We start from the raw sequence: 72,089 nt of genomic DNA on the forward strand, positions 1-72,089 counted from the left end.
ATCTTCATTATAGCACTAGAAGTAGGAACTAGTGTGGTCTATATTTTACAGATGTGGACACTGAAACATAGAGGATTAAATAATCTGCCTGTGTTCACGGGAGCTAGTAAAAGGCTGGATTGGGGTCCCAACCCAGCAGTCTAACCCCAGACCCTCCACTCTTTGCTGATAAGCTGTGCTGTGTCCCCTACACATAGGTATGTTATCGCATCTGGAAGTCCAACCCCCACATATTCTCAGGTCAAGTAAAATTTTCTGTACCTCAGTGTGGTTCTCTGAAGTGATTTCTGGTTAGCATTCTGAAGCAGTTAAACAATTTCAATGTAATTTAAATATTTGTGGTTTTACTTTGATGATGCCTTAAGAAATTGAATATAAACTTCTTCGGGATCATTGAGATAGCCACCTTATAACTGAATAGCTATAAACATAAGACGTTTACATCTAATTAAATATTTATGAAGATTTAAAAGTCATTAGTAACAACAATTGAAGTGTAACACCAAGCTACACCGTATTTTTTTCCCTCTTTAAAAGGCACATATTATTTAAATTCTTGCAGTATTCTTGTTCTAGAAATGAGATGACCAGCTCTTTCAGAATATACAGCAACTGCCTCCACAAAGTAGTGCCAGGTTTAGGAGATTTACGGTAAAGCCATGTTTCCAAGGAGGTCAGTACAAGAAGCCAGACTTCTACTGGCAGTTTCTGGGACAGATAAACTTTCCCTTGGTCACTATGGTTTACTTTTTCTCCAGGAGATGTTTATAACAGAAAAGGCTCAGTAGGGGCTTTTGTCCACTTTCTCTGTTCCTCCGGTGTTTGGTACAGAGTTTCTAACTGGCAAGGATAAAATGATCTGGTTATCTCAGGATCATGGCAAACCTGGAACCAAGGCTCAAGAATGCCCCCTATTTTCGTTGTGAGAAGGGAAACGATTCGGTCCCTTTGTGCCAGAAGTGTGAAACATGTATCTTAGCCTGGAAGATCTTTTCTACCAAGGAGTGGTTCCGAAGGATCAGCAGCATGTCTCAGAGGAGATTTCTAGTTAGCATTCTGGAACAGTTAAACAGCTTGTACTTGTTAAACTATTTCCAAAATATCCTTCAGACTACCCAGGGAAAGGATTTCATCTATAACAGGTCCCGGATCAATCTCAGGATGGAGGGGAAAGCGAAATCCTCCTTGAACCCCATGTTGGATAAAACTGCAGAAGAAAAGTTGAGGGAGATCTTGTACTGGTTTGGCAATAGCACCCACCAGACGAAGGCAAATTACACTCTTTTGCTGCTGCAGATGTGTGACACCAAGTTACTGCTCATGGCTGCCGATGTGATCAGAGTCCTGTTTCTGAGAGAGTGGAACAATATCTCAGGTAAACAGGTAGGGAGAAGAGGGCCCTGGGAGACCAGAAAACAAGACTACAAGGAGCAGCAGGTGCAGACAAGCTTAGGCAGACGAATACTGTGTAATGCAGGAAAGTCTTCTTTGAACCTTGTCCTGACATTTGATCTTGTTTGCCCAAGGAGAAATCACTGAATGTGACTTCCTTCTAGAAAACTAAAAAAAAAAAAAAAAAAAAAAAAAAAAAAAGGCCAATGCAGGAAGAAGTATAGGACTTGAAACTGTGAGGATTTGAAATGGGTTTCTGCATGACTTAGGTTCAGAAATGGCTGGTCCCTGCCTCTGACCACTCAATGATGGTATCATTTCATTCCTGCATTAGGGATTATTAGACTGGGCTTGGGAGGGATGTAATGGGGAAGTTGCAAAACTGGTTTGTTCTTCAATAGTCCTGCTCAGAAAGCAAGCCAAGAGGTTAGAGCTTGGGACTTTATAAACATTCATTCTGCCCTATTTTTTTTTATCATAGAATCAAATCTTGAAGTGGAGTTTATTCAAGGTTGGAGGTAGCTAAACATCCAAATGATTCTAGGATGGTAGTTCTCAAACTGTATTTCCATCAGAGTCTCCAGTTACACTTGTTAAAACAGATTGTTGTCCTCTTGCAGTAGAACTTTTTACTCATTAGGTCTGAGGTAGTCAATAGGCTGTATTTTTAATAAGTTTTCAGCTATTGCTAATGCCACTAGTCTGGAAACATCATTTTGAGAATCATTAGTGTAGGGTATCCATAGGAGACTCTTGAAAGTGTTTGGCCAGCTGGTTTAGGAAGGCAAAAGAAACCAGAAGAGAGGCAAGGGACTCAAGATTAGGAGGGGACTAAGAGTTGGAATTTCCAGCAAGGGGAAGGGAAGGGGGGTTGGAGTAAGAAAAGAGTGGGAAGGGTGAGTTTCTTGGAGGGGTTTTGGAATTTGAGCTCTTGAAGATGGGTAATTCCTATTGTCAAGGAGGCTTGAGTTGTGATCATGTTTGCAGGCTAATGGAATCCAAAGGAATCTTAAAGTTAAATAACCTAGGGCACGATTTTTAAAAAAAATTTTATTTATTTATTTATTTATTTATTTATTTATTTATTTTACAGTAGAATGCATTTTGACGTATAGTACACAGATGAAGCACAACTTCTCATTCCTCTGGTTGTACATGGTTCAGGGTCCTAGGGTACAATTTGATCCCTAAGTATTTCACTTATTTTCATCCATGTCAGGGATATAAAAGAATGATAATTGTGGTGAAAAATGATAGAAGACTGGCGTGTCAAAACCATGAGTTAGATTAGTGATCAAACAGTCCCATTCCTTAATTTTATAGATAAGCAAGCCACAGTCCAGGGAATCTAAGCAACTGAGTTTAGGTCACTCAGCAAGTGAATTGATATCTGTGTCTTTTCCTGAGCATCTCCTATGGTGGAACATACTCATGTGGTGTATTTCAAAGGCTCCACCATGCACTCTAGGAATCAGCTCTTTATGTTAGAGCTAATAAGTTCAGTTATAAATGACCCTCTTCTTCCTAGGACATATTCTCTCTTAAAGAGTTAAATTTTCTAATTTGATTCAAGACAGTTATTCATATTCATAAAATGGTGCAGTATTTGCATAGAACCTCTCAGATACTTTAACTCCTCTAGAGTACTAGAGATCTCTGGATTGCTTATATATGCAAATACTATGCAAAAAGTTATTATCCTATATGGCTTAGTGAATAATGACAAGAAAAAAAATGTTTGTACATGTTCAGTACAGATGCATTATTTTTCCTCAATATTTTAAATCTGCGATTGGTTGAATCCAAGAATGAAAAACCTGCAGAAACAGTCTACAGATACAGACTGTTCTTAGAAGAAATAAGGAAAAATAAAACCATTGACCTCCGCCTCATGTTCTGTATACCTGCTTGAAGAGCATCTTTGTCTTGGTGTTTTGTTCTTCAGCGCTTAGTCAAGACTCTGCCCATGTGAGTTTTTTCCCTGAGAAAGGCTACGACCCCAAGTCTAAGACTTCACATATCTTCTGGGCAGCTAAACTCAAGCCCACATCTTTCCCGTTGTCTAAAGCCCCAGGAAATAAAACAGTGCCTGAAAAGCTGGAGAGAGAAGCATCACATACTGGTAAGTCAGCTTTTAGCAAGAAAGCCAGTGTACAACTACTGGCTTAGCACTTTCAATTCATCACTTTTTAAAATTTACAATGGGTTTATCGGGAGACGTAATCTCGCCTTAAGTCAGAAGTATCTTTATTTGTGATGATTTGACTTGCAGTGTTTTTTTTTCAACTTAACAATGGTTAGAATGGATCAAGTGCGTTTTTGAGTTATGGTATTTTTTTTTATGTGGTGCTGAGGATCGAACCCAGGGCCTCACACATGCAAGGCAAGCGCTCTACCACTGAGCCACAATGCCAGCCCGAGTTATGGTATTTTTAACTTAGGGATGTTTTTCTTTGTGGAGGATGTAACCCTATGTAAATGGAAGAGTCTCTGAATATATGAGATTGGGAAGTCTTAGTGGAGTTGGAAGGGCTGGGAGGGCAGTGACCTCTGACTGTAACAGATTTTGGGAACTAACATTCACTCAGCATCTCCAGTATGTTGGGCTCTTTGATGTTTTTTTTTTCTTTTCTCATTTACTCCTCACAGCTGGTAACCTGGTAAGGGATGAAGGATAAAAATTAGTCAGTATGACCCCAAAGCTCATGCTTTTGCCCTTCCACCATGATGCTTCCGAGAGACACCTGGAAGTAAAGATCAAAAAGGAAACTTTACAGAGCTTCTTATGACATCTCCTTCTGTCCCAGGTCATAACCCACCAGCCAGCTCTGAGCTTTGGCATGGTGCATGGGTGCCTCTAGGATCCAACTCACCTGTGGCTATTTTTTTTAAGCTTTGGATTTAGTCTTGAGGAAGAAACTAAAGCAGTGAGGAATTTGGTCCCTGATCTCAAAGGCTGTCCTAAGTTTGTTTTTGAAATAAGACATGTACACTCATGAATCATCTTAACTTCAGAGATGCATTTTGAGAAACATGTTGTTAGTTGATTTCACCATTGTGTGAACAACATAAAGTGTACTTACACAAACCAAGATGTTGTATAGCCTACTATTCACCATAGTAGACATAGTAGACATAGGCTATATGGTGTAACCACCGTCACACACATGGTCCGTTATTGACTAAAACACCAGTCAATAATGTGTGGCATAGGACTAGTACATAAAATAATCATGAGAAACACAAAGCATAAATTCTAAAACACCTTTTATATGGAAAATTCCAAACTTTAAAAGTAGATAGAATAGGGCTGGGGTTGTGGCTCAATGGTAGAGTGCCCACCTAGCATGTGCGAGGCCTTGGGTTCAATCCTCAGCACCACATAAAAATAAATAAAATAAAGATATTGTGTCCAACTAAAAGTAATATATATATAAGTTTTCTTTAAGTAGATAGAACAGTCTAATAAATCATCCATATAACCATTATTCAGCTTTAACAATTGTCAATAGTTTACTCAGGGTCTCATACTTGCTAGGCAAACGTCTACCCTGAGCTACATCTCAAACCCTACTGATCTTATTTTATCCATCTCTACCCCTTTAAAATTGCTTACTTTTTTCTTGTTGGGATATTTTCTTTCTTTCTTTCTTTCTTTCTTTCTTTCTTTCTTTCTTTCTTTCTTTTTTTTTTTTTTGAGAGAGAGAGAGAGAGAGAGAGAGAGAGAGAGAGAGAGAGTTTTTTTTTAGTATTTATTTTTCAGTTTTCGGTGGTCACAACATCTTTGTTTGTATGTGGTGCTGAGGATTGAACCCGGGCTGCACGAATGCCAGGCAAGCGCGCTACCCCTTGAGCCACATCCCCAGCCCTCTTGTTGGGATATTTTCAAAGAAATTCCAGACACGATGTCATTTCAGGCTTTGCTACTTTAGACATCTCCTGTCGCTGAGAAGGCAGTAAAGGAATTGCATGTTTGGGTCAGGAAGTACTATTTTCATGTGGCAGAAGAGATAAGAAGAATATGTTGCATGAGCTCACTTGCATAAGCTTTATTTTTTGGGGGGAAGCTTTTGGTGAGGATTTGTTCTGAGGCTAGAGACAACTCAACCATGCACCCTTCTCTGGCTTCACTCTAGAGGGACAATGGAAGAGTACACTGCAGTGTATTTCCGAGATGAACAGAATGTTTTCTGGAAAAACAATCACATCCAGGTCAGAAGACAATTCCTGCAATCTGCTGATAAAGCTGGATGATGTCAGAGACCTGTCTTGTGGCTACAGCAGATACCGGGACTTTATCCGTCACCTCCCTCTCCATCTCTCCAAGTACATTCTAAGTATGCTGGGGTGGATGAGGGGAGTCCTCAGATATCTCCCATTCTGGCCCAATCCTGGGATTTCTGGGTCCATCTTTCTGTTTTTTACCTCTCCCCTAGGAATGCTCGATAGAAACACTCTGAACAAGTGTGCCTCTGTAAGCCAGCACTGGGCTGCGATGGCTCATCAGGTGAAGATGGAGTTGAGTACACAAACCTTCATTCAGAACCAAATTGCCCTCTTGCAGGTATTTCCAGTCTGGGAGGGGCATCTCTGGAGACCAGCTTCCTTTCCTTGTTGAGGATGACCTAACTATGAGCCTTTCCATTTCCCTGGCAGACCCTCAGCTGGCCTCCTGCTTCACATTAGCTGTTTGTTAGGTGTTAGTAGCCATTTCCTTGTTGTCTGGACTCCCCATTGGTCACCATTTACCCTTCTATTGTCAGTGTACATAGCAGGGACAATATGTTTAAAAATGTGTCTGAAACAGAGAGGCCAAGCCTTTCCAAAACTGCCAGGGCTTGGGATGTATCTCAAGTGGTAGAGCACTTGCCTAGTATGAATAAAGTCCTGGGATCCATCCCCAGAGCTGCAAAACATGAAGCAAAACATAATCTCACAAAGCAGGGAATTTTCAACCCCCACCCAAGGACTCATATTGGAGTTTACACAATAAGAAAGCCATGAATATGCTTCTGAACCAAACTCATGCTATAGAGAAGTTTACAAGGTCACCAAGAATATATTTAGGTCCATATGAAATTTTCTACCTGACAGTCATTATCTCTGGCATTTTGACTACTCAGTTTCTTGCCTGATACCTTGGTGGTCTTGACTTTTTTTCCCGCAGCAGAGGTAGGTGACAAAGGAGAGAAGATGCAGGCATGGTAAGGCAGGTCATCATCTGGAAACTGATAACCATCTCTTGCTGGTTTTCCTCCAGGCATTTGGTATTCATCCTCCTCCTCCATTGGTCCATGCACAACATTCGCATAACTGACTAGACTTGGACCTTCCTTCCCTGGCCAGAGTTTTTACCCATCTTCAGATTTTACCAAAAAAACTAGTCTTTTCTGTTCTCCTGGAGAGAAGGAATGAAGAGTTGTCATTTCTTGTTTTATAAAAAAATTTACAGCTAAGTGACAAGTGCATCACCTCACATAGTTCTCAATTTTGTGGTGCAAGAGCACTTAACATCTACTCTCTTTGCACTTTTCTAGAATACAATATATATCATTATTATCTAGAATCACCTGCTACACAATAGACTCTTATCTAACTATAATTATGAATCCTTTGACCAACATCTCTCCATCTCCCACTCCATCTGAACTACCTCAACCTCTGCTGACCATTATTCTACTCTCTACTTGTATGAAGTCAGCTTTTTTAGGTTCTGCACATGAGGCCCATTCACATAGTATTTATCTTTCTGTGCATGGCTTATTTCACTTAGCATAATGTCCTCGATGCCATCCACATTGTTGTAAATGACAGGATTTCCTTCTTCTTTTTTTTTTTAATGGCAGGATAGTATTCTGTCGTGTATACTGCATTTTCTCTAGCCATTCATCCATGAATAGGACATTTTATATCTTGGCTATTTTTGAATATTGCTGCAATAAATGAGAGTGCAGATATCCAAGAGCAGCCATTTTCTGTTTTTTCCCCCTCTCCAGGGATCCTACACAAAAGGAATAGATCCCAATTATGCCAACAAGCTTTCTATCCCAGTTCCTAAAATAGGAGATGATGGGAAGCGCATACGTACCAAAAATCCCAAGTGGAAATTGAGAACAAAGGTGAGTTTTAATGGTGTCTGGGGCAAGTTCCATGAGTGTCCAATGCTCCCATTGGCCATTGAAGGCTGACATAGAGACTCAGTCCTCAAGAAAGGAAAGTGATGGTAGGAGGCACCATTCCCTAAGGGAGACCATAGTTCTTCTGTGTTGTTACCAAGTTGCAAGTCACTTCCCCTCCATGGGTCTTGATTCCCCATCTGTTTAATGAATAGATTGATTGGGTTGTCCTCTCAGGATTCTTTTTGGCTCATATCCCATGGCCAGGACCTGTGCTCATGGCACTAGATCATCTAGTGGAGAGCTCAGAGACCAGGAGTGAATTCAGCTTTGAGCTGGGGTTTCCCTCAACTCTCTCAGCCCAACCATCTTGAGGTTACTTGATTGCTGCTTAGGAGAGGAGGACCAGGACTGATCCAAAAGGTCTGCCTTCTCAACTCTCACATCTGGGTTCTTTTCGTTTCTTGGATGGAAGGAGAGATTCTAGATAAGATCACCCCATCTATTCTGAGGCAGTGATAAAGTAGAGTAAAGGAAAGACTCTTGCAGCTTCATGAATTGAGTCTGCAGGCATGGTAGTTACTCCTAAGAACACTAGACTCCTTCCCCCACCTCTCTGATGAAGTTCCTACTTATTTAGTTGGCCCGGAAGGGATATTAGATGAAGGGTGGTCTGACTTTAGCTTCCTTATGTGGCATAACTAAGAATTTAAGCAATAGAAGCATCCAGAGAGATCACTTAGCTTCTGTGTAGGCACAGGCAGGTCACATAGATCAGGGAGCAGACAGTGGGGAGAGTAAAGGACATTGAAACTGTGATGAACTAGAGAGCTCACTCCCTACTGAAAGGGGCCAGTCACTGCTCAGCTTCAGTTAATTATTACTATGATAACTCTGCCCCCAGGCTGCCAGGACATATGAGTTTTCAGGAGGAAATCTGAATGATTATGTGAAATCTTTTGCTTTTCTTAATTAATGGCAAGCAGTGAAAGGCATTTCATGGGCCAAAGAAAGTACATTTGTGAATCTTAACGGGGGCAATGGCCAGTGGCCAGTGTCTTGTTGGGGGGTTCTGCTTCAGGCTAAGAAGGGTGTAAGTCACATTAAAACTTAAAGTCTAAAATAATTAGTGAAGAACAGAATACAAAGAGTCAGAAATATATTTACAAAAGCAGAGCCCCTGATACATCCAGTCCACGCAAGAGCTGGAACTAAACAAAGGAAAGACGGCTCTGGTGGTTGTTTAAGGGGGTGCATCAGAGGTAGGGATAAGGCTTCAAGGGTAGATATTTTGCAGTCAGCAGGTTGATTGGCATCCTGGCAGGTCACACCCATCTCAGGTGCTATGTGAGATCTTTGGCAGAGCTGAGGGGGAAGTTCACCTACATGAGGTGGTCTATCCCTGTGGGAGTGCCACGGTAAGTTCCCAATGCCAGACCTATCCCCTCACTAGGCTACAATGCGTAGCCCACGGATGACTCTTAACAGAATCTCCTTCACTCATTTTATAGATAAAGAAAGTGAGGCTCAGAGAAGTCAAGGTCTCCCAGACATTTGCATGAAAGAGGCACAAGTTGAACTGAACCCTGTCCTTCACAAATTTATTTCTTTTCTAAGTCTAATGAAACAAATGCCCTTATTCTTTACTTTAGGTGATGGAATTTGTAACTGACCAAAGAAAAGGACCTTCAAGGCAGGGTTTGGCATTCCAGAAATGTCTTAAAAATGAGATAGGGAGGAAGAGCTTGAGAAGAAGACTACTACTAAATAGGGAAGAGAGGTGGGAGGGAAAAAGAGGGAGAAGGGGAGTTGCACGGAAGATAGAAGGAGAACCTCATTGTTATACAGAATACATATATGATGTTGTAATGAGAAAAAGAAAAAAATATGTCACATTAGATTGGATAGAGAGAAAGAATGGGAGAGGAGGGAAGGAGTAGGGGGGATAGGAAGGGCTGCAGAATAGAATAGACATAATGATTGATGTATGTACGTTCCATGTATGTATTATATGTCAAGATACATTCTGCTGTCATGTATGACTAAAAAAAATTTTAAAAAAGGGAAGGGGAATAGAAACAAGGAAGAGAGTATGGAGACCAGAGAGAACATGAAGCAGTTCCAGGCTCTTCCCCCTCATCATGAAGCAGAAGCCACACTCTTAGAAGAGAGAATCCATGGGTCCTTACACCATTGCCCGGGGGAAAAATGGAGGTGAATGCTTCTCACAATAATAGGCACTCTCTACTAAAGGCCAGGAGTATGGCTTTATATACATCATTTATTTTGATTTTCACTGCGGATCAAGTAGGTATAATCCCTCCTAGTTTATGGATGTAGAAATTAAGACTATGATGTTAGAAAACTTGCCTGAGGTCTCCTAGCTGGTGAGGGGCAGAGCTGTGTTTTCTACATCCCAATGAATGATTCCACCATGTGCTCCCAAAACCGAGGAGATAATGGAGGGCCAAGGAATTTCCATCTTTGTTGGGAGAAACCAGGGAAGCCTTGTTTAATTCAAGCAGGGATATGGAAAGTTGTTTGGGCTGGAGGGGAGGAAGGTTGGCACATTCTGGGCCAGAGATTTGTAGGTGAGTGTCACTACTTGATTAAGGAGGAGATTGGGCAGAGAAAGAGGGCATCTGAGGAAGAGTCCAAAGGCATGAGGGAGAAGGAGAAGGTTTGGAAGGAGATCCAAAGATGTCCCCAAGGCTGTCAGATGCAAGTGTGATGTTGTGATCTTCTTCTTTCCTTTCATGACAAACTTGCCATCTTTTTTTTTTCTTGCCAGTACAATGTGACTATTGTTTCCTGCTCTTTAAGGGTGAAGTATGGTTCGGAAGAAGAGGAACTAGGAGTGTTTGTTCAATCATCTGTATCAGAAATTATCATGCATGGCATGCCATAGCTGCTCAGGATGTGTGTCATGGATGAGGGAGGGAAGGAGAGAGGGAAGTGGGAGAAAGGAAAAGAGGTAAGGAAGGAAGGAAGGAAGGACAAAAGGAAGAAAAGATACATTGAGAAACACAGGAAAACATTTCTGTTGAGACTTTATAAAATTTATTTCCCCTCCATAAGTCCCAGATATATTATCTGTTAAGGTGATGAGAATATTTTGTGAGCCAGTGATCTACTTCATTAGACAGCTCTCAGAACAATGAAAGTTGAAGATGTATGAAAATTCAGAAACAGAAATGTACAAGGAGTGTAGCTTAATTATGTATATATATATATATATATATATATATCTCACTCCTTGTGAGCTCGTTTGCAGAAAAGCTGCATTCTCAGCATTATTTGGAATTCATCCTTAAAAGCTCATAGAATCAGAACATACAGAATATACAGACGGGAAAGATCAATTAGGACCCTTAACTGAGCATGTTCTATATAACTCATGGATTACTTTGGTGCCAACTCATGGGCTTTCCCCTTTCACCATGAAGCAGAAGCCACACTCTTAGAAGAAAGAAACCATGGGTCTTTGCACCATTGCCAGGGGAGACTGGAGGAGTATCAAGAGCCCTGGATAAAGTTGATGCCACATTTTGACTTCACATATTCCCTTGTTAGAGTGACTACAATCTGTGGACTGCATACCAGAACCAGGAAACTCAACAGGTCCAGATGGAGGAGAGAAATGTTTTCTGTGGGACCTACAATATCCGCATTCTCTCTGACACGTAGGTACTGGAGTCAGAATCAAGGTTTTCTGGGACACTTTGATTAACTACATTGACATCTTAGAATTCTCCTGACCCCTGTCAGCTTAGAAAGATCTTCTCACCCCTGCCCCTGAACTAGCATGAGATCCTCTTTGAACAATATGTGCTTAATTTTGAACCATTCTTGGTAGTAGGGAGAGAACATTTTCTTTGAATAAATTTTGAGTATGCTGACCTCCAACATTTTTTACATGTTATGTGCATAAAATATTTTTTTAGAATATCTTTATTGTTTTATTTTAATTAAAGAAAGAATACGTGCTTATTGGGGAAAAAATCCTCCAAATGCCAGAAAAAGTGTAGAGAAAAGCAAACATCTAAAATTTTGTTGTATGGAGATAACTGCCATTAATATTGATGTCTATTCTCTAGCATTTTCTTTTCACATGCATAAGGCATAATTTTTTAAATATCTTTAATTTTTATTTATTTATTTATTTGTATTTGGTGCTGAGGATCGAACCCATGGCCTCACACATGCATGGCAAGCGCTCTACCACTGAGCCACAACCCTAGCCCCTGCATAGGACATATTTTGAATAACAATAGGATTATGCTATATGTTTTTGTAATCCAATCCAGCAAAACACAGTGGATATCTTTCCACATTAAATGTGAAAATTGTATTTATAAGAATTGCATAATATGACATCATTTGGTTGTGCCACCTCTACTTTAATGTTGGCCATGAATTTTATTAACAAAATGCATCTCAAAAATAGACCAATCAGTATGGGGAAGACAGAATTGAAGGGTTTTGTTATTGCTTTTTCCAGTGCTAGGGACTGAACCTGGGATCTTGCACGTTCTAGGCAAGAACTCTACCACTGAGCTAGCTGTGTTAGTTAGGTTTCCATTGCTGGGACAAAATACCTAAGACAAACAACTTAGAGGGGGGAAAGACTTATTTAGGTTCACACTTTCAGTGGTTTCAGTCCATACTCAGCTGGGCTCCATTGTTTTGGGCCTGAACATAATGGTGGAAGGACATCGTGGAAGAGCATGTTAGAAGAAAGCTATTCACCTTATAGCAGCTGAGAAGCAGAGCGTAAAAGAGAGAGGGTGCAAGGAAAGGGTCTATTCTTCTAGGGTGGGCCTCCAGTAATTTCTTTCCTCCAGTGAGCCCCATCACCTACAGTTTCCATCATCTCCCAATAATGCCATCAAACATTAATCCTTCAGTGGATTAATCCACTGATTCAGCCAGAACATGGCCTAATCACTTCTCAAAAGCTCCACTCTAAATATTGCTACATTGTGGACCAAACCTTCAACGCATGAGGTTTTAGGAGACAGTCTAGGTCTAAACCATAATGCTATCTATTCCGCCTGCTCCAGGGTTGAATTTTTATGAGTAAGTATGGTGATAATTACTCTTTAGATGATGACTGGTTAAACTCTGAATATGACAAATGGAATGAAGACAAAAATCTAAAGAATTGCTCCTCATATTTAGAGTGAGTATACTATTGAGACAATTCCATTTTACTGTGTTCCTAGTATACTGACTAATAGCATCCTCTTTCACAACAAGAAAGTCTCAGTTTGGACAATAAATTATTTGGTTATCCTGAAAATATTTTAGTTACTTCATAATAATTCTATTATTGGAAAATTAATTCAACTTACCTGGATTTATTGAACTCTAAGCTTTTGGTGAGCAAGGTTTGTATCTTATTCATTTTTCTATTTCCCATGGTACCTACTAGCACAGAAATTTGGACCTAATAAATGTTCCTTACATATTAGTTAAGGAAAAGGAAGAAAGAGGGAAAGAAGAAAAGGAAAAAGAAAGGAAAGAAATAGAAGAAATACAGATGAACATAGGACTTCCTCTGAGATTTTCCATGAAGAAAGATTTCCATGGTCCAATAAGTTTGGGGAATGCCACATATTCTATTCTCTTTCTTGGGGATTTAGCATACATTAGCAGAATAATTTTAATTTTTTTTTATAATTTTAGACTTATGTCTTTAGGCTTTAAATCTACCTGAAATGGATTTTTTTTTTCATGGTATGAGGTTGGAATCATCAGGGTCTGTTAATACTAGGTCTTGCCTTCTGCTGTCTCCCTTCTCAGCAAGGGAGGTCCTAGATTTTCCATTGTACAACCACAGTATACAAAAGTCAGTGCTAAGTAAGATCCAGGGAGGATGCTAACTTTTCTTTCATGTATAATCCATCTCCCCATCCCCATCCCAAAATTCAGGTGGGACCAGAACAGAGTGATCCATTATTCTGGGGGAGAGTTAATAGCTGTGTCATCTAATAGGAAGATCAAACTTCTTAACATCTTAAAAATCAAGGTGATACCTATTGAATTCCGAGGCCATGTGGGGAGTATCCGAACTCTCTTCCTGTGTGAGGGGGAACACTATCTCCTAAGCGGGAGTTACGACCTAAGCATCAGGTGAGTGGTCCAAAGAGGTAATGATTGCCATCAGACCGAGGGTCTAGAGTCAGATGTGGAAGAAGTGTACAGACTTTTTGTATTTATTGAAAAGTCATTCTCAATAATACTAATTTTTAGAAAACCTACAATGGATTTTTTTTGACAAGGTAAAAGTCAAGAATTTACTTAAATGGGATAGATTCATAAACTTATCAGTTGTATTCCCAGTGGGTGACTGTGAATCAGAAAAAGTCTCTCTCTTTTTATTAGCATTCTTAAATAAAGATAAAATCTGTACTTCTTTTAGTAGATTTCTTCAATGAAAGATAGTTTTTGTGAGTATGAAGTATAGGAGAAAATGGTATTTAAAAATATATGTATTTATGCACTAATTTATTTTTTTCTCTATTTTTTCAATCATGGTTTAAAAGCTTTTTATTATTTAAAATTTAAGAAATATAAAAATAAACAGAATAGTACAACAATATCCATGTGCCCACAACCAACCTTCAACAATTGTCAATATTCTATCATTATTATTTCATTTATACATCTACCCATTCCTAATTCATTGGTTATTATTATTACTTTGTAGTCTTTTTAAATTGATTTTATTTTTTTAAGTATACAACAGCAGAATGCATTACAATTCTTACTACACATATACAGCACAATTTTTCATATCTTTGTTTTTGTTTTTTTTTATGCACTAATTTAAAACAACCTTTAAATAAATACAAGGAAGACCAGTAGAGTAGAGGAAGGGGAATAGGGGGAGAGAGGAGGGGAGGAAAAGGGGAAGTACTAGGGACTGAAGTAGAGCAAATTATATTCTATGCATATATGATTATGTCAAAATGAACCCCAACATTATATATAACTATGATAAAACATTAAAAGTATGTATTCATGTATGTATTCATATATTTTAAGCAGAATAATAAACACTCTTCTACCCGTTTCTCAGACCAAGAATAGAACATTACTCCTCCTCCATCACCCATGGGTGCCTTTCCCTTATTGCTTTTATCCTCTTTCCAATCAGGGATAATGTTACCCTAAATTTTGTATTGACCACTCCCTTGTGTTTATTTATAGTTTCTGCTTCTTGTTTATATATCTCCAGTATATTAATTATTTTGCCTATTTTTGAACTTAACATAAATGGAATCATGTTTTAAAAAATCATCAGTACTTGAATCTTTTTTAAAAAATATTTTAAGTATCTTTATTTATTTATTTTTTATGTGGTGCTGAGGATCTAACCCAGGGCCTCCCACATGCTAGGCGAGCACTCTACCGCTGAGCACAACCCCAGCCCCAGTACTTGAATCTTACACTGAACTTTGTTTTGAGATTGATCCATATGATGTAGGTAGCAGTCATGATTTATTTTCACAGAGATATAATATCTTATTGGATGAATGTATTGTAACTCACACTATTCTGTTGATGGACATTTGTATTATTTCTAGTTTTTAATTTTTCCAAGAATACTGCCATAGGTGGTCTTGGAATTACCTGGTACTCACATGCATGAATTTTTTTTAAAGATATCTTCTCAGTAGGGAAATTTTTGTTTTCCAAAATAGTTGGATTAATTTATACCTCCATCCCCAGGGTATGAGAATATCCCTCCTTATAAACACTAACCAATACTTTTTGTTGGGAGTGGGTACTAGGGATTGAACTCAGGGGCACTCGACCACTGAGCCACATCCCCAGCCCTATTTTGTATTTTATTTAGAGACAGGGTCTCACTGAGTTGCTTAATACCTTGCTTTTGCTGAGGCTGGGCTTTGAATTTGCAATGCTCCTTCTTCAGCTTCCTGAGCCTCTGGGATTACAGGCATGCACCCAGCTCACCAAAACTTTTTGTCAATCAGTCTTTGACATTTTTTTCCAATCTGATGGGCATTAAATAAAACCTCCTTAGGGTTTTGATTCTAACCCTGGTTATTCTAGTGAGATTGAACATTTTTTTTTCCCATATGTACATCAGGGTTCTCCTGAGAAACAAGACCAATAGGATGTGTACATAGATGAAGATTTATTGTAAGGTATTGGTTTGTGTGGTTATGGAGGTGGGCAAATTCAAAATCTATAGTCTGGCCTGGAAGGCTGAGCTCTGCAGAACTTAAGGTGCAGATAAAGGCTGAAGGCAGTGTTCTGGAAAACTCCGTCCTGCTAGGGGAGGTCCACATTTTTGTTCTGTACATGGCCTTCAGCTGATTGAATGAGGACTGTCTACATTTTAGAGGGCCATCTGCTTTACTCAAAGTTCAATGTAAATATTACTCTTATTCCAAAGCACCTTCTCTGCAAGTTGACGTGTAAAATTAACCATAACAATATGTTTTGGGAGACATTTATGCTTTTATGAGATTCCTTTTTATAAGAGTTACTTCTTTTTTGAAGGGAGCAACATTTTCATAAGAATTTTGTGTAATTTATGGATACGAATCTCTTCTTTATATTTGCATTGGAAATTTCTTCTTCCATGTTAAGACTTATCTTCTCATTTTCTATGGCATCTTTTGATGAACAGAAATTCTTAACTTTTGTCTGGTAATATGTGTTAATGGCTAGCACTATTTATTTATGCTATTTTACCTTTATTATTTACTTCTATACCCCACTGGACTACCATCTAATTTTTCTTCTTTTTATTTAGGTATGTTCCTTCAAAATGTGTATTGATAAAGTCTGTACATGTATCAATAATTTGCATCTTTGTTCCTAATGTTTGCACCCCCACCCTCCCCACCCTACATTTCAAAAGATTCACCCATGTTACCATCTAGTTGGTTGTTTTAGGCTGTTTTCCAAGTTCTGTATATACACTTTACCTACTTGCTTCTCTAGTAATGGACACTAGATTGGATTGGCTCTAAATAATGCTGCAGGCTGGTGTCGTGGCTCAGTGGTAGAGTGCTCGTCTAGCATTCATGAGGCACTGGGTTTGATCCTCAGCACCACATAAAATAAAGATATTGTGTCCACCAAAAAACTAACTAAATAAATAAATAATGCTGCATTGAACATCTTCATGTATGTACCTTTGATGATAAGATGATTTTTTAGAAATATGTACACACAAAAAATGAACTTGCTTAGATACAGGTTAGGCAGCACCTAATTTGATTAAAAAGTACCATACTGAAGTCTAGAAAAACTGTACGGGTCTATGCTTTTACCAGTAAGGCTCCAGCATCCCTACTTCCCTACCAACACAGAACATCATCCAGCTTTCAAACTTTTGCAAGATGAATATGTGTAAATAATTTCCATGTTCATTACTCTGATTACTAATGAATTTACCTTTTGTGACTTCTTCTTTTATAATTTGCCTGATTATGTTCTTTTGCCTACTTTTCCTTTAAAGCTGCTCCAATTTTCTTATTGATTTGCTCTTGTATTTCTTTCTAGATCTTTCCAGACTTCAATATGTATTTCTTAATCAAATTAGGTGCTGCCTATCCTGTATCTAAGCAAGTTCATTTTTTGTGCCTATTCCTAAAAATCATCTTACATTATCAAAGGGACATAAATGAAGATGCTCAATACAGCATTATTGAGAGCCAATCCAACCTAGTGTCCATTACTAGAAAAACAAGTAGATAAAATGTATATACAGAACTCGGAAAACAGCCTAAAACAACCAAATAGATGGTCTCTCGTCAGTTTTAAAATTGCAAATATGATCTCCAATTCTTTAATTTATCGACTATGTTCATAGTGCCCTTTGTTGAACAAAAATTCTTAATATTGTTGTAATAAAATTTATCAGTTTATCAGGATTTTTTTCCTCTCATGTCTGTAGTTCTTTCTACTTTGAGGTCACAGAGATATTTTCTGTTATTGACTTTATGGTTTGATCTTTTATAGTCAGTTGATCTATCTGGAGTTTGACTTTGTATGCTTGTTAGATCGGGCTTCCATTACTTTTCTAAAAATTTTTAGATAAAGTAAACAGTTTTCCTCCCACAGCAATTACTAAATAACCTTTCATCTGCCCCCCTCCCCCACTGTTGATTTGTTGGCCCATCTTTATCACATAGTCATTTTCCATACATGCATGGAAATGTCTCTGAATTCTCATTGCTGTTTTTCTATTATTGCATCAAAATTACCCTATTTAAAATTTTTTTATATATTTTATTTTTAGTACTGCATGGTGAGGAAAGTTCCACTCCTTTCCATGTTAACAGTTGTGGTATACATATGAGTTTTTGGAATAAGTTTATCAACTTAAAAAAACCTAAAAAGATTTTTGATTGGTGTTGCACTGAATTTATAGAATAATTTTTGAAATACATTCATTTACATCATCTTCTTGGTTCTTTCTTTGAACTTTACAGTTTCTTTATAAAAATCTTACATATGCTTATTAAATGCCTATATATAATTCTATTGCTATTATGAATGCTATCTTAATTTGTTTTTTCTAATTGGTTATTGCTGGAATAGAGAAATACTATTGATCTATGTAGGTTGATACTGTGTCTGGCAATCTTGCTCACCTCTCTTAGTAGTGCTAAAAGTATGCATTAATGCATTAATATTGATTTGGTTTTATTTTGTAGGTGATCTTATTAGGTGCCGATAATGACAATATATTCCCCCCCCCTTTTTTTATAACTTTGCCTGGGATTTCCAGTGCCATGGCAAGCAACAGCACATGAGAGTGGCCACTGTCATCTTGTTTCCCTTCTCAAAGGGACTCGGCAGTGCAAGTTTCTTCATTAAGAATAGTGCATACTGTTGTGACTTTGGTTTATAGTTGCATTAAGTTGAGGAAGTTCCTTCTATTCCCATTTTCTAAAAGTGTCTATCAAATATCTTTTCTTCCATACATTACATAAACCAACCTGGGCACATGGACTGCCATGCTGCTGGAAAAAAAAATCAGAACATGCTTTCTTTCATACTCCTGTGAATTCACTGTGGCTGCATAGCAGGCTCTGAAAACTGGGGAAGGTATTGGTAAGGCTGTGGGACTTTGGGGAATATTAGAAGGAAAAAAACTTTTCATGTCCCAAGAAACACTTATTAATCATTCACTACGTGCTGAGCCTAAAATAACCTTGAGAAATAAGAACTGTTTTTATTCCAAATTTATGGAGGAAGAGACTGAGGCACAGAGTGGTTCTAAAACTTACCAAAGATCACACAAATAGTAAGTAATGGACCTGGAATTGAACCTTAGGCAGCTGGCTCCAGAGTCAGTTATCTTAATATTATAACTTTGTCCTGTCACAAAAGCAGCTTGGCTGAAGTGAAATAATTTTTTCAATGACAGGGAAGAGTCTTCAGGCAAGTTTCCTCATTGAAAAATAGTATGACTCATATATGTGTTCCCATATATAGGCTTTAGATGTGCATAAAATATTTTTGAACTAAATGACAGTGGTAAATTATTTTGTTGCTTTTGTTTTAAGATCAGGTCTACCATTGAATCAGTACTGTGAATCCTATACATGGTGGTCATTCCAGGGATCCTCCCACCTAGAGCCAGCTACCGTTTATCAAGCATTTTCTATGTGTGGGTCACTGTCCTAAGGTTAGCTGCATTGGTGCAGTGCTTCTAAACATCTGTGCTATTGACACTTGGAGATGAAAAATTCTTCACTGTGGGGGCTCCCCTGTGCATTGTGGGGTGTTCAGTAGATTCCTTGGACTCTATTTCCTCCTTCCCCACCAAGAATCTCTTTTGTGACCCCCCAAAATCTCTCTAGATACTTCCAAATGTCCTCTGAGGGTAGAACTCATTTATAGTTGATGCTCACTCTATTAGTGCATTAATTATTTCCAAAAATCCTACAAAGTAACTACTGTTGTTACCATTACCACTTTACGTATGAGAAAATCATCTTACATAGAAATTAAGTAACTTTCCTAAAATTACACCAAATAGTGCTTCAACTGGGATTCAAGTCCTGGTGTCTGAATCTTAAGCTTAACCATGAAACTCTGCTGCTTTCCAACTACCCACTGATATAAAGAAACACTATACAGTGTGATTGATCCCTTGGGCCCTCAGAAAATCCCAGTCATTATTTTGGCCTGTTTCCTGCAGATACTGGGATCTGAAAACTGGGGTTTGCTTACGGATCTTCTATGGCCACCAGGGGACAGTAACTTGCATGGATTTGTATAAGAACAAACTTGTATCTGGAGCCAGAGATTGTCAAGTGAAAGGTGAGAAAGAACTGCCTTACATTCTCCAAAGGCGTTTCCCCAGATCTGTGTGCTGGGTTTGTTAATTTCTGTAGGTAGCCATTTATTCTTTTATCTATCCATCTATCCATCTGCTAGGTCTGGTGATAAAAAAAGTGAAAATGATATGGTTCTTTAGATATGGCTTTTTATTTCCTCAAAAGGGTCATCAATTTCTAATGGAAGTGAATATGTAGCTATATAATGGAGGACATAGTAACATATGAATGATAACAGCTGTCATTTATTGAGTACCAATTTTGGGACAGGCTCTGTGATAGATGCTTTATACATATTATCTTATTTACTCCTCACAAGAACCTCATGAGGTAGATAAAGATGAGCAATCAAAAACTGAGAGAGAAAAATAACATGCCTCAAATCAAAGATGCAAAGTGGTAGATGGGGGATTTGAACCCAAGGTTGTCTGGTTCTAAGTCATGTCCTCCTAACCATATGTGGAGTTCTTTTTTTTTTTTTTAAATTCTTGGTATTAGAAATTGAACCTGAGGTTGCTTTACCACTGAGCCACATCTTCAGCCCTTTTTATTTTTTAAATGGCTTAGGGCCTCGCTAAGTTTCTGAGTCGGGTCTTAAACCTGTGATCCTCCTGCCTCAGCTTCCTGAGTTGCTGGGATTACAGGTGTGCACCATCACACCTGGCTACATGTGGAGTTCTAAAGGATAATACATTTAAGGGTAAATTAGATAAAGCTCCACAGACAGGATGTTATTTGTGTGTGATCTTAAGGATGAGTACTTTTATAGGTAACAAAAAAGTGAGGGTAAAATATATTCTAAGTTGAGGGAACTGATCAGGCAAATATGTAGAGACTGAAGAATACTGTGTATTCAGAGAATTTCCCATTCTTTGGTGTGGCAGGACTGTAGTGTGTGGTAGGGGAGATCAGACTAGTAAGTTTGTTTGGTGTCAGATTCTAAAGTGCCTTCTACATCATGGTACAAAACTAAACTTCATCTTATAGGACATGGAAAGCCATAAATGCATTTTAAGGTTTGAATTGATATGATTATATGTGTATTTTAGAAAGGTAACTCCAGTGAGTGATTGGTGAAGGATTTAGAAGGGGTGTCTATGGATAGAGGGGACAAGTTAAGACGTCTTCAGCCTAGAGAACTAGCATGGTGTCTTCAGGATGTTGGAGAACAAGCAAGTGTGAAGAGACTTCAGTGGACATGACTTTACATTCAGTGGCCCAGATGGAATGGAGATTGTTAGAGGAAAAATTGGCAGGACATTACTACTAACTGTATATGAAAGTGCAAAATATAGAGGTGCAGACAATAAATCAAGTTTTGTTTTTGAAATTCAGGCCACTAGAGGTATGGAATTATCATTAATGGAAATAATAAGGAATACAGAGGAAAAGCATGGTAGAAAGATAGAAATGGGGAAAAGATTATGGGTTCAGTTTTGGACATGCTGATTGTGGTAGGCAGAAGAATGACTATGCCAAGGTGTTTGCATCCTGGTCAAATGTTTCTCAAAATGTTATCACTATTTGTAATTTAATAGTTGAAGCAGCTCCTTTGGATGGATATATTATAATCCCCTCTTAATAGATGTGATGATTTCAATATTTTCTATAATGAATTTTTGTAAACACTTCTTATTTCATATAATATGATCACAATTTTCTGACTATTTTAGATCTGTAGTGGGTTGAATCTGAGGATGTGGGAGCCATGGATATGTTGAACTGACTATTATACTGAAAAGTAGAAGCACTAAGTGTGTGTGTGATTTCCCCAGAGAAACAGGAGTTAAGATTGAAAAGAGAAGAAAAGTCAGGGACTTGGAAAACCACAGCATATTAGGGGCAGGTAGAAGGAAAAGCATGTGGGAAAGGAACAGTGCAGTGGGGTTCCGTTTGCCAACTCTCAGTCTTGATGAGAAAACCTCTTTACCCTCCTCTATCTGACTGAGTGTCATTGCCACTGTTGCTCTGAGGGGTGCAACAGTAAGAGTGAAAACTCTCCAGGTGACGGTTTGAAGATGGAAGGGTAACCATGACCTCCATGCAATCTGGGAGAGTTTTGGAGGCCACCAGTGAGGTCAGGACTGGGGGGAGGAAGTTAGGCTCCAATTGGAGGGGACACCAAGACAACTCAGTAATCAACATACATATTTCAATGTAGTATTTTAAAAGGCAAAATTAATGCACAAAATTCACAATGAACAAAATATCAAAATCTTTCTCTTCACCCTGATCCTGCCCCTGGTCACCAACCTGCCTGCTTCCCCTGGGTTCTTCCCACCTGCCTGGGCTACCAAAGCAGAATGAACTAGGAGAACTAGAAAGTACCTCCCTAACTTTTAAAGTTTGTTAAACCAACAGCATGTTACCAATAAATCTTTTTTTTTTAAAGAGAGAGTGAGAGAGGAGAGAGAGAGAGAATTTTTTAATATTTATTTTTTAGTTCTCGGCGGACACAACATCTTTGTTGGTATGTGGTGCTGAGGATGGAACCCGGGCGGCACACATGCCAGGCGAGCGCGCTACCGCTTGAGCCACATCCCCAGCCCACCAATAAATCTTTATTATTTCATTTTCCCCATTGGTAATTTTACAATAGGCCAAGATAGACATAAACAAAATGAGGAAAAGCAATAGTTAAGGTTCACTTCACATAAATGGTTAATAGAACCAGAGGTCACCGAATACTTGGATTCAAATCCCAGCTGGGCTGTTTTCCACCTGTGTGAACCTGAGCTGGTTATTGAACTCTATGCCTCAGTTTCCTTATCTAAATAGCTGGGAATAATAATAGGACCTGTCTTGGGTTGATGAGGTATACAAGCCAGGCATTTTGAATGGTTCCTTTCTCATTGTAGTGCTTATCAAGTCTTGATTGTGCTTATTATTTTGTTGTCTTAGGCTACATGTTTTGTTACCGGTGGGGGTCGGAGTGATGAAGCAGTTTTTAAAGTTTTCATCCCTAAATTTGTCTTACCCTCTTCCTTTTAGCCCTGTTCTCCAATTTTTTTTGTTATGATTTGTTATGTTATGAGTTATCCTCCAAAAGCTTGAGAGACAATGAAGCAATGTTCAGAGGTGAAATGATTAGATTATGTGAGCTATGACCTAATCAGGGGATTAATCCATTAAGTGGAATGGAATGCATGGTGGTAACTGTAGGCAGATAGGGTGTGGTTGAAAGAAGTAAATCACTGGGGGTGTGCCCTCCTTGCCCTTTCTCTGCATTCTGGTTGACATGAGCTGAGCAGTTTTCTTCCTCCAATTTCTTCCACCATGATATTCTGCATCACTAGGACCTACAGCAATGGAGTTGGCCAACCATAGACTGAACCTCTAAAACCGTCAGCTCAAAATAAACTTTTCCTGGTGAAGTTGTTCTTGTCAGATATTTTGATCAATGACAAAAAGCTGATGGACACACGTACACACCCAACCCCTCTCACAGTACCTACCTACTATACTAGGGCAGTTGCTGTAACACAGACTATGTAGAAGCAGCATCAAACACACCCCTAGTCATGGAAATTCTTTCATAAAATTCAAAAGTCAGATACAGAATTATTCAGAAAAGTGAGGGTAGACAAGTTACTTATTTTTTGGCAATATCAGGAGTGGGTCAGGAAGACAACATTTGGGAAGAATAACAACACTAAAAATATGCTGTATTTTCATGAAACCTCCTCAATAGCAAGCTTGAAGATTTATTGGAGATGAGCTATCTAGCACTTGGACCCCAAGTCAAAGTTCCAGGGTTAGAGCCAAGGTCTCCTGCTTTACTAGCTCTTCAAAGGGAAGAGAGCTAGCTCAGGTAGGTGTGTGTGCAGGTGTGTGGAGTTTCTGGCAAATCAGCAGGATGCCAGGCCAGGTGAAATTCCTCTGGGTCTGATTCAATGAGCCCATCTGATCTTTGCTTTTATGATGGGGAGCAACTCTACTATAACTCTCCCTTACCCCACTCTCCTTTGTTTTCCCTTTCCCCATCTCCTCTTCAGAATGGGATGTAGACACAGGGAAGTGCCTGAAGACATATAAACACAAAGACCCCATTTTGGCTACCAGGATCAATGACACCTACATCGTGAGCAGCTGTGAGCGAGGGATTGTCAAAGTGTGGCACCTTGCCTTGGCCCAGCTGGTAAAGGTGAGCAAGGCAGTCTGCTGAGGTGGGGTTAGAGGCACTGTTGCTGACTGGTTAGAGAAGATGGATGGTGTCTCCCTCTTGTAGACCCCCAGACCATCCTTGAGCAATGGACTTACCACCGTGCTGAGGCACTGAAGGGAAAGGACCCTAATGGGGAGGCATTTGAGTTGGTGCAGGGTCAGTAGCTTCACCACCTACATAATTACTCACAGGGTTGGTGGGAGAAGGCTGGATTCTGACTCAACACACTATACAGGCCTCAGGAACAAAGTACCTTATTCTTTTCCGGAATATTGCACTTAATGTCTAGCATGTGATAAAGGTATAAACAAACAAAGCCCCCTGCCCCCGCCTCTTTATTCTTTTAGTAAGGAGAAAACATTGGGGATGGACAAATAATTTTCTTCCTCTTTACTCTCTAATGAGAAGAAAACATTGGCTGCCTTGATAGGGATTGACTTAGTCCATTTTCTGTTGCTATAACAAAACACCCAAGACTGGCTTATTTATCAAGAATAAGGTTCACCTGGCTCACTGTTCTGGAGGCTGAGAAGTCCACAAGCATGATGCTGGCATTTGGTGAGAGCCTTCCTGCAGGGTCATGTCATGGTGAAGGGTGTCACATGATAAGATAGAGGGCAAGTGTGTCAGTCTTTTATAACAAAGCCACTACTGAGATAACCCATCAATCCCCTAATCTATGAATGGATTAATTCATTCACGAGGGCAGAACCTTATGATTCAGTCACTTCCCAGACCTCGCCTCCAAATACCATTAACCGATGACTTTGGGGATAATTTCCAACACATGAATTCTATGGGACACACCCAAACCACAGCAAAGGTTCATAAAACATGTTCTTGCTGAACTTGGACCCCTTTGCCTCAGTGAGTGGTAGTGAGAGATAATTTGTGCCAGGAACACAGGATCATAGTGACAAATGGCTAGCTTGGCTTGAGGGTTTTTCTCCATCATTCTTGTCAATGCAGCTGAACCTCAGATGCAGAACAGGGATGCCCCTTATGCCTTCTGGGTTCTGACAAGTTGCTGGTAATGGAACACTTTACCCTTCACCCTACTGATGAATTTCTGGCCCTCTTGGCACTCCAGAAAGATGGTGCATGCTTCAGCCACAGACACATCAGAAATAAGGCCCTTACTCGATTATATTCTTCCTCGGTTGGGGAGAGAGCTCTGCAGAGAGGGAAGCATGAACCTCTCAGCCTTTCTCAGATCCTAAGGAAAAGCAGATCAAGGACATTCCAAGTGAATGGCAGTCATTGATGTGTGCAGTGTGACTTTGGATTCATCTAAAGAATCCTCCAACTTTGGCCCTTGGAGGAGTCACCATTGGAATTGAAGGAGGATCTCTTCAGGGATTAAAATCAATGGCATATTTTCTTGCAGACTCTCACTGGGCATGAGGGACCTGTAAAATGCCTGTTCTTTGACCACTGGCATCTCCTCTCAGGAAGCACCGATGGCCTGGTCTTGGGCTGGAGCATGGTGGGAAAGTATGAGCGATGTCTGATGGCCTTCAAGCATCCAAAGTAGGTGCCAGGGAAGTGGGGACTGGCAAATGTGGCATTCAGTTCTTTTCCTTTCATAGCCTAGACTGTGGTCTTGGGCAGATCATTTTCTCCTCTCTGATGAACTCCTGTCCTTTCTGCTTCTCATACGTTGCCACTTCCTTACTCTTTCACCGGTTACCCTTTTCCCCCACCACCCTCTCTTCTGGCCATTCCACCTTCCACTCTCACTTCCTTCTCTTGGGAAATAATAACACTAGATGTGGATTTTGAGAAGGTATTGAAATTTTATACTATTGACACATGTGATAAATTCATATCTGTTAGTTCATATCAGACATAGGAATACCAGCAGGGCCATCCCAAGTAATGCTAATTCTAAACTTAAAATTCTTGAAATTTGTCTTTATCCCAGGAAGCCTGTACTCACAAAAGATTAAAATAATCCATGTGCCAAAGGTTTAAACATAATGAAGGACTTTTTAAAAAGCTTATATTCATAAGTCTGTGGGCTAGATATTATTCTAGGACAACAAATGAATTTGAAGCCAATTAGGCAGTACTCCAGGGTCACAAATGGGATTATTTGAAAAGCAAAATGTGGTCAATTAATGATTCTGCCTTAGTCAAACTGGTTTTGTAGGCTGCCATTCTTATACCGATGCTTCTGTCTTAGACTAGAACTTCATGTAAGAAGTTCTAGGAAACAAAATGCTATCTTACTTGATGAAAAAAGTGGATTTTGCAGGGAGTTTGTCAGAAGATAGATGCTTATTTACTAAGTTATGGCTCTAGATTTCTTTATACCCACATAGAAACTTCTAAATCAGGCACACTAGTCTTTTGGGAGGTATAGGGAGATACAAATATATACGTGTATGTTCTCCAACTGTGGTAGTATTGCATTATTAATGGGTGGGTACCAGGAAGTATGTGTGTTTGGTGATTTGTCCAACCCCTTTGAAACTATCAGGAAGCCATTTAATACATCATAGGGATTATCAAGGTTGATCTCAAGGAGGGGGACAAACTTTATGATGTCACCTAAAAATTTTAACTATTTGTCCTAAAAACCTTCTAAGCAGGATTCAGTAGGATCTAATTAGTTATTGGAAAATAATTTGTTCCCAGTAAACATGGTAGTTCGGTGGCAGTCTTACAATCCATGAACCTCTCATTCTCTCTCTGCTATGAGACTATGTCATATGACTGACACTCCCAGTGAAAGTCAACACTAATATACCACTCAAACTGGTTCCTGATACCTGGCATGGTCACAGAAGAATCACTGACACCTGAAGGACAAGGCCAATGCTTTGTTTGTAGTTCTCCTTTCCCCATCCCTCTATTTTAGTACTGAGTAGATATAAGTGCTTAATAAATATACCTAACTGATTGGTAGATAACACACTGATTTGACAGGTTGCTTTTCTGGGGAGTTCTAATGATTGGGCTAATACCCATCTTTTGAATATGATGTAGGTGAGAAAACAGACATATAGTTACTATCTGTCCTTTGGTAGAAGAGCTGGAAACAAGGGTCTCCTTTCTTGATTCAACATTTTTTTTCAACTAAAATTACAATTTTGCATATAGAGTGAGAGAGAATGGATATGAGAGTGGATTTGAGGATGTAAAATAGGGCTGATGGAAATGATGAACTTTGGGAAAACTTCTGTACACTATGGGGTCTTTCTGTAAAAAAAATAAAACTTTATTCTTCAATGTCTTTTCCATAGCTCATATTGTAATTAGAGTTTTGGGGTAATTTTTAATTAGGATATGATTTACAAAACATAAAATTCCCTATTTTTGTGTACAACAAAATAGTTTTTTTAAATATCTTTATTTTATTTATTGTTTTAATGTGGTGCTGAGGATTGAACCCAGGGCCTTGCACATGCTAGGCGAGCACTCTACTGCTGAACACAATCCCAGCCCCAACAAAGTAGTTTTTAATATACTCATAATGTTGTACAAGCACTATCACTATTTAACTATAGAACATTTCCTTCAGTTAGTAGAAATGGTCCCTGTGATATTTACTTCCTCATATCACTATCTTGAGCCATTGTTCTCATTTTCTTGGTTAGTTTAAGTAAAGATGTGACAACTGTCTGGCTAAAGACTTTTAAAATTTTTTCAAAGAACCAATTTTTGGTTTCATTAATTCTGTGTTTTTCTTCAATTCTCCATCTCATTAGTTTCTGACAGTATCTTTATTCTTTCTTGCCTCCTGCTTATTTGGGTTTAGACTTATCTTTTCCTAGTTTCTTAAGGTGAAAGATTAGATAATTAATTAGAGACATATAGGCCTCTACTGCTATGAATTTTCATCTAAGCACACTACTTTAGCTGTATTCTATAATTCTGGTATGTTGTTTTTACTATCAGTCATTTCAAAATATTTACTTATTTCCTTTCTGATTTCTTTTTTGACCTGTCTTAGCCCTCAGTTCCTGCCTGCACAGAACAGAAAGCTTATGAGAGGTGAAAGCTTATGACTTTCCTAGGTCTTTCCTAAGCATGTATATTGCTTTGGACATGTGTGTGATCATCTAGATTCTTGGGACTATGTCTAAAATATTCAAAACATTTTGAACACTTCATTTGAGCATTTTCTCCAAAGCTAGTTTGGTTAGTGTGTTGTTTGCTTCAAATATTCAGTAAATATTTATTGCCTCAAGTAGCAGGGACTAAAACAATTTCCTGTAAATATTTTCTTTTTTTTTCCTGTAAATATTTTCAATAAATGTTTTCCGGGTAGGAGCTTTAAAAGTGGGTGAATTTTTAGTCAGGCAAAATAAGGACAAGCCTTTTGAGCCAGTCTTCCAAGAAATCATCAGACAGGTCAAACAATTCATTGTGAAGGAATGTTCCATGCTCCCCACCCCATCTCCAGTATCAGAAATGCAGGCTATTCTTTTCATAGCTACCATTGGACTGTGAAGTGAGGAATGACATTTAATGAGCATACTGTTCTCACTGACACCAAGACTAATTTTCTTGCTCTTTGGGTTCCTGTAAACATTTGGTTATTTTCCAGAATTATGAAAAAGTTGATTTTGACAGGTTTCATTGCTGTTATGGAAGGGTGAAATTCCATGGTTTCTTGCTCCACCATTTTCACTGACATTGCTCTTGGCAATGTCTTTGATAAACGGAGAGCAAAGAAAGACAAATAATTTGTTTCTAGGGCAGAAATAAAACCTGAAAGGAGATTGGGCTATTCTAAGACCAAAATAACTGGTATTATGACTGGGCTAAGTTTTTAAAAATACTTTAATTAATTTAATACTGACAGCAATCTTTTGAGGTGGAAATTGTTAGTTCCTTTTCTTAAAAGAGAAAACTTGACAACAGGGTGGTTAGGTTGCTTTCTCTAGATTATACACCAAGTAAATGGCATAGTCTGATTTTTGATCCCAGGTTTTCTGATCCCAAAGCCTTCTTCTTCTTCTTCTTCTTCTTCTTCTTCTTCTTCTTCTTATTATTATTATTATTATTATTATTATTACTACTACTACTACTACTACTGGGGGTTGAACTTGAGGGTGCTTAACCACTGAGCCACATCCCCAGCCCTATCTATCTGTCTGTCTGTCTATCTCTCTATCTATAGGCTCTTGCTGAGTTGCTTATGGCCTTGCCAAATTGCTGAGGCTGGCTTTGAACTCATGATCCTCCTGCCTCAGCTCTCAGCCTCTGGAGTCACTGGAATTACAAGCATATGCCACTGCATCTGGCCTGAAGCCTGTTCTTTCTTTTCTTCTTCTTCTTCTTTTTGTTGTTGTTGTTGTTCTTTCCTGTTATACATGACAGTAGAACCCATTTTGACGTAATTATACAACTATGGAATATATCTTGTTCTAAGTCAGACCCCAGGACCCTTCCTTCCCCTTCCTTCTCCTCACCCCTGCTCCCTGTGTTTTTTAATCACTAGGCTACAATTGTACAGGCTGAACTGCCAAATGTTACAGGAGCTTAAGAGAAGTGCAGGTCCAACTCAGCAAAATCAAAAGAGATACAAAAAGCAGCAAACCCTTCTATCACAGGGCGTCTCCCGGTGCCAGACTGCCTCATAGGCAGACTAGGATGTTCTCAAGGTATTAAGAAAGTTATTTTATTTCCATCTTCAAAACAATGAGAACTTTGTTGGACTTTTAAATACTTATAGTTTAGTTCATTCTATCTATCTATCTATCTATGAATCTATCTACCCACTTACCTATCTGCCATACAATGAAGGGGTCAAGCCACATTAGCCTCCTTGCTGTCTTCTGAATATTCTGAGGATGCTTCTGCCTTTTGAAGTCTTGCTGTTTCTGTTTTGATAGTGGTTAGGGACTTGAAAATTTGTTATTTGGCCCTAGGAGCTGACCAAGACTAAGGCTAATGGTATGGGGTAGATATGGTTCTTCTAATGCTCTGTAGTAAAGACCATGCACTGAAAACACAAGCAGACAGTCATCTTTTCACCAAATACATATTAAGCATCTACTATAGATGTATGTAATGTGTGCTAGCGGCTGGGAATGCAATGATGGAATAATACTACATGAGTCATGCACAAGAGGATCTGGCAATATACCTGAAGTTTGTGTGCATGCATGGTGGGGAGGAGATGGAAGTAAGAGGTGGTTTTCTTTTTTTGGAGAAGGCAGCACACAAGCTTTAGGACATGGATGGGCTGTTTCCTAGTTTACTTCCTGAAACTATAAGGAAATCTCTGGAGCCTGGTATTCTGTAAAAAGAAAAATGTTTTATTTAGCTCACAGTTTTGTAGACTGGAAGTCCATGATCAGGTAGCCGCATATATTCACCCTCTGGCATGGGACTGCTTGCCTTCATCACAACATGGCAGAGAAATAGAATGGGAAGCATTCACATGCAGAAGTGGCCCAGTGAATAGAATAGACTTGCTTATAAAAACCTCTGTTGCAGGAACTAATCAGGGTCCTGTGAGACCTACATTAATCCCTTCCAAAGGCACACTCAACATGACCTATCCACCTTCTGCTAGGCCCTACCTCTTAAAAGAGTCTACCTCCTCTCAATGTTGCTACCCTGGGATCAAGTTTCCAGCACATGAGCCACTGGGAAACACATTCAAACAATTTGCAAAACATAGAAGACTTGGATGGGTAGAGGTGGCAGGGAGTAATGGCCTTGCCTTGCATGAAGGATGTAACAAATTGGGGACATCAAATCCAACTTTTCAGTGCCATTAACAGGAATGGGATTAATTACACTTGTCAGAATTGGATACACAATATATCAGGGGTCTAACTTGTACCCAATTTTTGTAAGGATGAGAGGCATATATCTAGATATTCCCTCTTTTCCTACTGGTCATCATGAAAGGACATTCATAAACCTCCTCCCTTGGTATAATTTCCTTAAAGATGTTAAGGATTTCATTCACTGAAAGAAGAAAAGATGCTAATTTAAGACCAAAACCAGATTGTTCTATTTAGGTTTTTGTTTTATATGAAGACAATCCTTTTCCTCCTGAATTTTTTCTTTTTTATACAATAATACTATTTAAAAGGAATCAGGTGTGGTGGTGCACACCTGTCATTCCAGAGACTGAGAAGGCTGAGGCAGGAGTATCACAAGTTCAAGGCCAGCCTTAGTAACTTAGAGAGACCCTCAGCAACTCAGTGAGACCCTGTCTCAAAATAAAAAAGGCTGGGCATTTGGCTCAGTCATAGAGCACCTCTGGGCTCAATCTTCAGTACTTCAAAAAAAAAAGGGGGGGGGAATCAAAACTTAAATAATTAATTCTCAGCATGACTTTTATATAAGTAAATAGCTAGGTAGGAATGAAATTACAAGAAAAAATACGATCATCTGTTATACTCCTGTCCATCAACCCCCACCCCTCCAAAACCCTGACATTAATCCTTTTGTTTTGCCACTTGTGGCCCTGTGAAACACTGTAGAAAAAGTAACTGTGAGGTAACTTTAGGATAGGAAGAGGATTGTCAGAGGGTTCATGGTTTACATCCAGAATTATTAAAGTGATGGCAAACATCACTTTGAGGACAGTTAGTGGCCACCACTTCCCAACCACATACAAAACATGCCAAACTACAACTAAACTCAAGAAGTTTACCAGAAAGTGGGTACTGCCTGTGGTTCTCTTCCCTTCCAGGGAGGTGCTCCATGTGTCCCTTCACTATCTCCGGGTCATCAGCGCTTGCGCAGACGGCAAGATCCGCATTTACAATTTTCTCAATGGAAACTGTCTGAAGGTGATAAAAACCAATGCCAGAGGTGATCCTGTGCTGTCCTTCTTTTTTCAGGGCAACAGGTGGGTGGTAGGTGTGGAGGTTGGAACTGGGGGTAATTGTGTTGGTTGATGTTTTTTGTTCTCCTCCGGGACACTAGCTCTGGATTTCCTACCAGAAGGAGAGAGGGGGCAGTGCCTTTCTCCAGTTTTGGCTGCCATGGAGTAATAAGTCTTGTGGGGGGACTAATTGGGCTTTGCAAAAAACCTAGCACTCAGGAAACAATAAGAGTTCATTTTGACTCTTCATTCATTCTTGGTGTTTGGAAAAAAAATCATGTAATAGGTACAATATAGCTCTTCTATCAGGAGCATGGTTCTGGTTTCCCTTTGATTATGTATTTGCCCACCCAGAGCTCCAACAGCTGTCACTGATACTCAGTTCTGATGGAAAGAGTTGTAGGAGGGTCGGGGTGGGAGTGACAGTAGCTGGAGAGCCAAATAGGAAGAGCTTAGCTAGTGAGTTGACAGAAACCAGTACCATGGTGAATTCATTGTATGCAGTACTATGCTTATTGTATAATTTCAGAGAGGTAGTATGTGAAAATAAGCACAATTAATTGCCAGTTCCACCCTGAGCTCAATTGAGACATCATTTAATCTCTTTGAATTATACTGCTGTCCTTTGAATGAAAGTTCATTAAAACTATTAACTCTCTTAAGGAAAAGTCAGGGCTGGAAATAAGGCTCAATAAATTAACATTTTTCAGTTATGAAATAATACTTCTGTAAAGGATGGGAATGTAGCTCAGTGGTAAAGCATGTGCTTAGCACCTGTGAGGCCCTGGGTTCAATCTCCAGCATTCACTCCAAAAAAAAAAAAATCAGTCCTAGTCCTAAACTTTTCTCATTCACAGCATCCAAAGAAGATGATTTTCTTTTGGTTTGAATAAAAACAAGCCTGCAAGATATTTCCTAGTGGAATTTGATTCCGTTTCAGTGTTTCTAGTACAAACAGGTCACTTTTCTAGAGAGTTTACACTAACAGTTTAGGTCTTAAAGTTGTAGCCTTTGGAGTGAAAAGGAATCTGTACATAATATTTCTATTTCTTACTTATAGTTACAGAAGTTTGCTTTGTGTAAATGATAAGATGACAGAAACCAGCGGGTGATAAGGAGGCAGTGCTAGGGGCAGAAAGGGCAACTTCAGAGCCTCTTTGTCTACTGGGGCATGTAAGTGGGGATTAGAGAATGGAGGTATCATCCTGCCTTATAAACTACAGATGTTCTGTCTATATGTGGAGTGTGTCCAGAGACCCTGGAGGGATACAGTGAGGGAGTGTGGCCTCTGTGTGTGGAACTTCAGCAGAGCAGAGGAGACATCGCCAGATGTACAGAGTTTTCACTTCCATTGCAATAGAAACAGTGTGTCTGAAAGCTTTGGGTCTTGCAAAATAAAGGAGTGAATTTAAAGATATCTGTGTTTAGAGTATCTAAGCTTTTGCCTTAGGCACCCTAGGTCCTGGGCACTCACTCCAAGAACAGAATCATTGAAAAGATATTCTAATATGAGAAATGACGCAATTAGAACATGTGTGCCCCATTAATGCTACAAAGCTAACCCCTCTTGCTGCATTGGTCTGATACCTTTCACTGCTCCCAACACTCCGATGGCCTCCACTAGTGAGCTTGTGTGGCCATTGCCTTTGGCTTAGGGATGCTATACTCCTTTGGCTTAGGGATGGGATGGGACAGTAACTGCAATCTATATTTTGGTGGTCTGCATGCTCCTTTTGTGGGCAATTTTGTTTTGGTTCCAGGATGGTGGTCAACACCGAGAGAAATATTCTCATGTTCCAGTTTGAGAATATAAAGTGGCAGTACTCCCTGGAAAGAAGCAAACAAAGGAAGAACAAGGATAAAGAAGATGAAAAGGAAGAAAATAGCCTCATGGATGTTCTCTCCAAGTCTAGCACTCAGATCCATAGCCTGAGAGACTCGATATCCAGTAAACAAATACTGACCCAGGAGTCCCTACCCAATAAAGTTCACAAATCCCGCATCTTTCTGAGTTCAATGAAGTTAACTTCAGGTAAAGGAGCTAATCACAGGCAAGGAAGTTGCATGACAGGACTGGTTTCTTTGTGGGATATTTTGGCTAAGACTTTCTTGATGTAAATCCAAATCCTCCAGGAAGGTGGGAGCCATTCTCTTTGATCCAACAAAAAAAATGTTAGCCAGTCAAAGGGAATTTCTTGACTTTTATGACATTGATTTTTGAATTTATTAGAGCTTTGAACAGTAGATAAAAATAGCCTTATTATTTGCCATTAAAACAAAAAAACAACAAGCAAACAACATTTTTCAGCCCCCAAATCCAAACATATATTACATAATGATTTCCTCAAGATAGAGACAAGAAGTTACTATAAGCAGAAAAATGTTCCATGTAGAATGTCTTATCTTTAGACTTCCAAGTGATAATGTATGCAGGTGGAAAGTATTAGTTATAAAGCTGATGTGGGAGAGGCACGGCTCACACGATTTATATCATCTAAATAATACAATTACACGTGAGTTAGAGTAGCAAGACTCCATCCTTTAATCTGCCCTATGTGGCATGACATTGGATCCCCAGATCTATAGAGAACACTAACAAACACTTCTAAAAATGTCATACTACAAATAGTCTATTTCTTGAAGAAGTAAGAGTTTTAGATAATGCTTATAGTTTCATAATCAGGAAAATTATGTGGGAGGGAAGTCAGGATGTGACTTAAGCCTTAGACTTCAGGTGACTACTTAGTTAGTTGTCTGACAATAAGCAATTCAGTGACATTTTTTAAGTGAAAACCACTTGAATTATGAGCCCCCATTATTATTGCTTGTATTATTATTACCATACCCCCATTATTCAGATCTAACTGAATTATAAAGTGATTATAGTTTCTCCCTCAATCTTAATTTAGCTACATTAGTAGAGGTACCTCAAAGCCAAAGGAAGCCAAAATCATCCCAAAAAAGATAGCAAGAAGAAAGCTGGTCCTGTTCACAGGAAAGTAAATGGCCTGGATGATGGGCAAGAGAATTTGGAAGCAAAATGTGAAATAGGAGATAAAATTAATGGTGATAGTTTATCCTGAATTAGTGGCAAGATCCTCCCTCTCTTCTGTTTTTCAGCAAGTCAGTACTTTTATTTCTGAGAATTTAGAATGGACATAATTGCTGCCTTCCCCCTAACAGTGACTGGGTTTCCTAATTGTCCCAGTTACTAACTTGAGGCCACAGAGTGAGAAACTTTCTAAGCTGAGTGTTCAGTCCCTGCCATTCAGTCTCCTGGCTTATTGCTCTGTTGTGTCACCAATCTGAGTAAGAACAGAAGAGGATGTAGGAATAGTTATAGAAAATTTCACGAGAGGGCAGAGATATTTTTGGGTGGGTGGTGGGTATGTGAGATAAGGAGATGGGGGAGACAGAAATTGGGAAGGGGATTTTAAGAAGTATTGCTGGACATCATCACTAGACTATCCCTTGTTGTTTTTGAAGGACACTGGTAAAAATTTCAGATGCTTTAAAATTTTTTTTGACTAGTAGTATAATAGAATTTGAAACAAATTCCCTGCAGAGACCAGTTTTAAGGTAAGATGAAAACACCTCAATTTCATGAGGGCATCCTTATATATACCTGTCTATGTACCTGCACAGGTCTACCTGTATGGTAAAATCCTAGGAGTGAAATTGCTGATCCAAACGATAAGTGCACTTAAAAACTATAAAGATAGCTGGGCATGGTGGAAAATGCCTGTAATTCTAGCAGCTTAGCAGGCTGAGGCAGGAGGATCACAAGTTCAAAGCCAGCCTCAGCAAAAGCGAGGAGCTAAGCAACTCAGTGAGACCCTGTCTCTAAGTAAAATACAAAATAGGACTGGGGATGTGGCTCAGTGGTTGAGTGCCCCTGAGTTCAATCCCTGGCACCCCCACCCCCAAAAAACTATATATTGCCATGGTTTTCCTTAAAAATTTGGTATCAATTTATAGTCCCACTAAGCATGAGAGCTTCCCCCCACATTCATACCAACTCTGGGTGTTATCTATCACCTTGTACTTGCTTATATAAGTAAAAGTGGTATTTGCATTTCTTTAACAAGCATTAACAAGCCAAATGTCCATCAGTGGATGATGGATGAGTAGATAATTAAAAATCCATACTATGGATATTACATGATAACTCAAAATTTTATGATGAGGATTTATATATGTATTGACTTTGAAAGAGATCCACCATGTATTATTATGTGAAAAAAGATGAGTTAATGAACAATGAACTTACCATCATCCCTGTTTTATAAAAGGAGAAAAATTCAGTTTCATATGTTTTAAATAAAAATTGCTTAATTAACAAAGTAAAGATCAGGGAACAATCCTGAAGTTTCATTCCATCTTAATCTGTGTACTTGAGGATAAAACCTGTTTGACCAAGGTAACTATATGCATAGTACATGGTTACATTTTATGTGCTAGTGTAGTTTGGGGTTTAGAGCTTTTTCCTTGGTAGCTGCCAGATTAGACAAATAATTTCTATTTTTTAATTTCTATTTTTTTAAAAATTGAGAATGAGGATATTTCCAGTGTTTCTGTGAGGTATTATAGGGAATGAAAAGCCCACATGGGAGATACAATAGGTTTGTTCATCTGTGAAGACATATTTGGTAATTTAGTGGTTTTAGACATTTGGAGATCTTGACACTAAAGTGATATACTGGAAGCATTCTGTTGCTCTAGCCACTGGCTTTTGAACCTGCTGTTATTGTTTGGAAATTTTGGGGAACTTCTCTTTAAGAGCCTGTTTTTATCACTTTGTGATGTTTTGCATTAACCAGGAGTGACATATTCTTTGAAGGCAGGTCTGATTTTAGGAAAAATTCAAATCAATTGGAATCAAATCTGATTAATAAGGTAGAGATCAAAGTTGGCAATACAATCATTGTTGAAAAACATTAGACACATTATTATAAATTTATGTGATCTGTTTTGTGGGAATTATAAAAGAGAAACTTCCCCATAAGAAAATTTTGAAAAGGTGTGGAACAGTGCAATCACATTTGTTGCCTTCAAAATATGCACATCCAGAAGCTAATATACACTTTATACAAGCATTGGCATATTCATTAAGAACTCATTTTGTTACATGATATCTGGTGTCATCATTTCTGATATCATCATATCATCAGGGACAATTGTCTAAATGATGACATGCCTGTTGGGCAATAAGACCTCAGTGTTGTAGTAATTAGAATGGTTTTCACTTTCTTGTACAAATACTTAATTTTTTCATGGAATGCTGTTTTTGCTTTTGTTTCCCATTTTTCCTTTTGTAAAAGATGATGTGGAAAAGGTACAAGAACAGGGAAAACTGGAAACTCGTGGAGAATTGATGAGTCGCTTGAAGTCAAAGTCCTGGAAAACCCCTATTTCACCTGACCGGTTCCTCCTGACTGTCAGTGCTCTACAAAGAGCCCATAATTCTGGGGAATTTGCCTATCCCCATAGGCCCCAAACCCAAGTCCTTAGTGCCTGGGGACCTTCAATTTCATATCCAAGGAAGGTCCTGAATTTCAAAGGAAAATCAATCCAACATGCAGTTGATCGCTTGAGAATCAACAATCATCCCATAGATGTGAAACAAACTAGTACTCCCTTTGAAGTCCAGAAACTGCAGCCCAACTTGAAGAAATCTTTGCATAGTCCCAGAGTCCTGTCCACCGTACCCCAGCCCATGATTATCCGCTCTAGGTTTTCTGACAGATTAAAGAGTGAAGATCAAATAACCAGTTCAATTGAAGGGGCAGTGCCCAGTATGGGGCCCCTGACCAGCACGCAGGTCATTAAGCCAAATCATCTGCTGGCTTCCCGACTGGGCACAGCTACCCTGTCTCTCCAGAGAGAAAGGCCTCGCTTCTACACAACCCTGGATCCCCTTCGAATGAACACTGAATTCATGCTGTTGACGGTAAAAGAGGAAAAAGAGTATGGGGAAGCCATGATGAAGGAATATCAGGCCAGCGAACCCACAAGAGTAGATGATCCAGGAAAATCCAGGAAAGCTGCATGGATCCGGAAGGTCAAAGGTTTGCCCATTGATAATTTCATGAAGCCAGGGAAAACAGCAGCCCCTGAACTTGGACAAAATATGTTTATCTAAACCAACCTCAGGAAATTACAATGTCTTAAAGAAACAGAAAACTAGGTAGGTTTGGGTAGTTTTTTTTTTTTTTTTTAATTCCCTGGCAAGTAATGTGAAAGCTCCTAATTATCTTCTTGTGATCAAAGGATTGCTAAAACAGTAAGAACACAGAAGGACTGGCAGATATTGGCATCTGCATTCCCACTGGAAACCACTTTGCGAGACTTAGGGAAGTCCAATGTCATCGAGTGGGGTAGAGAGGTGATCACTGGAAATGAGATATACTCATTACTACCAATTTCATGCTATGATTCTTCCTATCAAATGAAATGATGGTGAGGTAAGGAAAGAGGCAGAGTAGGAAAATGGTAAGAGTCAGTCAGAGGATGGACGCCAGGACCACCGTTTGAGTTATGTTTCATCACTTGATGTGCTCTAGCAAGTCAAACAACATCTGTTTTCCAAACGGAACAAAAGGCTCCATTCTTACAAAAATGACAACTATGCAATTCAGCCTGAGCATGCACATATGACAAAATCTCAAGGACAGGTTACAGGGGGCCAGTCAACTTCTTCTCAGGTGCCTTTAAAAGAAGGGATGTCAAGAGACCATGGAGGCACTCTTGCTCCTCCCATACTCTGTTGGGAACTTTCTTACACTTCTGAACCATAACCTCTTTAATAAATTTCTGCTTATCTTGGGATTCATGGTGTTCATTCTTTGACTCTGTGGAACATGGACCCAATCTGGATTTCTACCTTGTGTAACAATAGAATTTATCAGGATAATATATTGAAATTTATTGGCATTTTTTTAATGAAAGTCCAATGAATCTCAAGAATCTAAAAGAGGTAAACGTTCACCAATTTGACATTTGCATGCCTTTCCTTCTCAGAATTCTTTCAGAAGAAAATTAAGCATACATCCTTTGTACAAAGGGAGTCTTTAATATGAAGTGTGTTCAGGTTTCTACTTAAAACTTTGGAGGGTGGTGTCAGGGATCAGGGAAATAACTTAGAGGAGTGCAGCCCTCAAGGGTTGGGAGTAATGGCCCACTGGAGAGCTCAAATCCTGTACATATGGGACAGTTCCTACTCAGTGGCTCAGCATGGCCACATCTTTTGCTTCTTCAAGAAAAGTCAGAAATTCAAGTATTTTTTTCTGTCAAATGCCCTTTTTTTTTTAAAATGATGGTAATAAATTCAAATAGTATGCATAACAAAAGTAAAAATGACAAAGACAACTTCACAAAACCCCACAATTTTGAGGCACCAAAAACATGTCCATGGAGGGCTAGATACACACAGGTCATCTATCCACCTTTATGTGCAAGCATGCAGTTGCTTTGTCAAGCTTTCTCTCCTTGGGAAATAGGTGTGCATGGGGGTGGGGGGTAGGTGTCTTCACATTCAGATATTAGGTTTGAAATAGCACTACAAATAACTTTGTAAACATTTATGGTTTTAATGAAAAGAAGTCCCTCAAGTTCATCTGAGAATATACATTACCTCATGAACTTTCCAACATCAGTCTGACTTATGCCCGACAAAAGAATGCCATCATTCTAGTTTCAAAATTGACTTTTTTAAGGCCCCTGAACTTTAGGTCCAGGCAAGATCATTCCATCAATGGCTGGACTTAAAACACTAACCCTCTCCTATTCACTAAATACCCGGTAAGGATGCTATCGTCACTTCCACTTTAAGATCAAGGAAAAAAGTACAGAGAGGTTGATTATTTAATTGGTAATAAGGGCAGGAGGCTGAAATCCAGGCGCCCAAACGCCAGGTCGCACGTCGTCCTCAACCGTCATCAGGTTATTTCCATTGATTTGATTAACTTTTTATCCCTTCCCAAGGCCACCTTTACTTTTCCAATTGCTTCTAAAATTCAAAGCCCAAAAGTAATACTATTCAGAAATACAGGTCACTGTCAAATATTCCAACGAAGTTAAATGCCATGGAATAAAACCCGGCCCTCTGCATTCAGGGCATCGCCGCGAAACACGTTTCCCTTTAAGAAACCACGCAACTTTTCCTTAGCGCCAACTGTGGTAACGGGCTTCTTTCCCAGCGGGTTTTTGCTTCTACTCGGACCAGAACCCACCAGCATTTCTCGCCCTGCCCCGGATCGCCCCGCCCCGGAATAACCCCTTGCACCTCCCCTCCCGGTGTTGCTCCTCCCGCGAGACTCCTAGAAGCGGAAGTGTATCCGGGAAGCCAAGTCCGGCTAGGGCTGTACATGGGCCCCTCCCGGATTGTAGGGAAGAGGCCACGTAAGTTGCAGATCGGACTTGACAGCTGGTACGCTGACGTGGTTCCCGGAAGTGGGGTTGGCGCACGGTCGCCATGTTGTCTCAGGTGAGGGGCTGTGGGCGCGGAGAGCGGGTGGCCGAGGCTTGGCGGGTGGGGGGGTCCCTCCTGGAGGGTTTGTGGAGTGAGCCGGGCGCACAGGGGCGGTTGTGTTTGTATCCCCTCCGGCTGTCCGTCTTGAGGAAGAGCGGGGTGGGTGGGAGGGAATGGAGGACCGAGGGTAATTGTCCCGGAGTGTTCTGGGTGCTCGGAAGCCCTCGTAGAAGAAGTGACCCAGGAGTCGCCGAGCTCGGGAAGATTGGGGGTGTGGAGAGGAGAAGCCGGTCCTCAACCAACGCCCGGCGCTGGGCGGTTCCGATGCTAGGCTGCAGAAATGCTCTGTATGGTGGGGTGCGGGTGGTCTTTTTCCTCGGCCCTTCGTCGTGCACGCGAGGAGGTGAAAGGGGAGCGGCCTCCGGGCACCTCTTCAGTTCCCTTGTGACCTTCCCTGTAGGGGTGCCCTGCAATCCTGTAGGAATAGGAGCCGCTGGCAGAGCCTTGCGTTCAGGTAGCTGTTACCACATTAATATTGACTATCGCGTTTGTGCCCTTAAAATGTAATTGTGGTCCAGAGGTTTTCGACTGGAGATTAATAAGTGTAATTTAATAATGTCCCCCTTTAAAAAATTACTGTTTATAGGGTACTTCCATTTAGATTATATTAGTTTTTTTTTCTTTTGTTTCACAATTTACCGAGGAATTGTAGCTTAGGCACTGTTCTGGGTTCCAGGGATAGGGATGTGAAAAGTGTAGATAGGTTTCTTTTCCTGCATTGTCAGGTTCGGGTGGGTGGATTCAAGGAAATGAGGCATAAAGCAGGTAGGGAGGGGAGATGTGATAAGTAAAATAACCTAAGTTACTTTCAGATTATAATAGCAAAGTCGAGGTGATGAAATAGCGTGTATCTGAAGTTAGGATAACTAGGATTTATGGTCAGAAAAGACTACTACAGGGTGACTTGAGAAAATCCAGTGGTGATTTAAATTCAGCTCTGTAAATTTGCACCCAGGCTAATGAGGCTGAAGAAATAGACAAAACTATGTCAGTTGTTTCTACTTTATAAGTTTGTGATTGTGAACCTCAAATTAGTCTTTCATGCTGCCAGACAACCCTGCATTCTGTGCCAGCAACCTCCTTCTTTTGCAACTTGTGCACTAAAACTTTTCTCGGTCCTTCAACATTTCCTCCCTTGTCTTCTCTCAGCTGGTAATCTTGCTTCTTGTTTCACTGAGAAATGGAAGTAATTACAAAAGAATTTTCATACCACCTGCCTACCTATTTGCATTTTTACCCATAATTGCACTTGTATTTTATAATTGAACTGTCTGTGCTTTATTTTTGACCATCCCCTTCTGCCCATTGCAAAGCATTGTTGCAGCAGTTCTTTTATCTTGCATTGCCAGTCCCCTCCCCTCACCCTCAAATTGATAAGCTAGTTCACATTTGCATGTAAACATGCTTTAATTTCTCCTGTCTTCAACAATAAAAACTTATGCCCACATAGCCTTTCAACTGTCACCCCATTCTGTCAGTTCTAGTCAGCTTTTCGACCCCTTCCCCGTCTGTTCTGAAACTGATCTTATTGAGGTCAACTGTTCAAAATATAGTAGTCACTTTGGTTTTCATTTTACTTGTTAAGAACATCTGACAAAATTGAATTCTCCTGGAAACACTTCCTGGGCCTTCCAGATCATTACCTTCTCTTGGGTTACCCACCACTCTTTTTAGTACTACTCCTTAGTTCCCACTGTTTATTCTCACATTTTTTACTCAAAATATTGGAGTGTCCAGAGTCTATATTTGGCATCTCCTTTTAACTATTCAGACAAAAACTTTGGAATCTTCCTTGACATTTTACCTATATTAACTCCATATTTAGCCCATCAGGTAATCCTGTCAGTTCTTAAGTATTTGGAATCTGCCCACTTTTCACCATCTCCACAGCATTTACCCTGGAACAGCCCCTTACTTCTTGGCTTCATTTTTTGAGTAGGCTCCCAACCAGTTTTCTAGTTTTATGCTTTTATTTCTTCCCCTACCCTCTTTACCCTCCAGATTCTTCATACAGCAGCAGGAATTTTCTTAGGAGTCTGAATGTGTTAGTCCATTGCTCATAATACTAAAGGTTACCCCTCTCAAATTTTTTTATATAGTTCTTATACTCATATCTTAATGTGCTGAAAATCAGACTTTTTAATTTACCCCCAAATCTGTTATACACATGTTTTTTTTACTATAGTAAATATAACTTGAGAATGCAGAACTAATAACTGCAAGATGGAGAGGAGGTGGGGAAGGGAAGCGCTTTTGAGTAGAAAAAAATGAAAATATGAAAGAAAGGTAGGAGAGACCATATAGTAAATGTATTGCTGCAGGATCTAGTGGGAGAGAGTGTTGGAAGATTAGTAGGAGATCATGTGATGTGTGCTTTATGTGAAGAAGTTATTTTATCCTGTATGTGGAGGGGCACAATTGAAAAGTTTTAGCAGGGTAGTGACATGATATGATTTCCATGGTGGATGATTGCTCTGTGGGTTATGTGGAGAAGAGACTAGAATGGAGTAGTGGGAATGAGACTAGAAATAAAGGCAGGGAGGCTGGTGAGTGGCACTAGGAAGGCACAGTGAGCAGGGTTGTGGTTGAGGCTTAACAGGAGTAGAAATAGGTTAGACTATGAACCACTCTTGAGAATCCTACATCTGTGAAGAAAGGAGTGCAGTGGGAAAGTAGAAGACAGGGGATCAGGGTTTTTAAAATCTTTTTTTGCGCTGTAAGTGGCACTTGAAGAAGTTTATATTCTTAAAAAGACTCGGTAAAAATGTATAAAGACACAAGAAAGTATAAATAAAATGATGGAAAGCTTCTGAGGAAGCATGAAAAAGGAGTATAAGCACAAATAGTGGGTTTAGCCAGCTATTATCAGATAATAGCATTGTGAGGAGTCATGGAAATAAGGATGTGTCAGATGGTTTTGTGAAGGAGCCAAAAAAATTGAGTTTATTCCCAGTAGCTTGAGGTTTCTGTGACACTTGTGAGAGTTCTGAGAATAAATGTTAAGTTTGTAGGCACATCATCTGCACTCCATTGTTTCTAATCCATACCACTGGTTTTGCTGCAGGGTAATTTGCATATGTGCTATGTATAATTTCTCCCAGCTGCTGAGATGGAGACAGTTGATTCCTGAATGCAGGGGTATTTGTCAGGTGTTTGGAGTGATAGGGTAGTAGAGGGTCTGCAGGTGTCTCCTAGGTTGTGAATTTCTGATGTTATGTCCGTGTAATTTTATCTTCCATTTTAACAAGTGATCAGCCTTGTATATAGTAGGAATGTAAATACTGAATTTCATTTTGCTTCATGGATATTTAATGTTCCTCCTAGGACAGCAATGATGACACTGAAGATGTTTCATTGTTTGATGCAGAAGAAGAGACAACTAATAGACCAAGAAAATCCAAAATCCGGTATGGGGATAAGTTAGATGGGTTGTATTGGTGCCCAGTGCTGTGGTGTCCATGTTGGTGTCAGCTGATGAGATTCAAGGCAGTGGTTGCAGTGTGTTTATTAATTCTATGTTGCTAGTTTGATTTAGTGTCAGACAAAGATAACTTCAGATTTTCTTGGGAATAATTGGCATATGGAATGTTAATACTGAGTTTTCAAATTAGCAAGTTCAATTTTTTGAATACTGGTGTTCTTTCAATTGGTGCATTGTAATTATACATATTAGAATCTATTATGTGAATATATATTTAAAATATATTTGATCAATCTCATTCCCCAGTGAATATTCATCAGTTTTAAATTCTGTGCTAGCTGTTTTTCCAAGAATGCACCATTTTAAAACATAATTTCTATAAGTAAGTTACACTTTGATTTTTGTGCAAATTTGAGAATTATATAAGTAACGCGTATTTATATTCTTCTTTTTGTGGGGGGGATATTGGGGATTGAACTCAGGGCTGCTCAACCACTGAGCCACATCCCCAGCCCTATTTTGTATTTTATTTAGAGACAGCCTCTTGCAGAATTGCTTAGAGCCTCACCATTGCTGGGGCTGGCTTTGAACTTGCGATTCTCCTGCCTCAGCCTCCTGAGCCGCTGGAGGTGTGTGCTACTATAGGTGTGTGCTACTGTTCCCGGCAGTTCTACCCAGTTTTGAAAACATTATGCTAAGTGAAAGATACTAGTCACAAATGACTAAATGTTGTATGGGTTTATTTATATGATGTGCCTAGAATATGCAAATCTGTAGAGACAAAGAATAGTTTTTTGGTTGTTTAGGACTGAGATGGTTAGCTGTCTGATTGCCAGAGGATTTTTTTTTTTCTGATTGTAGTAATGAATACACACCTCTGTGAATATACTAAAATCCATTAAATTGTACACTTTTATGTAGGTTGTTATATATGAATCATATCCCAATTAAAGCTGGTAAAAAATGAAAACACTGTATCTGACAGTGACTTAATTCCTGAAGTGATTTTGGAGGAATTGTTTTGGCATGATTTGGTAATCCAAGCTAGGTAAAGTTACTTTTTTGTGTTCTATAAAAATTTATGTTCATAGACGTAATAGTTATGATTACATAGTACATTTTTTTTTTTTTTTTTTTTTTTTTTTGCAACAGAGGGCTTCATCAAATAGTGGGTCTTAAGAGAGGTAGGTGGTTTACTGCTGCTTTAAGTTATCTCTTATTTTGACAGAACTCTTCATGGCTATGCCATGGCTGAACCATTTGTCATCTAAATCTGAAAGTACTTATAGTAAATTGTAATTGCCTTTCTTATGTTTTGGTTTCCAGACATCCAGTGGCATCATTTTTCCATTTGTTCTTCCGAGTCAGTGCCATTATAGTCTATCTTCTCTGTGAATTGCTCAGCAGCAGCTTTATTGCCTGTATGGTGACAATTATCTTGTTGTTGTCATGTGACTTTTGGGCAGTGAAGGTAAGTTTGTTTTTATTAAAGTTATATTTAATATGAGTTTGAATATGTATAAGCAGCAAACAATATGAGATTAGGCATTTTGGATTGATGTTATCTTTTTATTACTTCAGACCTTCTGATCACATGTAGGTTATTACACTACTGAGTTGTCTGTGCTATATGACAGCCTTTATTAACTATGAAGTTAGGTAAACAGATGGTTACTAACAACCATAGACCTTATGTATTGTTTCTAATCCATACCACTGGTTTTGCTTCATGGTAATTTGCAGGTGTGCTATGTATAATTTCTCCATAAAGCTTTGTATAGTTGCTATACAAATACTTAAGAAGTACCCACTTTTTGCAGAGGTTCCTATGGGTGCTCCTGGGCAATTATTTTTTCAACCAGAGGCAACCTTTGGTCCTTCATGGGATATTTGTTCTCTCCCGATATGTACACATAGCAAAGGGGGAGGGGAAGAATATAAATTCCGTACATTAGACAAAGGGGGAATGAAGGAAAGGGAAGGGGGACAGGTAGAGGAAAAATAGTGGGATGAATCTGACTTAACTTTCCTGTATATATATAAATACACCACAGTGAATCTCCATATCATGTACAACCACAAGACTGGGATCCTAATTAGTGTAAGATATATCCCATGTTTGTATTAATAGGTCAAAATATACTATACTGTCATGTATAACCACAAAGAACAATTAAAAATTTTTTTAAAAAAACACTAAATGGAACAAAATCATGAATCAGTGAAGATCATTCATAGAATAAAATTATATCAAACTAACATTAAAATACTAGGTGGAAATGAAGGAAACATTGTGATGGGAGTATTAAGAAACGAGTTTTTGACAGAATGAAGTGACAAAAAATAAGGCCTAAAGGATCTGGATAGTAATTAACAAAGCCAGTTTAATTGTAGTTTTTGGAACTTTGTATGTCCAGAGATAATAACTTCTCATTAGTGCCGGTAGAACATTTGCAAAAGTTGGTTAATATCCCTATGAAGAAATTCCAGATAAATTATGAAAGCATCTATATTTTCTGGTCTAGTAAAATAAAGCCAAGGGGGAAAAAAAAGGTTACTAAATTGGAGTTTCTTTAAAAAAGTTAACTTGCTAAATATCTTGGTTTAAAAATGAAACTGGAATTATAGATTATTTATATCTTATGATGATCATCTATATCAAACTCTTAAAATATATCTAAAACTGAATTTAGAGGAAAGTCAGTAGATTAAAGGCTTGTATTATTAGAGAAGAATGAAAATAATCGACTTTTAGGTCCAGAAGTTTCAAAAACAAAAACAAGCCTGAGAGAAATTCAGAAAAATAAACTAATAAAGATAAGAGAAAGCAAAAGAATTAGAAAATGGAACATGGAAGTATATGGAGTAGCTTCCGACTGCATATCTATCCAGTTAGTCATCAAGTTTTATTTTTTATTTATTTTTTTGTGTGGTGCTGGGGATTGAACTTGGGGCTTTGTGCATACAAGGCAACACTCTACCCACTGAGCTATATCCCCAGCCCTAGTCATAAGTTTTAATACATTCTACTTTTCTTCCTTAGGGATGCTATACCTACTACTCTCTCTGGGTGCTTGTTTTGTTCCCGCATTACTTTAATACAGGAATTTCTAATCTTTTTTTCTGTGTTATGGACTCTTTATGGTGTCATGAAGCTATGAATAATGTTTTTAAATATATAAAAGAAAAATACATAAGATTACAAAAATCACTTAATTGAAAATATAGTCAGCTGTCTATATCCATGGGATGTGCATGTATTCAACTAACTCTGTATCAAAGATATTCAGAAAAAAATAATTGCATCTGTGCTGAACACAGACGTTTTTCTTGTCATTATTCCATAAACAGTACAGCATAACAGCTATTTATGTAGCATTTACCTTATATGAGCTAATTTAAAGTATATGGGAATATGTGAATAGGTTATATACAAATACTGTGCTATTTTATATAAGGGACTTGAGCATCTGCAGAAATTTCTGATTTAGAAGTGTGTACTTTATGATCACATTAATAGTAAGACCTAGTGGCAGGTCTTACCATTTTGAAGGTAGTGATGAGCATAAACAATACGTTGAGATGTCTACAACAAGTATAGTACAAAATGAAAAATATCTGGTGTTTATTGTAACAAAGATATGGGTTTTGTTAATTCTACCTGCATTTGTGTTTTTTTGGTCTACACTTTATAAGTTAAAGGTATGCTAATCTTAAGCCAGAGGTTGATGAAAATGAAGAAATATATATTTTTTTCCACCCGAGTTCATAGAAATCCTGAATCTTATTGGTGAACACCACCAATTAAACATACCCTCCATGATACATTACTGCTTATTCATTACAAATGTTGATTCCTTGGGAAATCATTGTCTGATACCCAGATTCAATCCAATTCCCTGTTATACTCAAAAGTATTCTAAACTTCTCTCACAGTTCTGATCACAGTTGGCTGTATTCCCTTGAAGCTTCATGGGGACAGGGGAAGTACCTGTTTGTCGCTGTTTTGTTACAGCACTTTCTAGGTGCTTAGGAAATATTTGTTGAATAAACAAAACATTAGGAAAACTATCAAAGTAATTTGTTTCATTAATAAGCAAGAAGAGAACTTAGTATATTTGAGGGACCGAATGAAAGCCAGTGCTTAAAATCATTTTTAGGAATGTCCTGTTTAAAATATACATATTTATGATGGGAAAAAGGTAGGTCACATTAGCCAAAGAGCAGGGGAAAACATTAAGAAATTGGAAATGAGGAAGGTATTATTTATGGATAGACTTCTGCTTACCCTGTAATTCTGCTCCTGTTGATTATGCCATTGCCATTTTATTTATTTATTTTTTAACCAGGTCTGATACATAGCTATTATGTAGCTTTGTGAACGGGCTGTTATGGAGGTAATAATGAATGTATGGAGCATGTTTGGAGGTTAATGAAGATTTGTTTGTGAAATGTTGCATTAAGGTATGATTTTATAGTGCTTTTAAATAATGATTTAAAAATGTGTGTGTTTATATTAATCTTCCCTAGAATGTCACAGGTAGACTGATGGTAGGCCTTCGGTGGTGGAATCATATTGATGAGGATGGAAAGAGTCATTGGGTGTTTGAGTCCAGGAAGGTAAGCTGCCTTTTTTTGTAATTGTTGTTTTGTTATTAATAGTGTCATCTAATACATTCTGTGTAGATTTGAATATTTAAGGATTAAGTATTTAAGATTAAAAGTACTACCCCACATCACTTGCCATGTCAGTACTAAACCAGATGGCCTTCCAAAACATACACATTTTTCTGTCTAGTTCAGACTGAAAATAAGGTGTATACAGGACAGAATCCTCCAAGAGGACACTGAGTCAAAGTTTATTCAGCATGCCAAACTGCCTATCAAGGATTTCTTTCTGATGACCCCCAGATTGATCACCATACTGGGTATCTTCATCCCTCTATGTATAGCAGATAACTGCTCCCATGGGCAAAGACACTTGTGAGCAGAAAAGGATTGTAGTTCGATAGAAAAATCTCAGTTGATGTGTCTCTTTTTTTAAGTCTGTGCCCTCAGGACCCCTGGGGGACCCTTGTCTATTTTGGATTAGTCTGTTACTCTAGTGAACATTCTGTTCCCTTGTAAAAATCAGTTTGAGGGGCAGAGGACAAAATTCTTGGAAATGGTACCTGTTAAATTGCTTGCCTTCTGCTTGGAAGAGCCTTGACAAGTGAGACTTACCAGAGAGTGGCACTCCATATTCCTTAATATTATAAAATCTACCTTGGAAAAAAACGTTGCCCTCTAATTTCCTAACTTGCTGAGACATTTTGGTCATTATTCAGAATCCCTTGTTTTCATTTTTTTTTTCTGTGGACCTGACTTGACTTTTTAAATCTCAAGGATGACTATAAACTTGATTTCCTTGATTTTTGTCTAAAAATACATCATTCAAATCTTCCTCATGAATGAACAGCACGAGTGTAAGAAGAATCGAGTAGAAATCTACCAGAGACAATTGTTTACTATTTTGAGTCATGATAAACTGTCCATTTTGCCCAAATCTGCAAAATTCTGGAACTAGAACAAAGCATACTAAAATCATTTCCTAAAATTACAATTTTGGTAGAGCCATTAACTGGTTTTTTGGTTTAACCTGGGACTTGAGCTGTTTGTATTAATCTTTGTGTTGGGGGTTTCTTTTTTTTTTTTAAAGTTAGACTTTGTACTGATAAATCTTAGATCAGTGATGAGTGAATTTATTTTTTTTTAATTTTTTTGTAGGCATCTCCTCAGGAGAATAAAACTGTTTCAGAAGCTGAATCGAGAATCTTTTGGTTAGGACTAATTGCCTGTCCAATACTGTGGGTGATATTTGCCTTTAGTGCTCTCTTCTCCTTCAGAGTAAAATGGTTGGTAAGTGTCTGTGTAGAACTTTGGAATAATCCACTATGCTGTTATTATAGACCTATCTTGAATAGGCAGCTTCATCTTGTATTTCCCAGGTTCTATTTCCTAACTGCTTTTTTTCTTAATCTACTCTCTTAAGCATTGGAGAGTAGATCCTGTGACCCCAATTCCACCAATTTTCTAGGATATTAGTGCCTATAATAGTAGGGTATTTTTCCCCCTGAAAAATGTTGATTGGCAACCTGTTCTGATTACTTGTTGCTGCATAGTGGATCACCCAAAAGCTGATTTATTTATTTTTAGTTTTTCGGCGGACACAACATCTTTGTTTGTATGGGTGCTAAGGATCAAACCCGGGCCGGGCTGCACGCATGCCAGGCGAGCATGCTACTGCTTGAGCCACATCCCCAGCCCTCACCCAAAAGCTTTGTGATGTAGAACAACACATCTTTTTATCTCATAGTTCTTGGGTGAGGACCTTAGGAAGGGTTCTTCTGGAGATTAAGGCTTGGGGTCTCAGTTGCAGTCAATAGTGGTGGGAGAAGCTTGAGGACATAAGACATCTCCTCTTCATGAGGGTTTGTGCCTCCCCACATGTCCCTCTGTGTAGCTTAGTTTGGACTTCTTCACAGAATGGTGGCCTTATGGCAGTTGGGCTGCTTGGACGGAGGGTCAGGATTCCATTTGGTGGTTCAGCTTGCAAGCTGAATTGCTCTTTTCAGCGTAGTTTGAGATATCACAGCATCATCTTTGTCACCATTCACATTCAAGGGAATATAAATTAGGCTCTACCTCTTATTGGGAGACTAAGAAAGTTCTAGAGTTGTAGAACAGGAAATACTCTTGCTGCCATCTTTGGAAGATACAGTCTGACACTTGACTCAAATTATGAGTCTTGTTCTTATAACCATTGAGTTTGTTTCCACTTAACATTTATTGATGTCAGATAAATTTTAGCTTGAATTATGTTTTTCCTACAATTTTTAGTAAGTTCTTTTTTTCTTTGTGACATTCATAACTTTCCTTCTTATGCTTTGGATGCTTTATTATTGATTTTCTGTTATTCATCTTTACTACTTAATATAGTTATAACCCTCTTTCATGAATTAGGAAATTTACTCAAAATTTGTGAATTTTGAATATTTTTGAATTTCCTGATATGGAAGATAAGAAAGTTAACATTCATGATTTCATTTCTGAATTTTGTCCATTAAATTTGTACTTTAGTTCTTTCAAGTGGTTAGTTTTATAACATGAGGTAATATACTCACATCTGTTTATTGACCAATAAACTGTTTAGAAAGGGACCAAAATAAACACTCTTATTATTCTTTCCTGTGTTTCTTCCTTTATTGTTTGTTCCAATGATATTTTTGTGTTGTCAAGGTTTAGAACAATTGCCCTTTGAAGTAATATTTCTTATTGGTTATTCAGTTTTTGATCTATTTTTTTTTAAATACATCAATTCAGTGTCCACTTCTAGTTCTTTTATTTCAGCTTCTTTTTTACTGCTTGGTTAGCTATAGTACATTCTTTTGAAAAGAATGTAGATTTGCTTTTTCTTTGATTTTTTTTTCATATCTAAGAATGTGAGTTTATTGGACTATTCTTGAAGATAACTTCATTGAGTTTTTCCATATTTTCTTTTATGTTTTAGAGAAATCTGATGCTAGTATGTTAAACAGCTTTCTGTTGCTATAACAAAATATGAGAACAACTCAAATGAAGAAACATTTATTTTGGTTTTCCGTTTCAGAGGTTTAGTCCATGGAGAGAGAGAGGGGGGGGGAGGGAGAGGGAGAGAGGGGGAGACACACACACACACACACATATACACATACACATACACATACACATAAGATGGACTGACAGACCAAATATAGTCCCCATGGGCATATCTCCAAGGACCCACTCCCTTCAGTTAGGTCCCAGCTCCTACTCTTCCTACTACCTCCCAATAATTCAGTCAGCTATGAATCTGTCAGTGGATCAATCCACTGGTGATGTTAGTTAGAGCCTTCATGATCTAATCACTTTCCCAGATCACTTCCTAACCTGTTTCATTGGGGACCAAGCTTTTAACAGCCTTTTGGGGACATTCTAGATCCACCACACTGTAATACTAGGATAACCTACTCTGTGTGTGAGGAGTGAATCATTTTTCTCTCTGAAGAATTTTTTTTTGCGGGGATGGTACCAGGGATTGAACTCAGAGGCACTTGACCACTGAGTCACATCCCCAACCCTATTTTGTATTTTATTTAGAGACAGCCTTGCAATTGCTTAGTGCCTTGCTGTTGCTGAGGCTGGCTTTGAACTCAAGATTGTCCTGGGATTATAGGCATGTGCCACTGCGCCTGGCTCTGAAGAATTTTTTTTTTTTGAAGTTTTTAAATATCATAACCAGGATATGTCTTTCTCACTCTATATTAAGTTTTCTGTAACTTATGTTTCCTTCTTATTTTCAGACTCCAGTTTTGCTTTGAATCAGGAAAATTGACTTTGGTTAAATTTTTAAATCTATTTATGTTCAGTTTTTTTCATTTGTCTAATTTCAAGATACCAGTTGTTTCTGTCTTGTATCATTTTATATCTATTCTCATCTGCTGCCTTCTAATTGTTTTAATCATTCATCTTTTTCTTTTCTGTTTATTCATGCAGCAGATATTTTTAAGAGTTCACCATATATCAGAGTTGTTTTTGGGCATTGAATACTGTTTGGGGCCATGTAAGCCAGACAATTGCTCTGATAGAGCTTATATTTCAGTAAAGGGTTTACAGACAAAAAAAAAAAAGACATAATAGGAGATGTTAGACACTGATACCAGGAATTGAGTGGAGTGCTTCAGACATAGCAGCAGCTACATTAGATTAGGGGTCTGGAAAGGAGTATTTGTATTTCCTCGCTCTGCCTACTCCTTTCATCTCCTATTGTCTTAGTTTCATGCTAAGAATTCTTATGTGTAGGATCTTAGTATTAGGATGAAGTATTCCCAGGAATGCGTTTATTTTGATGACCTGTACTTCTTTTTAAAAAAATATTTATTTTTTAATTGTAATTGGACACAATACCTTTATTTTATTATTTTTATGTGGTGCTGAAATTGAACCCAGGTCCTCACACATGCTAGGTGAGTGCTTTACCGCAGAGCCACAATGCGACCCCCGATGACCTATACTTCTTTCAGAATAGATTCTTCACTGGTCTTTTGCAGAATGTGTTATTTTTTTTAAATTGTCTTTTTTTTTTTTTTCCCCTGAAGTTTTGCAGAGATGCCTTTCCCTTTTCTCGTTTTCTTTTTGCTGATACTCATAGTGGCAGCTCTGTCCAGATCTTCCTTTTCTGCCACTTTAGTGCGATTGAATTTCCCTCGACTCCCTTCTCATGTTCTCTGTAACTATTGCTGCTGCTTTGAGCTAGAGTTTGAATGCTATTTGGTGGCCTGAAGGTGCAGGCCTGAGGAGGATTGCCCACACAATTTAGCTGCCTTGCTTGGGTTTTGCCTTCTTTTTTGGAGTGGAGCTGTTGTAGACCCTACTCTGGTTCTGTACTCCCGCTTTATTTAGATCATTTGTGAGATTCTGTAGCTTTAGCACCATCCAGGAGAATCAGCCCAGACTTGCTCTAGCAGTGCTTCTACTTCTCTAACCATGTGAAACATGGTTTGGTCCTATGGTTAAGACCATAGCATAGGACAGGAGGAGGCTTCACCCAGACTCTCCATCAGTCTTTTCCCTCTTTCTGGGCGTTTTTAAGATGGTCAGTGGTTGCTGGTCCTCCTGTATTTTCTCTTCTGCTTCTTTCAGGGAAATATCAGCTGTTGGTATTTCCTCCTTGCTTGGTGGGAGTTTTTGTATTCATAGCTATTTTTGCATTATTTCTTAGGGCAGCTATGTCCTCAGTTCTTTTTGTTTCTCTCTTTGTTGGGGATGGTAATTATTAGTGTAATTTCCCTTAAAATTTCTGCAAAGCCGTGTCATACTTCCTCTTTTTCTGATCACCAGTCCTTTTTTGTGTTTACTGGTACAGGTATTGACTTATTTGCTTTTTTTTTTAACACTTGTACTGTACTGACTATCTTATGGGGAAATGTTCATGTCTGACTTTTTACACTATCTTAAACCAGAAGTCTGCATGTTTTAACTTTTAAAAATTTGTTGCCATTGAATAAAAATTGGTGCCTCAGCAGAACCATGTTTAGTATGAATTCAGGTGCCCCTTGCATGTTGGTATATATGTACCTGGGAGTGTTCCAATTGAGGAACACGGGAAGTTAAAGTAGATTCATGTAAATAAAAAAAATAAGATGTATGTTTATTTAGATAAGTAGCAACCTTATAACAGAAGGTACCAGCTCTACCTTTTTCACTAGGAACACTTGAACCAGTTCCTTAAAGATTTAAATCTTCTTAGAATGGGGAGTAAAGTACTTGCCTAGCACATGCAAGGCCCTGGGTTTGATCCTCAGGACTGCCAAAAAACAAATTCTCTCACTTGCTTAAAATCAGCTATACTATTTGTTAAGAGTTAAAGAGAAGAAGCCTGAAGCCAGGTACAGTGAGTTATGCCTTTAATCCCAGCTATTTGGAGGGAGGCTAAGGAAGTAAAATTGCAAGTTTGATGCTAGCCTGGACAATTGAACAACTAAATGAGATCCCACCTCAAATAAGAAAGACGAAAGGAAAAAAAAAGTCTGGATTGGAAAATGAGATTTCATTTAGCCTCTTTGCCTTTCATAGATATAAACATCTCCTGAATGATACTTTTAATAGTAAAAGGGTTGATGAGTTGTTTATTATGGAAGAGGGTTGGCTGACTATGGCTTGTAGATCAAATCCAACCCAACAATTTGTGAATTTTTATTGGAACACAGCCTTGCCCATTTGTTTACATTTACTGTGGCTTTTGGGGGCCAAAATAGTAGAATTGCGTAGTGGCAACAGAGACTAAAATATTATTATCTGGCTCTTTACAGAGAAACTTCTAGAATACCTAACTTTGAAGCTTCCTCACATTGTGCTAATTAATTTTTCTCCCTTAAATATTTAAAGAGAGGGTGTGAATTTCTTATTCTCAATTTTTAGTGGTCTGAGTCACTATAGGATTCCTGATGTGATCACAAGGAATAAGCAGCTTTGCAGAAATATACTTCTTCCTGCTCATCTCTCTTTGCTCTGAAGGCAAAAACAAACCCCGGTTCGTTGCTGCCTTAGGTCACCTAGTCAACTTGCCCAGGATCCAATCACATATATTAGCATAGAGTAGAGATTCCATTTTTGCCTCCTTTCAGGTTATTGAACTTGACTACTTCTTGACTGTTCTTTTGTGATTCTTAAAGGAACAAGTAACATTTTAGTCTTTTCTAGTTTCACTTACTTTTCCTTATGCCTTTTTTAGGACCTAGAGAGAAGGTCCCCCTCCACTGTGTTCACCAGGTGTGACATAGAGCTTGCATATGTAGCAGTTGTGTTCAACAGAACTGAGTAGTGGCAACAGAGTGAATATGAGTGAATAACCCACTGCCTTGTACAGAACATATATCAGGCCTCTTCTGGTAGTTTGATATTAGATCGTGCTCCTTGGCACAACCCCTGCTTCCTTTTTCCTTTCCTTTCTCACCATAAATCTGCCTTGTCTCATTTATGACTTAAGAGAAAAGTCAATTTTAGGTCAGTAACCATTGTGTTATTTTTCCCTGATCCCAGGCTGTGGTTATCATGGGTGTGGTACTACAGGGTGCCAACCTGTATGGTTATATCAGGTGCAAAGTGGGCAGCCGGAAGAATTTAACCAGCATGGCTACCTCGTATCTCGGAAAGCAGTTTTTAAAACAAGTAAGTGTTTTCTGGATATGACCAGTGACTAATGAAATGGTTTTTTAAATTTTTTAATTTAATTTTTATGAAATGCTTCTCAAATGAGGTTTTTAAAAGGCATATTGTCACTGAAATATGAGAATGATACTCTCCCCTATAACATAAAGATTGTATTGCAGTCCCCAATATAAGGATATAAATTCAGATTTTCAGTGTGATTTGTCATATTGGTAAACAGTTACTGATTAAATCTCTTGGGGCAAATTGACTGGGTCTTTGTATGAGTCACAGCTTACATTTATTAGTGCAGCAGGCTGGGTAAGTATTGAATATAGGGCAGTGGTTCTCAAATTCCAGCAGGCATCAGAATCACCTAGAGTGCAAAGATTCCTGGGCTCCATTCTTAAGGTTTCTTATTCAGTAGATCTGGAGGGAGGTGGATGGTCTTATAATTAGCATTTCTAACAAGTTTCTAGTTCAGAGATTATGCTTTGGATAACTAAAGCCTGAGATTGTTTTACTTCAGAATATAAAGCTAATAGGTAGTACAGAGCTAGGGCTTGAACCCAGCCCTCTACACAAGGAATTCATTTTTCTTTATTCTACTATACTGTTGCTCTTAAGAGGTCAAGAAAATGAATATTCTATTTAGGGTCGTGGTTCTCTTCCTAAAGGATTTCTGCTTGGCCCCAAGTAAAAGAATTCACTGTGGCCCATCTTAGGGTAATTTTCATGTGTGTGCTTTTTAAGTTTTTTCCCCCTTGGGATTTTTCCATGTGTCTGAAGGTGGAGGGGAATTTTGAATATAGGTGAAATTGAACCGTGTGCCTAGCATAACATGTATAGGGTTAGAGTCTTACATGGCACCTGGTGGCACTCTGTTCTGTGAGATAAGATGAACATCTGAGTGGATAATCGCATTTGCTGGGTTCATTTTCCCCATACTGCAAAAAAAAAAAAGGAATAATCTGTAACATATCCACTTTTTGACATGGTGGGCTATTACATACAATGTAATAAAGTAACAGGATCTATTTACAAAGGTACAATATTTTCTAGGTTTAGTGGTTTGAAATCCCTGGTATATATGAAGTGAAATAACTGAATATTAAGGATTTTTTTCTATTTTGCAGAACACCGGAAATGAACAGACTTCTTGAATAGAGAGAAAATTATGTTTTCTGTGATATTGGGAAATGGTGGAAGAGATTCTTGATTATGAACTGTTTAGAGCTCAGTCCAGTTGCAAAGAGGAGCATTGTTTTTTTGTTGTTGTTTTGTTTTCACTTACAAAGTTACTATGAAAACTGTTTTCTTTTTTTTAAACAAAGTTTTTATTTTTATTTTTTCTAGTAGTTGAGGCTGGGAAGTATGATATCATTAAGAACATTGTCAGAATTTATTTTACGGTGTACATATGTATGCATATAGTAAAGTATCCATATATCCCAAATTAATGTGTTAGTTTACATGTTACAGAGATATTTGCATTTTGATCCATAGAAAATAGAATGTTCTTAGTCAAAGGTATGTGTGTTTACATACTATTTCTGTAGGTTATTTTCAGAAATAAGTTGATTCCATAATTAAGAGTAAACACTTGGCTTGTGTATGAGTTAAAAATTAGAAAAAACTGTTAATTTTAAATATATACTTCATGTTGAAATTGCTTACCCTAGACATGCACAAGGGAAAACCAAATTCAAGCTGGTAGTGTTAACTAGTTTCTAAAATTTATTTTTTTACTTAAGGCCTAAATAATAAAAGGTATCTTTATAGTTTATGTTTAAGGGATACCCAAGGGATTGCTGCTGTTCTAGTTATTTCGTGGAAAGGATAGTCAGATTTTATTTTGGAACTTCCTGGAAACTCTTCAGTGGTCTCTGGACTAATAAAATCTTTTAGTACTAAATGAATATTGTTCTTATGTCATAGTAAGAATAATCATTTAAATACTTGGCATAATAAATGCCTAAAGACATTATATGAATCTATTTTTTCTTGCTATAATGGGGATATTGTAAACCATACATTTGTATTAATAATATTTCTTAAACAAGGCAATATATTTAACTGTAAACTAAACCAATCTACAAATTATTGTAGGCAGTTGTAAATTTTGTTGTAGGTACTAGAAACTTTGTTGCAGAGTCTTAATCAGCAGATTATGTTATGAATGTATTTGTACATTGTTAAAATATTTTTAAAGATATTTTGTTTTAGTTGAATAAATGTGTGTTGGAGTGATAGCTTGGAAAGTGCACAACTTTATATTTGTATAAAACTATTGTTTACAAAGCATTTGATGTGTGTAATCTCATTTAAACCTCACAACAAACATTATACTTTTGATGATGTAACCATCTTTGTGGTTATTGAACAACTTGCTCAAGGAAGCACAGATTGCAGGAATATACAACAGGGTACATTGCTATTTTTAGAATAAATATCTCTAAATGTCTTTTCCTTTCTTCAGATGCAGTCAGTCATCTGGGGCCTCAGCTAGGCTGTTAATTGGAAGTACTGCATTGTGATCTCTGGGTATTTTCTCTGTGGGATCATGAGGGCTTCTTCACAACCTGGCTCTGGGTTCTTATAGTGACCCAAGAGATAGGAGAAATACATGATATTTTTATGACTAGTCTCAGAATTTGCATCGCCTCAGCTATTCTCTTTTGGACAAAGTAGTTACTGTAGTCTATCCGGGTTCAAAAGAAGGTTACATAGAACCAACCATTTGATAAGAGGAGGGTTAGAGTTTATGGTATAATAAGAGTGTGTGGGATGGGAGATATTGTTTGCAACCATCTTTGGAAATAAAATCTGCCTCACTTTATTAATTTTATCATGGTTGAAAAAATTACTTGAAAGAAACTGAGGGTATTATGTGTTTTTTTTTTTTAAGTCGTTTCTGGTTCAATCTTGGATATAGGTGAATTAATTTGATGGTACAAAGTGAAAGCATCAAATCCTCTATCCCGTAGAAGGTCTGTCCTTTGAGTTGCCTCTGAATAAATAGGTAAGGGTGTGTGTATATGTGTAGAGGTGAAGGCCCATTGACTTCATGGTAGTGCTTTGGTGCTTTAAAACCGTATATTCAGAGCTTTTCAAAGTTCTTTTGTATATTTTCTCATTTGATTCTCCCCATAACCTCCAGAGATAGGAAAAACCATATGTATTACGACTTCAAGACCCAGAGATGCATAACTAAGGTTTAGAGAAGTAAAATAATCTTTAGAAGGTTGCATGTAGTAAAGAGAACAAATGAAATACTTGGTATTTACTATGTGGGAGGCCATCTTCACACGTGATTTGAGTTACTCCCTGGCTGGGAAAGAGGCGCTAAGAGGCATCCTTGTGTCCAGAGCTTTCCCCACCCTTCTCAGGTCCAAGGCTTGTCTGTGTGGAGGCGTGTCTGGCCACTACCCTGAAGACCCATCGCACCTGACCTTGGGACACTGCCCCCCTTAATCTTCATGGGATGGGATTTTCCCCAGAATTTTTGTTCCCCAATAAAAGTCCATTCCCTGGCGTGTTCTCTCTCTCTCTCGCTGGCCTCTTCAGTAAACCTCGCTACCATAATAGGTAGCTGGAGCCTTGAGCTAGGAGAAGCCATCCTGGAGCTGGTTTAAAGATAATTAGATCCTGTCTCTTTAATTCAAACTCTCTGAGGATTTCTCAACGTTGCTGAACCTTCATTTATGAAGCCTGTGCTGACCACGAGTTAAAGTTCTACATTTTTTTGGCCCCTTAATTAGTTGAGGCCATGTGGTTATCTATGGTCAATGAAATGTGAGTGAAAATGGTGGTGTTTTAGGGGAGAAGGAGAAACTGATGTGAAATTCTTCATTCCCCCTATGTGGCACCCATTAGAGTTTAGTGTGGTAGAGCTTCAGTCGAGGAGTTAAGTGACTTCTATAATCCCTCTATACTCTAGCTGGACATACTAGAAAAACCTATATTTCTTTTATTGAGAAATAAACCCTTGGTGTATTAAGTCAGTTGGCTTCCTGGATTATTGGTTCACATCACATCACAGCATACCATGACATAATTGCCCATTATGACTAATACAGTTGAACAACTGAAGCATGAGTTCAAAACTTCTTTTAAAATTCTAACTCAGTAATCTTTTCATTTTTCCATGATTTTTCCTTTTGCAAAGAAAGAAGTTGTATTCCTTGTCCCTTAGTGTAGGGTCCCCAATTCTGGTGGGGCCACATAGACTGAATGAGTGAAGTTGGAGTCCATATCCTTCCAAATGGACCAGAAACTTATGATCTCCAGCCATTTGTTGCCATTTGCAGATGTGGACCTGTGTTGCTGGGTATTTCAGTTGTTCAGGAGAAATGGAAAATCTGGATATTTATATGAAATCTGATATAGGCTTATAAATGAAATTTAAAAGGAGAAAACACCATGTGAAGCCAAACTAAATGTATTTGTAGGTCAAATTAGCTGTACCACCAGCTTTTGCCATAGTATAATGATTTTCGTACTTTTCAAACTAGTTGCCCCGCCCCCGCAATTAAATCTTATATTAAAACCTAGTAACAAAGCAGAAGAGTTTCTAATGAAAGCAGAACTAGCAGTTATGAAATCACCCGCTTCGCCTTCACTGATTTCCAAGGAGCTTCCTGAGCCTGTTGGAAAACCACTGGTGGAAAATTGAAACCAGATTCTATCCCTGGCTTTGAAAAATACTTTCTAAGGTTGTATGTAACACTTTTTTTTTTTTAATCTAAAAATAAAATCTCATTGATGATTTTTTTTAACTTGTGAGAAGTAGGAAATACTCCTTAAAACCTTTAAATTATCACTCTTGGTAAGAAAGGAAGCAGAGTAGCATTTCCTAAGAAGTCATAATTTAGTGCTAGGAAAAAATATATATAAATTTTTCTCTGCTATGATTAATTTAAAAAAAAACACAGCAAAACATGGTTAAGAAATCAAGTAGTAAGTGTTTACAGAGAAAAGTCTGATCCCAGAAACAAACACCTTTCAACTGCTTCTGTGTTTAATTTTGAGGAAGTTACCTCCTTATCACTAAATACTATACTTGTTAGAATTTCATGACCTATTAACTCCAAGACTACTGGCTTTCTGCTATGAAAAGTGAAGGTATAATTTGAATCCCTCCTCTGCATATAATTTAAACACTTTAATTGATTGTAATAGTAAATGTTTTCCATAAACCCTTTTTTTCCCCATAAGTCTTTTATTCACTCTGTGGGTTGCACCTGTTGATTTCCTCTAACTTGTTTGCTCTACAGGGACTTGGTTCAACTGCAAATAACAAGAAGTCATACAAATAATAGTGGCCTAAACAAAAAAGAATTGTGTGTGTTTCTCACAAAGGAAGTCTGAAAGGCAATTGCTGGTCAAATTCAGCCGGTGTTATGCAGCTACTTTGCAATTCCATCCAGGACCCGGATGCTTCACCATCCTTATCTGGCTGTTGTCCCCATGCTTGTCTCATGGTCACAGGATCAGTGTCACAGCTGAAGATGACACATCTGTTTTTAAGGAAAAAAAAAAAAAAGACGGGGCGTTTGCATCTGAGAACAAAGCTTTCTCAGAAATCACAACAGGCTTTGCTCTACTTTCTTCTCCTTGGCCAAAGTGTCACCCAGGTGTGAGGCAGTCTGGAAAAACAGGTATTTAGGTAGGCACATTGTCTTCCACAATTTTCTTATTTGGGGTTGTGTATAGAGGACATCAGATGCTGTGGTGGGTGATGCTCTCAGCATCATTCCTAAAATAAGTAGCCTTTTGTCTGGACAGTTTTTTTTTTTTTCAACTTTTGATGTAAAGCCATTAAAGTACAACTTGGTAAGATAGTTCTTTGAGGGTGCTTACTTATGTACTCTAAAGTATGTATTCCTTCCTTAATCTGATTCAGGGTGGATTTAGACTATGTAGAGCAGTGGTGCTCTTGGGCATGGTGCTCTCCCCAGAGGGTGTTTCTTTAACGTGGGGAGGGATGGGTTGCTTAACACCATGTTGGTGGTAGCTGCTGATACTTTTGTAGATGTTAACCGTATCACAAGATACTTTCATAGCAACGCCTGCATTAGTGTTTGATTAAATAACTGTACTAGAAACTAGCCAAACTGATGCATGAAAGTAAACCTCACATGTCTCCAGTTGTCTGTAAACACTATGACGGCAGGGAGGCTGTCTTCCTCCATCACCTCTGTTTCCAGTGCATAGCCCAATGCTGGGTATCTAATGGCATTCAATAAATGCCATTCAGTAAATGGAGGCCAGGGATGCTAGGTGCCTGTATAATGTACAATGCAGAATTTTCCTGCATCTCTCATAGCTTCTGTAGAGTCTGCTGAATAAATTATGTACATGGCCGTTCTGTTTATAATGAGAAAGGAAAAGCTGGAAACTGACCTGGTCCAAATAGCTAGACTGTGATGTTTATAGAGCATCAAGACCTGACAAGGTCTCGTCACTGTGCTGGAGTGAGACATAAATAAGGATACTTGATAGTCATGTTGAAGCATGGAAACAAGATGCCACGTAAACCACAAAGAAATGACCAAACATCCCCCCTGCTGGATTTTGTGAGTTCTGCTTTACCAATTACAGTTTTAGACCACTGTGTTACTTCTTCCTAGATTAAAATTAAGATTTGCACTCACTGTTGCTTTCTGAAGGGTAAAACCATGATTCATAGAACCCTTTTCTGATCATGTAGAATTAAGTCTGAAAGCAACAGAAAGGAATTGGGGAAATTTCGCAAATATGTGGGAATTAAACATATGCTACTAAATAACCAATGGGTCAAAGAAGAAACGACAAGGGAAATTAGAAAAGGCTTAGATTTATGAAAATGGAAACATAACATACTGAAATATATGGGATGCAAGTTATTCCAGTAGAATGAAAAAAAACATTTAAACATATTTTGGATGTTAACATTGTTATGCAAACAAACATTGAATATATTGTGCTCTCTCCAAAAACTACTTTGTATGAAATTGTTTGATCCTCACTCCATTCTTAGAATGCAGGGACTGTTGTATATAGTAAAATGTAATCAGGAAGAACCTGTGTTGATTCAGGCAGATCTAGGTTGTGGATCTAGCTCTGCAAGCCTGGTTTAGATTGTGAGCAAGTCACTCACTCTCTTTTACAAACAAGGCAACAGAGAGTCCTAAGTACCAATACTATGCTGAAGGGCAGGGGAGGAGTTCATAAGCATTAAATGAGATAATCCAGGTAAAGTGCTCAGGATACCCAAAGCCCCGTGGTTCAGCATTTGATAATGGTAATTTTATTCATAATGGAAAGCTAGGTTCTTAGCTTGTCAAAGATAGAGCAGTCAGGAAATATAATCCCTAGTTGAGAGGCTCCCCTTTAATTTAAATTCCCATCTAATATATGACATGGAGGATCCAAATGGATCAAAGTAGTTATGGAGAAAAGCTGATTTTTGCATTTTATTTTGTTTACATGTTAGAGATGGGAAAAGAAAAACTGTAGACAAAGTAAATTGACAATTTATGAATTAGAACTCTCAGAACTAGAAGAGGTTTGGAGAGCTCTGCTGTGCAATGTGGGCAGTATTTATGGACAAAAAATGATGAAGAAAGCAGGAATTTTGGATTGGTTGTTTGAAAATTACTTTCCTTGTAAAGGTTAAAGCAGGGGGTACTTCTTTACCATGCCTGCTGTCTGCTTAGAGATTCGGCTTCTTTTTCTCCCTCTGATTTCTCAGAAGGTCAGTTAACTTAGTTTTGGCTTGGTGGGGTGGAACTTTAGCATGAGTCACTCCATTTTGGTTTGGTCTTTTGGAGCCTGGTGCAGGAAATTCATCCAAATCCATTTCCCCCCTGTGAAATTTTGACAAAGATCATGAGATTATGAAGTGGTAGCTTCATATAGTGTTCATTTCTACTTAATTTTATAGTTAAAGCATGTGCTATTATTCTTTGTTTTTCAGATGTTGAAATCCAACAATGGATTTGTCTCCTTATTTTAAAACACTTTTAGGTTGTTGCCTTTCTTGGCAAGCTCTATTGCCTCCTTTTGTTTGTCACTTGCATATAGTTCACTAGGTGGCGACACGAGAACAGACCATGTAAATGAAACAGCTGTTGTCTGTAGCACCCAGTTTCCTTGGTTTAATGGGAAGGGATGGTTTTCTGGTTGGCCTGCAAATAGTGAGTTAGGACTCAATCCATGTTTATAGTGGAATTAATTAAGATTTTGCTGATGAATGAATAGATGCTGAATGAATAAATACAATAATAAAATACTTCCTGGAGTAACTATAGTAAGATACCTACAATGTACCAGACACCAAGATAAGTACAGCAGATATAAAGAGACATAGGAACACTGCATGATTTGTGCCTTCCTCCATGATCTCACCAAAAACTGCACCCCCCTCCCTAAATAAGTGAGAAGACAGAGTTGGAGGGTCAGTGACTTTCCTAAGATCATATTGGAGAGAAGCGAAGCCAGGGTTTGGCAACGGTGAGGGGAAGATGATGAATTTGAAGTTAGGACATGTTGGTGTCTTAAACACCAACGAATTACAGCAAAGTAGCAGAATGCAATGGAATCTGGAGCACAATCAGATGATAGATGTTTCTACAGGATACTATCACTGGATACCATTTCTACAAAATACCATCACAGCAGTGCCTGCATAAGTGTTTGATGAAATAATTGCATACTACAGCTTCAAGTTGACATGAGACCAAAGTAACACATTGTAAACACATAACTAGGTCTGTTCTTCTCATTCACCTGTAGCAGTAGGTAGACATTTATTAAATGTTCCCAGTATAGGTGAAGGTGAATATGTGCATCCTGTTTTCAACTGTATACCTGGACAAGGCAGAGTTGCAGTGAATTTGACTCCTACACTGTTTTCTTTGGGGCTTCCTGAGTGGACTGACGGGACTTGTATCAAAGCAAAAGGTAGATAAACCTAATTTTTGGAGTTCCAGCTTAGCCAACCTGGGCAGTTTTTCCTTTTTTAAAAAGATAAAGCAACTGATGGACATTGCCAGCTGGGACCATGAGCAGGACTGCCACCACCAAGAGCCAAGAGGCCATTCTTGTAGAATAGCAGGCATATGCTATTCCTGTTTTTTAGGTTTTAGCTGGCTCCTGTTTCCATCTCCAGATGTTTTTTGAGATGAAGGCATAAAAGTTGTCAAGCAGTAAAATTTGCTGAAGTTAGATAAGTGCATCAATAGCCACTGTGTGCATCCCTCTGAGGCCAGGTATCCCCTTCTGAGAAAACAGATGGGGTAGTGGATGCCACCCAGAGGGTTGGAACATCTATAAAAATTGGGCTGAAAATATGTTCTCTGGGAGAGCCTTCTTGGGCATCTGATTTCATGCCTCCCTCTATATCAAGAATGACATCATCTAGTTGATGAGCATTTACACACACCTTGTAACATGTGCTCAGCTTTTTCTTCCTCCTCTCTCTGGGACTATATCATACTGCCTGCTAGAATATGCTTTCACCCCTTTCTTTAAAATTTATCTGCACAAATCATCTGGTAACAACCACAGTCCCTAGGATACAACTGGACCTGTGGCTGACACTCCACTGTTTTAAACAGGGAGAGCCCGCATTAGGCCAAGGGAGTAGGGAGAGACATACTGCTATTCATAATGAATTGTAATGTTTTAAAATTTGTCTAAAGAATGTAAAATAAGCCAGAAAAGTATAAAGGAAAAGAATGCAAATTTTCATGAAATATTTTCCAAATATAGGAACAAAATGAAGAATGGGCCTCCTGAGTCACAGGAATTACTTGTGCAAAGGTACGGTGTGAAGTAGGATCTATAGTGAATTGCATTATTTCTCACAAGCCTGTCTTTTCTTCCAGTTCTTGCCATGATTCATTATGGGCAAAATATATTCCAAATTTCCACTATCTTTGAGCTTCACTATGTGACTTGCATTGGTCAGATGAGCAGATATAATGTGTATCCCATTCAACTTGAGCTTTCAAATATGTGGTATGGTTTACTCTTTTTTTTTGTTGTTTGTTTCTCACCTGCAATACAAGAGGTGCATGCTCCAGGGAGCCACTGCTCCTTGGGCTCGAGATTGAGAAACGTGGATCAGACTTGACTCTGACCTGCAATATGCATTAGTTGATGTGCAGACTTGCGTATGAGAAATAAATATTTGTTGATATTTTGGGGATATTTGTTAGATAGCACTGTTGGAGCAACATATCTAACACATACAAGATCTACTTTATTTTTATTTCCCATAAGAATAGCCAATTATTGAAATGTACATCCTTTCCACACTAATCTCAATACTAACTCCTGTCATAAGTCATGTTTCTGTACGTAGATAGGTCTTTTGCTGGGCTCAGTTTTTAGTTCTGTTCATCTGTTTATATGTCCCTGTACCAATACCACACTAACTTAATTAGTGTGGATTTGTAATAATTCCTAATTTTGCAAGGGACATCCCTTAACCTGGTTGTTCTCCTTTAGAGCATTATTATTACTTTTGCATTTCCTATATAAATTTTATAATCAACTTTGTTTAGTACTAGATAATCCTGATGGGATTTTGATTATCACTCCTTTGAAACTACATATCAAATGGGGGAAGTCCCATCTTTGCAATGTTGAGTCCCATGCACTTTATAAATCCCTTCATTCCTTTATTTCTTTCAGTTACATTTTTATAGTTTTCTCCATAAAGAGCTTTTCTATCTGTTAGCTTTATTGTTAGGTGCTTTTAATTTTTTGTTCCTTTCCTGATTCATATCATTTACAATCATATTTTCTAAATCTTTGTCTTTATTTCTACACTTTAGAATATTTTTTATGTGTAGATCCTTTTGGATTTTTATCTAGAGAAACAGACTGCAAAATAAGAAATTAATTTCTTCAATTCTAATATTTCATTTGTTAATCTATTTATTAATATATGCTTTACTATACTAGCTTGGAACTCCGGCATAACGTTGTAAAGTCATGTTTACTTTATCCCAGTATTAAAGGGAATATTTATATTATACTTATCACTTTGAATGGGAAAGTTTTTTATTTTATTTATTTATTTTTGCATTACCATTCCTAATACACCATTATATCATAATTTATCATATCTCTGATAATATGTAAGGTATGTTGACACCAAATTCACATCTTCGTACATGTATTTTGTATAGTGATGAGGGTCTCCTTTCACCATCCATGCTGAATGGGAAATTTTTGAAAGCTGTGTTTCAACAGTGTTACAGGGTGATCCCCCTCCAGCCATGATGTGGTTATAAGGTCTGGACTGAATCACTATAAATATCCAGAAAATGGACAAGTTCCATAAAACAACTTTTTAAAAGCATGGACAACAAGCACTGAACAGTTGGAAAGGGAAATAAATGAAGTGAGGCCCGTCATGGCCCTGGCTTCCTGCCTGAGAGCAGTTTTTGACAGTAGGCTCAGGGAGGAGGAACCCAAACAACCTGGTGGTTTCTCTGAATGGGGGGATCCATGTTGATCCAAAGGCAGGAGCCCAACATAGGTTAGGTGATCAGAAACCTGATCTGTAAAACAGTTGGAAGTCCTCTGGCTGGTTAATTGGGAACAGGGATGACTTGGGGGCAACATGAACACTCTTTGGAGATTAGAAAGACTGTTGTGTTGAATGGGGTTGTTTGTATTTTGTATGGATCCAGAAGACAGAATTAGGATGGTTGGATGGAAATTAGAGAAGATGAATTTGGCTAAGTCCAAGGAAATACTTTCTTGCAATCATGGCCAACACAGTGGAGAGGCCTGCCCTACTCAGCTTCACTGATGAAGGAAATGGATGAATGTGCCTGGTGTTTGCAGATTATTCCTGTAGTGAGCAAGGAACTGAGCTAAATGGCATCCAGGGACCTTTTCTTTCTTAAAATTACTTTAGCTTAATTTTCATAGCTTGGTCTCTGGGAAAGGCAGTGGACACCAACTGTATTATCAGCTTTGCATTATTGTGGCAAAAATACCTGGCAAGAACAACTTGGAGGAGGCAAGTTTATTTGAGGCTCACAGTTTCAGAGGTCTCCATTCATAGATGGCTGACTCCATCGTTCTGAGCCTAAGATGAGACAGAACATCATGGCCACAGGCAAAGGAAAGCTGCTCACCTCATTGCAGCCAGGAAGTAGTGACAAGGTGGGGGTGGAGAGGGACCACAAGGAAAGATGAACATTTCTAGCTTTGCCTGTAGTGACCTACCTCCTCCAGCCATGCCTACAGTTACCACCCAGTTGACCCATTTAAACTAGGATGGAGCGATCATGTTTTGGCTCTCACAATCCAATCCCTTTATCTCTGGATATTCCTGCATGAACACAGAAGCTTTTGGAGGACACTTCGTATTCAAACCCTAATGCCAAGTGACTATATTTTAAGGCATTGAAAAAAACCAGACTCCCTGATGACCCCACCCTACTAAAAAGTAAATAGGACTTTAAGACAGAGTACTATTGTTTCTCCACATGTCATTTATCCTTATTTTTATTTGATTTTTTTTAACTTCTATATGCTTTTTCTTGAAGGTAGAGACCAGTCTTATATATTTTTCTTGTGTCCTCTGATAGTAAACTAGCAATTCATGGGTAATACCAGGTATTCCTTCAATATTTGGCCAGAAGAAGTATAGGAACACAGGCATCTGATGGGTTGCTCTCCCTCCTGTGCCCCCAGTAGATATCACTAGTCAGTCATGGAGATCTTTTCCACTGAGACCCCATGTAATTCTCAGGAAAACACTGCTTCTAAATAATTATCTCTAATTAATTAGAGTTAGTACTGACAGTGTCTGTATGCCATCCCAAGGCTGAAAAATTTTCTAAGTCAGGGTAACAACCTGTTCTGATCACAATCAATGTTGTCCACCAGCTGCCAGTGAATCCAGCTGCTTTCTAGAGGTGGGAGCTATGTGGGCATTGCTGGCATGCTGGTGGCTTGGCTGAATGCCGAGAGGGACATTTTAGACCACTGAATTCTAGGGATGCTTTCTGAATGATGCAAACAGAAAGCTCTTTAGCTTGAATGTGATATCCATATAGTGTAAAGGGTTGCAAAAAAATTGGGTAGGAGTTGTGACATGATCACATTTCTGAAACCCTTTATTTTTTTGGTAAATTCTGATACCATATTGATCTCACCTTCTAACTCCTCTGAGAACCTGGGGATATTCTTCTTAACTGAGCATTAGCTTTAGGCTAATTTATGGTATAATAGGAAGAGAAAGAGCAGACGACTCAGCTCTGAGTTCACAGTTGATCTCCGCCACTTAGCCTTTGTGCAGTTGTTGACATGTTACTTAACCTCCTTGGACGGGGTTTCCTTCTATTTATGGCGGGGATGAAAACATCCACCTTAGGTCATTCTTGGAGATTGAATGAGACAACCTAGGAATGGTGGCAAGCACTTAGTGGATATGAAAAACAACCAGCACTATAGTGTCCACGGTGTGCCACTCAGCTCTTTGTGTATGAACTCCCTTAGTGCTCACGACAATGCTACGAGATATGTATTGTAAGCATCACTCTTATTTGATAAGATGAGGAAACAGGTATGGAGAGGATAATCTTGCTCAAGGAGGGTCATACTTGGTAGAGAAAAAATTGTAACCCAGGAAATCAGGCCTGCTCCCACTAATCTGCTGTGTACCTCCTAGAGGTCAGTTCCCATGTCCCTGCATGACCATCAACACAAGCTTATTGGCCACCTGCTCCCCAAAATAAACTGTGTTCAATGCTGATGATACAAATAGTCGTGTGCTTCATACATGAAATTTTGGTCAATGATGGACCACATGGCGTGACAGTGGTCTCATAAGATGAGATCATAGATGTCTTCATTTGTGTAAAGTACTTCATGATGTTTGCACAACAACAAATTGTCTGGTGACACATTTCTTAAAACATATTTTCATTGTTAAGCAATGTGACTGTGTTAGTAAGGACATTTAGGACTGAATGAGTGGGGATATGGAATGGAGTAGGACACAATCCCTAGCTACAGACAGCTTATCATCAATGGGGGGATGACAGAGAAGGCAAAGGAATAGAAATCCAAACAGCCATTAGGAAGGAATATCCCATGGAAATTATCATTATCATTATCCTGTTAGGAACATCTGTGGGTCAATTATAAATTATAAATAGGCACTCTCAATTTAAAAAGGGGCCTCTCTTGAGTGTGTTCTGTGAGAACTGACTCACTCAGGTTCAGTTAGCACTCTAATGATTACATCGAGTTTACCAGCCTGCACACACAGGGTGAAAAGTGGGCTCCCTGTCCTTCCCCCCTGGGATGTCATGCTCTAGTCAAACAGGCAAAACAGGTTCTTCTAACATCATGTAATGATGGCCTCACTCCTGAATTTTATGCCCACATCTGCAATGCAGTCTGCTGGATGTTTATCCTTGGGAAGTCTGGCTATTACCTGAAACTTGGTCTTTCTGGACTCAAACCCATCATCATATCATGAATGGCAGTGGGCAGTTTAGTACACCCCAGATTTACATGTTGAATCGATAACCCCCAATACCTCAGAATCTGACTATATTTGAAAATAGAGCCTTTAAAGAAGTTAATTAAGGTAAAATGAGGTCATGGGGAGGAATCTGATCCAACCGGAGTGGTGTCCCTTTATGAAGAGATTAGGACATGGGCACATAGAATAAGTACCACGGGAAGACACAGGAAGAAGATGGCTATTGATGAGCCAAAGAGAGAGGTCTGAGGAGGAAACAACCCTACTGGCACCTTGATCTCAGACTTCCAGTCTCCAGAATAGGGAGAAATAAATTTCAGTTTCTTAAGCCCCCAGGCTGTGTTACTTTGAAATGACAGTCCTAGTGAACCAACATACTAACCATCTCCTCCTCTTGACTCTCACATTGGGTCACCAAGTCCCTTGGATTTCTCCTCCATTCTTGTCATGGTCTCCTGGCTATGTGGGTGATCTTCACCCACCATGTGTCTATAATTCCTGATGCTCACGTATACAGTCCACCCAGGAGGCAACAAGATACCTCAGAGCCAGGGAGGGGGGGGCATGATGAATGCTGGGTTTTAGGGTAATTATAGCCTCAATTCCTTAGCCTGGCATTCGGAAACTCATGTTCTATTACTTGGCCTTTCCAGATTCTCTTTCTCCATTATGTTAGTCAGCTTTTTATTTCTGTGACCAAAATACCCAACAAGAACAATTTAGGGGAGGAAAAGTTTATTTGGGGCTCCTGGTTTTAGAGGTTCAGTCCATGGTCAGCTGAGTCCATTGCTCTGGGCCTTATGTAAAGCAGAACCTTATGGTGGAAGGGCATGGCAAAGGAAATCGTCTCAACTCGTGGCATCCAGGAAGGGTAGGGGATGGTGGGGACGGGAGATGGGGAGGGAGAGAGAGAGAGCGCGAGTGCAAAGTGGCCAGGGATAGCTACAGTCCTAAGGCCATGTTTTTCCAGTGACCTACTTTCCTTAGCCATGCCCCACCTGCCTGGAGTTATCATCCAACAGTCCATTCAAATGATTAATCTATCAAATGGATGAATCCACCAATGAGATTATAGCCTTAGTCACTTCTTAAAACCCCACACCTGAACCCCACCCTTGCTGTATTGGGGATCATGAGCTTTTCAGGGGCATTTCTAGCTCTAAATCATAACATCCATAAACCAAAACAATTTAAAAATACTCTTATTTCCACTCTCCCCCCAATTCAAAGTACTTTGGTGATATTTTAGCAATAAAATCTTATTTCATGTAGTTCAGTTTTCATTGTTCATGTCTCAGCCTCTCCATTAATTCTAGGTTTCCCAAATGAGGGATGATGCTCTTCTGAGTGTGAATTCTCTAGCAGTGCCTGGAGGAGGACTTTCGTTAACAGAGGGACTGGTCTTAGGTCAGCTTTCCAGGAGCAGATACTGAGGTGAGGAATCTTTTAAACCTGAGAAAAGATTCTTTCAGCTTTCAAGGTTATGATTACTGCCAGATCGATGGACCACATGCAACTTCAGAGCCCAACCTCTCTGCTCCTAAGCAAATAGTACAAGGTAAATAGTTGCAGCTCATGAATGGTGAAAGGGAAGTTCTTTTGGTGGTGTGCAATGCCTGTCTCTCAATGCTGTGGTCTTCTGGTTGGAGGCAGACACTGAGTTTCTGGGCCCCTGAATTCAGAGATACTTGAGGAACTATGGAAGGCACTTTGTATAACTAGCTCTTCCTGCTCTATGCAGAGAGTCAGACAGTGGTTTACTTTCTCTATCATGAACTTCTGCCTTTTCCATATCTGAAAATGTACTTTAGTGTGAATTAGGAAAAGGTTGCATGGGCAAGGTGGTGGTGGGGGTGATACCCAAGTATACTTACCTGAATATTTCAGACCATTAACGAACCAACAGTGCACGTCTCACTGGAGCCAGGTAATACCAAAACCTAAACATCTGGCAGATACAAATTGGGTTCCTGAAGAAGAAACTTTGTCTTGCTATTTGATACTGAGAAAGAAAATTCTCAAATTGTTCAAAGGAAAAAGAAAAAGCCTTTCACCTCTGCTTTGAAAATGTAAAGCACTAGCTGGGTGAGGTCATCAGCCTGTAATTCTAGCTTCTG

At 38.7% G+C, this 72,089-nt stretch overlaps 2 protein-coding genes across 5 annotated transcripts; both read left to right on the forward strand.

Moving 5' to 3' along the window:
- The first annotated feature begins 791 nt into the window (after positions 1 to 791).
- Fbxw10b (F-box and WD repeat domain containing 10B) lies at positions 792 to 37,951 on the forward strand. Of its 3 annotated transcripts, XM_026409419.2 has the most exons (14): positions 792 to 1,375; positions 3,338 to 3,514; positions 5,529 to 5,729; positions 5,829 to 5,956; positions 7,389 to 7,511; positions 11,082 to 11,191; positions 13,443 to 13,643; positions 19,705 to 19,826; positions 23,839 to 23,987; positions 25,396 to 25,538; positions 31,675 to 31,846; positions 32,341 to 32,342; positions 33,570 to 33,841; positions 37,131 to 37,951. In XM_026409419.2, exons 1-14 carry the CDS (start codon positions 877 to 879, stop codon positions 37,949 to 37,951), a joined length of 3,120 nt encoding a protein of 1,039 aa, XP_026265204.2. In that variant the 5' UTR covers positions 792 to 876. The 3 variants fall into 3 exon arrangements, with proteins under 3 accessions (XP_026265204.2, XP_026265203.2, XP_077657070.1); XM_026409418.2 differs by lacking the exon at positions 32,341 to 32,342 and having other exon boundaries at positions 31,675 to 31,833; XM_077800944.1 differs by lacking the exon at positions 32,341 to 32,342 and having other exon boundaries at positions 5,529 to 5,956; positions 31,675 to 31,833.
- Positions 37,952 to 40,158: 2,207 nt separating this feature from the next.
- On the forward strand, positions 40,159 to 58,254 carry Tvp23c (trans-golgi network vesicle protein 23 homolog C). Of its 2 annotated transcripts, XM_026409422.2 has the most exons (7): positions 40,159 to 40,294; positions 43,664 to 43,746; positions 45,087 to 45,231; positions 48,291 to 48,380; positions 49,527 to 49,658; positions 55,359 to 55,487; positions 56,603 to 58,254. In XM_026409422.2, exons 1-7 carry the CDS (start codon positions 40,283 to 40,285, stop codon positions 56,627 to 56,629), a joined length of 618 nt encoding a protein of 205 aa, XP_026265207.2. In that variant the 5' UTR covers positions 40,159 to 40,282; the 3' UTR covers positions 56,630 to 58,254. The 2 variants fall into 2 exon arrangements, with proteins under 2 accessions (XP_026265207.2, XP_077656765.1); XM_077800639.1 differs by lacking the exons at positions 40,159 to 40,294; positions 43,664 to 43,746 and adding an exon at positions 48,110 to 48,157 and having other exon boundaries at positions 45,213 to 45,231.
- The last annotated feature ends 13,835 nt before the right edge of the window (positions 58,255 to 72,089 follow it).

Source organism: Urocitellus parryii, chromosome 7 (genome assembly GCF_045843805.1).
Source record: "Urocitellus parryii isolate mUroPar1 chromosome 7, mUroPar1.hap1, whole genome shotgun sequence".
Classification (NCBI taxonomy): Eukaryota; Metazoa; Chordata; class Mammalia; order Rodentia; family Sciuridae; genus Urocitellus; species Urocitellus parryii.

What these genes read in the sequence shown, in the direction of transcription:
- Fbxw10b (XM_077800944.1), top strand. Translation starts at nt 877, where the DNA reads ATGGCAAACCTGGAACCAAGGCTCAAGAATGCCCCCTATTTTCGTTGT. An exon ending in AGAGTGGAACAATATCTCAG is followed by an intron (nt 1,376 to 3,337) that starts GTAAACAGGTAG and finishes TTTGTTCTTCAG; the next exon opens with CGCTTAGTCAAGACTCTGCC. An exon ending in TTCAATGAAGTTAACTTCAG is followed by an intron (nt 33,842 to 37,130) that starts GTAAAGGAGCTA and finishes CTTTTGTAAAAG; the next exon opens with ATGATGTGGAAAAGGTACAA.
- Tvp23c (XM_026409422.2), top strand. An exon ending in GGGTGTTTGAGTCCAGGAAG is followed by an intron (nt 48,381 to 49,526) that starts GTAAGCTGCCTT and finishes ATTTTTTTGTAG; the next exon opens with GCATCTCCTCAGGAGAATAA. An exon ending in GAAAGCAGTTTTTAAAACAA is followed by an intron (nt 55,488 to 56,602) that starts GTAAGTGTTTTC and finishes TCTATTTTGCAG; the next exon opens with AACACCGGAAATGAACAGAC.